Genomic DNA, 70,546 nt, shown 5'->3' with positions numbered 1-70,546 from the left:
CTCCCGTCAATCTGATCTTTTAAGGATGGGAGGGAATGTCCCCGCTGAGGACCCCTTGCATTCTGGCTCTGTCCTCAACCTGCCCAGGGCTCGCCATCCTTTTCCAGTGACGCAAGGAATGACCCTTGCTAGCTGGACACGTGTGCGCTTACAAACTCCGTTTTCGTCTGGCATTGGAGTCTCCACGGTGAATAACTATGACATTTTTAAAGTCTTGAAAATGCAAAGCTTAAGAGAAGACCAGCAGTGCATGTCGGTCTTCGCCCTCTGAGATCACGAACATTTTCCCTGGGAAGACAGCCTCTGTTTCCTGTCGTGAGTACGTCTCCTACAGACAGTGGCTCCCACGTCTCCGTCCACACGCCAGCCCTGCCCGTGGCCAGATGACAAGGCTGTAGGTGCATAAATCTCCCAAAAACAGGTGAAAGAAAGGCCACGTAGCCATTCCCTGGTCGTGCACTGAATTTAATGAGCTTTATCCTTCCTGGAGCCTTAATCTGAATAAGAACCATACCAACAGCTATAAAAGCCACGGCCCTCTCTTTGAAATCTCAATGAAAACCAACACAAGACAAGCGTGGTGGGCATCTCCGTGCGGGACCATCCTGCAGGAAGAAAATTTTCTAAAAATTTGGTCAGACTCCAATTAGAACTGCTCCCCTGTCTGCAATTCCGCTGCCGTGTATTTAAAAATAAATAAACCAGAGGGGATGCAGGGAGATAGGGCACGGGGACACCCACCATCTCAAAACCGATTTTCAAACGTTTTCAGGGCTGGCTGGCTGCCAGAACGTGTTTTGACATGATTCTTCCCCCTTAATTTATAACCTCTGTGTATCTGCGAGGAAATTCAACCCTTCTGTTTCTGATTCCTTTACACTTAACTCATCAGACGCTGCCCTGCGAGACCCATTTGATGTTAAGCGGCTTTGAGCACATTTTTATGAGGCCTTTTAAACCTGTTCCCCCTTAGGAACAGGAAGCCAGGTTTTTCCAGAAGTAAACAGACACAGCCCACAAAAAGTGTCCGTCGTCGGCCTGGAGACCAGACCTGGGGTCCCCCAGCAGCTCCAAGCCCGTCAGCACGTGGGACAAAATCGCCCCACGCAGCCTTTTTGGGGGCTAAACATCAGCGCGCACCAAAGACAGGGACCGCACGCTTCTAACAAGGACAAATGATCCCACAGAGAGTCACCAAGACGGGCAGCCCGTGGTGGGGGGTGGAGGGAGGATGTTCATGCCGTGCTCTGGGTGAGCTCGGTGCACCCCGTCTCCCTGGCGGGGACCAACTTCTCTCCTTGAATCTAGGTGGGCTCTGAGAGTCCTTCAACAGACAGTCCCCCGGGGGGGGGGGGTGCGCCCAATATCCAGGAACCCGGCCCTGGGACACGCGCCCTGGGCAGAGGCGGCCGTCTATCTGTGGACCCTGACCGCGTCAAGGCTGGCGTCCCACGAGGGGGGCCCTGGAGCTTGGGACACCGTGCGGCAGAGGGCCGCCAAGGTGCTGGATACGCCAGGGAAGTGAGAGTGGAAGGAGATGCCCCAGCCATCAGCAAGGCCATCAGAGCCTAACAAGCCAGCCCAGCCTTCCGGAATCCTGCCTCGGCAGGTCACCGGCAAGCCGAGGGGTTGCCGAGAATATCCTCTTTGAGCTGCGGGCCACAGAGCGGCCGAGGAATCCGCTCGCCCCTTTCGGCTCTCTGACCAAAGAGTGGCGAGCTGCTTCCGTGCGGATTTGGGCTCCCGCGTCAGGGGCTTGCGAGGAGCAGGAAACCCTGCGGTCCTGTCTAAAAAGCAATTTCTGGACTGAAAAGCCTGAGGTAGATCTAACAGAAAGATCGCCTCAGAGGTTCATGACGGGAGCACAGCTTTGGTTCGGATTCTCTGAAAATACCTTCCCTCCGAGCGGTGGCCCTGTCTTCAGGCTGCCGGCCCTAATTCCAGCAAAAAATGGTGGTGACGCTTTCAGGTCCTGTGTAGCCATGTTACCTGACCCCCCACCCCCACCCCAGGGAAGGAGGGCCTGTGCCCCCCGCGTGACAGAGATGTGCCCACCTCCACGGGGAGCTGGATGGAGTGAGCCAGGGGATACCAGGTGGGGCCTGCATCCCCCTAACCACACGGACCCCCGCACAGAATGAAAAGGGGCAAATGAATCCTGGTGGGGGGTGGGGGCAGAAAATTGCAGTTTCTGCTCTTTGTTGTCGTAATTACTATAAGAATAGGACATACATAGGCAACTATGAGAACGTGGGAGGTGTGAGAAATTTATCTATAACACATACCCTTCTGTTCACACCTTTAAGACTAGGCTGCCTGGGTTTCTACCTGAGAATACAGACAAAGATGGGTCAGGGGGCGTGTTGGAGAAGCTTAGCAGGCAGCTCCCCGAAGGGTCGCACAGCCCACTCTGGGGGACTTGCCGATTTCGGTGGTGTGACTGTCCCGCCGGGCCGCACGCGGAGCTGGGAAGGAGGCTCACGGTGGCACCCACAAGCAGCTCCCGCGCTTCTGCAGCATTCCCCCCAGAACGTCAGCGCTGAGGGACAGGCCAATGCCCCCAGAGCCACCCCCGTGCCGTCGGAACCCCAGGCCGGAAATAAAGCCAGGCTGACAGAGAACCACCTGCCGTCGGCCAGCCGTTACCTGGTCGTTCCCAGACAGCAGACCTGGGGAATTGGAAGACCCACTCACCCCCACAAGGAGAGGACCCATGAATTTGTGAGGCTAGGAGGCCCCAGGAAAAATGTGTCGACTTTTGGACGACAGAGACTGGGAAAGAACAACACATGTTGAATGACAGAACAGGCGTCAGAAAGAGCTCGGAACCAAGCACGTCCAAGAAGAGGGAGCCAAAGAGGAGCAAAGGGGCGAAGGTGAGCTTGGCGAAGGAAAGGGAACAGGGTAACTCTAATCCTTGTGTTCGGTGCGGGGACGCGCTCTCTCACGGGAACAGGGTGAGGTGGCGCCGTTGAGGTGCCCCATACTTGCGGAAGACAGCAGAGAGAGAGCCCAACTTCAGTCATTCGTACCAGGAGCCACTGGAAAGCTGGTGTAATTCTCACTTACATTAACAAAAGTCTGGGGTCCAGAACGGGGGATTCACATGCGAGGCCAGCACACATGGCTTGTTTGTCCCGCACACTGTTTTTACAAGTTTTGATTCATTGTCCACATTTAAAAGCGGGAGACTTGACCCCCCCCTTAAAAAAAATCAAGATTTCTGGTTGATCTTGAAAAATCAGAATTTCTGTTAACACCAAGCTCCCAAATCTGCAATGCTGCAATGGTTTAGACCTTAGCTATCGATACCCTTTCAGATAGGACACACAGATCCTACAGACCCTATAACACTCCTTGTTGCTTTTCTCACACTAACTGCTTCACCCCTTGTTTTCTGAGCCCCTAAGGCATTTGGATTTGCAGCCTCTGATCTACAAGGAAATAGGCAATTATCCTATTGTTTTTACTAGTTTGCAAACTCTTTCTCACCCATCCCATCCATCCATCCACCCACCCATCCATCCATCCACCCTTCCATCTGTCCATCCACCCTTCCATCTGTCCATCCATCCATCCATCCATCCATCCTTCCATCCATCCATCCATCCATCCATCCATCCATCCTTCCATCTGTCCGTCCATCCATCCATCCATCCATCCATCCATCCATCCATCCACCCTTCCATCTGTCCATCCATCCATCCATCCATCCATCCATCCTTCCATCCATCCATCCATCCATCCATCCATCCATCCATCCATCCATCCACCCTTCCATCTGTCCATCCATCCATCCATCCATCCACCCTTCCATCTGTCCATCCATCCATCCATCCATCCACCCTTCCATCTGTCCATCCATCCATCCATCCATCCACCCTTCCATCTGTCCATCCATCCATCCATCCATCCACCCTTCCATCTGTCCATCCATCCATCCATCCATCCACCCTTCCATCTGTCCATCCATCCATCCATCCATCCACCCTTCCATCTGTCCATCCATCCATCCATCCATCCACCCTTCCATCTGTCCATCCATCCATCCATCCATCCACCCTTCCATCTGTCCATCCATCCATCCATCCATCCACCCTTCCATCTGTCCATCCATCCATCCATCCATCCATCCTTCCATCTGTCCATCCATCCATCCATCCATCCATCCTTCCATCTGTCCATCCATCCATCCATCCATCCACCCTTCCATCTGTCCATCCATCCATCCATCAGTCCATCCATCCATCCTTCATCTATCATCCTATCAGTCTATCTACATAATGCATATTTATCACCAAAAACTGAAATTGAGAAAGCATGAAGAAGAAGGTGAAGATTATCCATGAATCCTGCCAAGCATAGATAACCACTGTGAGTCTTCCCATCCACAATGGTACACATGCCCATTTTACAAAAAAGGAAATGGTAATGCACAGAATGTGTTATATAACCTGCCTCGTTCAATTAACAGCGGATTAATATGCACAACGTCTAACAACTGATGTGACGTAGGTACAGACCCATCAGAACGCACGCCGATCACAAACAGCCCAGGGGTCGTATTGGCCCATTGTGGCTGCTGGCCGCCAGTTAGTCCTACGATTGGCCCCTCGCCCATGTTAATAACATGTTTCTACATAATTACTACGATGACTACACGATAGTCTAAGGATTTACCACAGTCGAATCGACCAGTCAGCCTGCTGGTGTTCATGTAGGTTGTTCCCAATTTCCAACACACTTAATACAAGTAGAATTGTTGGCTCACAGGGTGTGTATATTTCCAAAGGTGTTGGATACACATTGCATTTGCTCTGCCGAGAGTGACCTACTTTATAGACCACCCGTGTAGCATGGGGACCCCATTTCTCTCCACCCAAGCCAATCTAGGTATTATCAGCCTTAAAAAGAAAGGGCCAATCTCTTAGGCAGAAATAATGTTTTTTTCACACACGTACCCTTTGATTACCACTGATGAGTTTAACTATCTTTCCATGGGTTTACAGATGATTGGTATTTCTTCTCATCTGAATTGCCTATTTGTAGACCCGGGAGGGAACCTACAGTTCTTGCTTTTTATTTTGTTTATGGAGAATTTTTTTTATTATTATTTTGCCATACAGAATTTTAAATTGAGATGTAGTCAAATCATGATTTTTTAAAAATGGCTTTGGCTTTGGTGTTGTGCTAAGAAGACTCCTGATAAGTGATACACAGTATTCGCCAGCATTTTCTTTCCATGGAAGGAAAATTTTAGATAACCTTTTCCACCTGAGGGTAGTATTAATTTTACTTTTCATTTTTTTGACAGTCCCAAATGGACTTTGATAAAAGGTATGAGGTAGAGATTTGATATAAAAACGTCCCCAAATCTAAAACAAGCCTCAATGCTATTGATCGAATAACCCATTCTTTCTTATTTGTTTGAAATACAGTTCCCAATGCATTTAGGACTCTTTCTGCACCTTGCATTTTGTCCCATCAATTTGCATATTTTAATGCTATTTTTCCATACTATTTTCATCACTGCAGCTTAAAGGGCATTGACTATTTTTTTTAAAAGATTTTATTTCTTTATTCGACAGAGAGAGAGACAGCCAGCGAGAGAGGAAACACAAGCAGGGGGAGTGGGAGAGGAAGAAGCAGGCTCACAGCGGAGGAGCCTGATGTGGGGCTCGATCCCATAACGCTGGGATCACGCCCTGAGCCGAAGGCAGACGCTTAACCGCTGTGCCACCCAGGCGCCCCAAGGGCATTGACTATTGATAGAATTAAGCTCTTTCTTACCATGGTTTCAGTTTTTTCCCTGCCTTGGGTATTTGCTCAAATTTGATGGCTTAATATCATTTTGGAGAGTCCAAAAAAATACAGATTTTTACATAGAAATTACATTATATTTAGGAATTAATTTGGGGATAATGGACATATTGACCTGGTACCTAATTCTGCAAATATTTAGCCAATTATTTATGCTTTTCAGAAACACGTGGCATTTTCTTCAAAAGGCCCCACACCTCCTCGGTTTGTTTCTTGATAGTTAACCCAGGCCTTTTGTAGGTTCTGCAAAAGTGGTCTTTACTTCATTTATATTTTCAACTCGTTTATAAGGAAGCTGCTGATTCTGTAGATTTGTTTTCTCTTAGTCTTCTCATCAATTCTATTCAATTCTGATGGATTCTCTTTTAAGCTAATTATCTTTTCAATCACATCATCTGCAAATAATGACAGCTTCCAATGGTCTTAAACTCTCTCTTCTTCTCTTGGCTTGCAGCGGGGTCGACCACGTCCAGGGTAGTGTTAGATAACAGTGGAGAGCCTTGTGCTATTCCGGCTTTCCTAAAAGTGCCTCTCGTGTCCCAGTATCGTGTGTAATGTTTGCTGTAGATGTCCTGTGATCCCACCGAATTGAGTCCTTGTTAGACAGCTCCTGGACAGTTGTATCCACTTGTGTGCGCCCTTCCTGAACAAGACTCTAGACGAGGTCAACATACCGTGAGGACAGGCAGCAAGGTGAAACCAAGTGGTTTGGGCAACAGTTTTAAGAATCAAAATAGACGCACGGAGCACGTAATACTCAACTTTAAAGATACCGGGGCTTTCAAGTGGAAAATGGATGAAACGAAGTAGAGCAGACCATGTGGCCAAAGTCGAGCCAAGAAGAAACAGTCATGAGGAGACAGATTTTAACTCAGCATAAGACATGTTTAAAGACTGAGAGCTACTCCAAGATAGGACACACAAGTGGTTGTGCCCAAGAGAAGTCCGTATAATCCTGGCCAGGAATAAGGCACAGGAGCTTTAAACTTCACATGGTGGTGGGTTGCCACTCAAACTAGGTCAGGAGAACCAGCACCATCAACACCACCTGCGACTTTATTACAAATGCAGACTCTTGGGTCCCACTCAGACCTACAGATTTAGGATCTGTGTTTTCTCAAGAGCCCCAGGTGATTTCCATGCACATTAAGATTTCAGAAGCACTGGACTAGTTGACCATATCAAATATATTTTCCTACCAGTCATAGGACACCCAACTTGTGGACTCTCAGAGAATGCAAGTAGCTAATTACCTCAAATAACGAGAAGCCTGGAGGTACAGGAGCTTAATGAAGTCATCATGAAGTTGGCTTTTTCCATGCTCAGAGTGCTGGCTTGAATACCGAGTTTATTGCCTCACGGTTACAAAATGGTTGCAACAGCTCCACGTACAGCTTTCACACACTACTTATATGCCGGAGAAGGATAGACAGGCTTCCTCATCATCTGTCCTTTTGTTATGAATTAAAATCTTCCCTAGAACCTTCCCTGACTTCCATCTACACACACCCGGTCTTCTATCCCACCTCATTGACCAGACTGAGTGATAACGCACAGCCTTCACCCAATGGGATCATCTTACCTACAAGAATAAAACCTTTAGAAGGCAGAGCTGGGCTGGAAATTAAAATACACTTCCAACTTTTCCTGATGCCCCTTCCTCTCTTACGTTTTTCTCCCTAATGCCCTCTATTACCCAAGAGATGTGATTCAATCCCCTGAACATTGCTGCAGCGTTGGGCTTTATTAATTGAAAAAAAAGGGTACAATCTTGATGCCCCTAGAAGAATAGTACGTTCTACAATGGATCTTTTCCTTTCATTCTTGTTGTGTTCGTTTTTGTCTGTGTAGACCTGTGTCACCCTTCTAGCAAAGGAGAATCACGAACCCTTTGTAAATCTCTCATGTTCTCTGTGCGCTAGGCCATGCATGGAAGAGCAAGTTGGCATTCATCTTCCCAATACTTAAGAAAGTCCCTTTAAGAAAGAAAAAAAAAGTTTCAGCTGGCCTAAATGGTTTCTGAATTTAAGCCTTCTGCTATGGCCTGACATCCGAAGGACACCTAGATGGCATTGACACAAGGTTGGTAATATTGCTCCCGATGAGTGGTAGGAAGAAAAGCCATTTGCAAATGAAAAATCTTGCTCAAAGCCAGCAAAATCCAAGTGTTTTATGAGAGGGCGGGCCTGGGAGGTAAACAGGTGCTGCGCTGCCCTGGGGGTGAGCAAGGGAGGAGAGTGCCGGCAACCCCGGCGCTTGTCTCTTCTGATCAAAGTCGCCACCTGCACCTCGTAATCACCGGCACCCACCTTTCAAAGCGCACGCCGATCGATCATCTGTCAGGGGTGATAACTTTGTAGTTCTGCCTAAAATACTAAAACGTTGTTAGGATAGGTTTTTTAGTGGGTTTGTTTCTTTCCTTCCTTCTTTTTTCTTTTTTTCTTAGTGCAAACATTCCCCCAACACCATAAAGTGCCCCCCCCCCCCGTCTGAGGACATCTGCTGGGAGAGACCCCGCTCGCCAGAGAGCGCCTGAGAGAGTCTCATCCATCATCACAGCATTCCTTGAAGCCACCGACTGCAGAAGTCCCTTCGTGGGAGACGGAAGGGAGTGTTTCCACGCCAGAGCCTCTGGATATGAGCTTGGTATCCGCCCTCCGCCCTGCAAAAAATGTCTTCTAATAACAAAGCGAAACTCCGGGACTTTTGAGAAGTCCGCCTCGGCTGTGGTTATCTGCAGGGTCTGGGGGCATCACCTTCCCAGGGGCGGGACTGTTGGAGTCCCCAATTACCCAGGCTCACCTTGGCAGCGGAAACTTAATCTGTGCAGATTTCAAACGCCTCCTTCCCTCCTCCCTCCAGCTTGGCCTTCACACTCTTAATAAAACATGAAAAAACACTCCGCACTATGTTGCCGGAGTGTGTTCGCGAGCTTCCCTGAAGGCTGGCCGTGCTTCCTCCATCGGCACATTACCGCCGTCTCTGCGCATTTGCGGACAGAGGTGTGCGCGCCTGAGGTCCGCTTCCCTGCGAAGTGAGTGTGATGTTATTGCGTTCAAAGAGGAAGACAGCGTATTCTCCAACTGCACAGACACCGCGCCTGCCTTTTCAACTTGAAAGATCAGTGGGTATTCTGTGTAACCCGAACACGGCATTGGGAGAGTGTTTCTGGGAAAAAAAAAAAATCCCTCATTCTTTTTAAAGATCATTACTCATTAGCATGCTGGGTTTGACTTTCTGGGGGATGGGGGGCAAGAAGCATTATACCGGCAGCCTTCACGGAGTGTTTGCCCTCTGCCAGATCGCCCTCTGAGGGCTGTGCACATGGGAGTTTACTCGGTCTCTGGACACCTGGGCAGAACACACACTAATAAATTAGGTCACTTAGGACACTGAGCACCTAGTGAGGGAGGCACCAGCAACACCCCCATTTCATAGATGGAGCAGTGGAGGCAGGAAAGTCCAGCAGCTTGTCCAAGGGCCGAGTCAGGCTGGAACCGGGGCTCCTAGGGGCGAGACGGGGCTCAGTCCCAAACCATATTCTATCCCCACCCCTGTAAGGCTTAGGTGCCCGCGGGTGCCCCCATCTGCTCCTCCTTTCTGTCCTCCTCTCTTCCTCTCAAGGAAATAATACGGGAAATAGGAGAATATCTACGCCTTGGAGAATACTTCTTGACTTGTTTTCTGTTTTCGGTCTCAAAGCAGCATCCCCGCGAGCTCTGGTAGAGCATTAAAGACTATCGGCCTGTGGAGATCATTTTAATTTTCTTGGGTGGCCCTGGGGTTAAATGAAAGAGAGAAGTGAATGCCTGGGCTCGGGCTTGGCAGGGTAGAGGGGAGGGATGCTTGGGCTTCCAGCCTCTGAGCTCCCCTTACCTCTATCTGGATCACGTATTCAGACTCAAGATGAGACCATTACATAATCTCCCGCTATCCTCCAGTATGCGATGAGAAACCCCGTCCAGCAGTTAGGGGACTGCTCTTCCTCAAGCTCCCCCTGAGGCCTCCTCTTCCTCTACCTGTGCTCCCCCCTTCCCACTCCCTCCTCTCTCCCTCTCTTCCTCCCTGCTCTGCCCTCCTCCCCGCTCCTTCCTCCCTTCCTTCCTCTTCCCTCCTCTCTCTTCCTCCCTCTTCCCCCTCTGCCTTCCTCCCCACTACTTCCTATTTCCTACCTTCCTACCCCCTCCTCCCTCTATCATCTTCCCCCTCCTCCTTTCTCTGCTCCTAGTTAACCTCCCCTCTAATCTGACCATTTTGGGACATCCACCTGTGCCTCCAGCCCCCTTCCCAGCCTGCAGACTGACCTCCCCCGGGACGTATCAGAGGCCCCTCTGACCCTAACTGTCTACCCTGCATCCATCTTCCATTCTCCACCAACACTTGTGTTTCCTTCCTCCTGTCTTGGTAAATGCCACCTGACCCCCCAAGTCAGAACCGTGGCCATCCCTGACCGCTTGTCCCCTCTGGCCTGTCTTGGCACGAACCCAGCCCTGCTGCCCCTGCTTCCAGGTGCCCACTCCCCAGCTCACTCTGCAACCGCTGCAGAGGGCCATTCGCCACACCCCCCTCCTCTGCTCCCGTCTCCCGTGCCGGCAAGGCCACGCGCATTCTGTGCCAGTGCGCCCTGTGCCCTCTTGCTCACAGCACAGGCATGGAGGGCCCCCGTCAAGCCCCATTTACTTGATGCACAGGTTGGGGTGGGGGGTGGGCTAGTAGTCAGGAGTGTGGGTTTGGAACCACATTCCCAGCCCCTGCTTGCTACCCGCATGGCCTTGGGCCCGTGTCTTGCCTTCTCTGTGGTCTCTCGTCCTCATCTGTAAGACGGGGCTCAGAACAGTACGGCCAGAGCGTGACAGCCGACTGAACGAGTCCATTTAACTGCCAAACCTGGAAACCGGCATCAAGTGCTTAGCCATCATCCCCTCATCCAACATTTACTGACCGAGTCGGTGCTCTGGGATCTGGGATCTGGGATCAGGGTGCCTGGTTCCGGTCCTGGCTCTAACTTGTATTTGCTGTGTGCCCCTGGGAATTTACTGAACCTCTCTGGGTAAAGTGGGGCTGGTAAGAGCACCTGAGTGAGAATGAAAGGAGACAAGCCTGTAAAGCCCTCAGCACAAGGGCCGTGCTCCCAGAGCCCCGCTGGACTGATTGTCACTGCTACTGCTGGAGCTATAATTACACCCCGAGGCCTGCGGCTAGGTCCCGGGCACAGGCCAGGTCCGCGTGGAGGCTTTGATTCCGTTCCTAACTTCGGCTCTGGCCGCGAAATTATTCAGGTTGGATTCTGTGCTTTCCGTGCACTTTGAGCCCTTCTTGGGAGGCCTCCCCCACTCAAAGTAGGTACGCACGGAGATGCGCCCCCCATGAGCCCCCTTCCCGCTGTGCGGGTCTCCGGTACCAGGCGGTGACCTCAAAGCCAAGGGCTGGGTGCGCTTGCCCGTTGCCCGGGCCCTGGCTCGGACGAGGTGGTGAGTGGCTGGGTGCCAAAGGAAGGGACGCCCGGATGGCCCGCAGTGTGATTTTGGGCAGCCACCTTCTCCGCGCGTCTAACTCTGACCTCACCCCCCGGATCTGTCACCCGAAGCAGGTTTCCATTTCCCCGGCGCTGAGGCCGGGAGGCTGAGAAATCTCCACATTAAGGCAATCGACCATTCCTTTCCAAGTCCTGAGTCCAGCTACAGAGGACCCACGGCCCAGCAGCGGGGTTTGCAGATTTCTCACCTCGGAGCCTTAACGCTTCTCCTGAAATTCACGAATTCTCTGTATGTGACCCCGAATCAGGTTGTGGCTCCTAGAGAGACGGCCCCAAGCAGCAGTTTGCTCAGAAGTCCCTTCTGGGGCTAGGGGTGCATATCCCAGGCAGAGGCGGTGCCCCAGGGCCCCTGCCCGACCTTATGTAAAATCCTTAGACATTTGTGACCAGGGACCCTGTAGTGGGGCGGGGGGGGGGGGCACACTGGAACACATTCTAGACGACTAACAGCAGAGGTGCTTACGAAGGCCGGCCCGCTGCTCTCCCCGGGACTGAGGTCTGCCCCACACACGCGCACGTGCTAGGTGGCCGACGAATCCAGTTGGTTTACAGCTGAGGATTTGGGGGATCATTGTCAGTTCGACGCTCACAGCAGCTGATACTGTTATCTTTCTAGACTTTTCAAAGCTCTGTTCCAAACACGTCATTTTTATTCTTCCTGAGTCGCCCACAGGGAGCTTTCTGTACACACACACACCCTAGATGGTCTTCTGGGGCACTGGGCAGGCTCAATCAACAAATAGGTTTTTGTTTGTGGGCATTTTTTAAAACTTTCTTCTTCTTCTTTTTTTAATGTACTTTAGGCTGTTCTGGATTTTATCTTAAATTACTTTGCCTATCTAGTTGGGTTCCTGAACTTGATCCCAAACCACCCAGGTCCCTGCTCCGGCAGGCCAGGGCCACACACGTCCAGGTGAGGCGGCCCTCGCACACCGACCCGTACCTTTGCCCAGCTCTGGTATCGACGTGAGGGTGGTCTTACGGTCATCAGGCTGAACGCCTACACACCTCTTCGGGAAACAGGCTGCCCTGACTCCAAGCTTCTGTCCCTCTTAGAAAGTGCTTAATACATGCTTGAAATTCGTAAGGGCTCTTTGTTCAGCTGGGAGCTTGACATCAGCACGACCCCACGGACAGCTTGGTTTATTCTGCTGACTTCCCACGGCAGGAGGTCAGGACTGTGCCCTTGGATCCTTCGTGTTAGGACTCAAGCTCAGCTGTGCCTCTGACCGCTGAACCTGGGCCACTCTAGGTCTCTACAGCTCCAACAGCAGACACAGGAGAAGAACCAAGTTCACAGACATACAGAGCTCACTGACTTCTCCTTAACCACCCGCCTCCCTGGGCAGAGATTTTTTCCCGTCCGGGTCTATAATCTGTTTTGTAAACACGTCCTAGACTTGCTGCAAAGCCAGTCCACTTGGGACTAATGCACAGAACTCTGTCTAGGTACCACGTGACCCCAGCAGGCCCACTGGGGGGCTGATCACTACTCTGATTTAATTCTCTGACTTGGCTGGACCCATTCCCCGGAGACGTCACGCGAGGCCGGTCCGGGCTCACCAGGACTGAGCCACACTTAGTAGCCCAGACGCTCCCTGAGGAAGGGTGTCGACAACCAGGCCCTCACATCCAGCTACCAACGTCACAGCAACGATTTCCAGCCCTTCCACATCTCTTGCATGTCATTCCACCGAAACTCGAAATTAAATTATCCTGCCCACCTTGCCACCCGCCCTTCTGCCATTTCATACGGATAACCGGTAATCTCTAGATAGAGGTACACAACTCAGGATTTGCTTGAAAAGCTGGCAGAGGGAGAAAGTTTGCTGTGCTCTCTCCACACTCAGGGAAGGGGAACCTCACAACGCACAAGGGACCAGCACCAAACTAAAGAACATACTTTATTTTTAATAAAATAGTGGCACATGAAAAATATCATATATTACAAATATACACAAGCAGGACCACTCTTCCCTGGGGTGGTGGGGAGAATCAACTACACTTGTCCGGTCCTTCTAGAGCTATTCATGGAAACCATTTGTTTAACAATAGAAAGAGTCAATAAGCCCTTTGGAGACTTCTGAATGATCTTTCTCCCCTTTCCCCCCTCCTTTCCACAAATCAGTCCAAACGTGTATAACATTGGCTTGGTTTCCATTAAAAAGCCACAAAATGTAACACTAGAGGGTTTCTGAGGGCTGGGCCTCTCCGGGCTTTTGTTGAGATTTCTTTTGTTGTCTTTACATACAGCAAAATACTTGTTTCTCTTTTCATTTTCACGGAAAGAGGGAAGAAATGTATTGCACATTGTTTGCATTTGCAAATGTTAGGTTAGGAAGTTTCTGTCTTGGAGAAAGACCCATTTGTGAAGGCTAGAGGCTGGAGTCTATTTTAAGTGACTCCAAACCCACTGGAGTGTGTTAAATTGTCAGGGCTCCCCTTTCTTCCTGTCTGCACAGAAGCTGCTGTCCCACACACAGCCTTCCTGGGGGTGGGCCCCCGGGATGGTTCCTCGCTGGAGACCCACTTTGCCTCTCTCTCTCTCTCTCTCTCTCCCCCCCTCCTCTCTCCCTCAATGCTCCCAGCAGAAGTTCTTTCAGGTACAAAGAAGCTACCTCTCCTCTGACTTGTAAATGGTGGCAAAGCCACTCAAACACACAGCTATTTCTTTATGGAAGTTTCTACACAAAAGTCTTCTTCTGGGGCTGAATCAACTACTTGACCACAAATTAGTTACACGAGAGGCTACGTAACCGAGGAGCTCTCCTTCTGGAAACAAAACAAAACGAAAAGCCTGTAAGCACATTGTTACTTTCAGTGTATCACAGCATCCTGAATTTCAGGGTAAGAACTTTTTTTCTTTTACTTTTATTAAAAAAACAAAACAAAACAAAAAAACAACCAACCAACGAACCAACCAGGAAAAGCACCACGTTTTGGCTCTGACTGCCACTGTATCCTGTCTGGGAAAGTTTTCCACTCCGGCCTTCCCTCCCCGCTCCCCCCCTGCCCCAAGCCAGTTCACACACAGGTGGGAGGCTGGGCAGGGATTTCATATTTCCCGAGATGGGTTTTTTGGGGATGCTGGGCTTTTTTGTAAATCCCACTGTTGGTGATGACGCTGGCGGGCTTCCTCCTGCTCTTCTTGAACCTGCGGCTGCAAACGTTCTGCCAGGACTGCAGGGTCTTGGACGTCCAGATCCACATCCCGCTGGTGATGCCCACCACCAGTAGCATGAAGATCTTCACCATGAAGATCTCCACGGCCGGGATGGACGCGGCCATCACGCAGTCCAGACTTTTGGTCTGGTTGTTCATTTTGCACTTGTGCTGAGCGGCCAGGATTTTCCAGTACTCCACGTTGAGGCGTTCGTAAAAGTAACAGGCGATCACACAGGTGGCCGGCACGGTGTAGAGCACGGAGAAGACTCCGATCCTCACCATGAGCTTCTCCAGTTTGTCGGTGTTCTCCCCACCGGTCTTCATCACCCTGCGGATGTGGAAGAGGGCCACGAAGCCGGAGAGGATGAAGGAAGTGCCGATGACCAGGTAGCAGGCCAGCGGGATGAGCACGAAGCCGGTGAGGGCGTTCACGTCCATGCTGCCCACGTAGCACACGCCGGTGAGCTCGTCGCCCGCCACCCTGCGCATCACCAGGAGCAGGATGGTCTTCACGGCCGGGATGGCCCAGGCCGCCAGGTGGAAGTAGCTACTGTGGGCCTCGATGGCCTCGTGGCCCCACTTCTTGCCCGCAGCCAGGAACCAGGTGAGCGTGAGAATCACCCACCACAGCGAGCTGGCCATGCCGAAGTAGTAGAGGACCAGGAAGACGAGGGTGCAACCCGTGCTCTCCAGCCCCTCCTGGATGACATAGAGCTGCCCGCTGTCCCGGTCGCAGGCGATGCTCTCAGCGCCCGCAAAGAGGCGGATGATGTAGCCCACCGAGTAGACGCAGTAGCACATGGAGAGGAAGATGATGGGGCGCTCGGGGTACCTGAAGCGCGCTGGGTCGATGAGGAAGGTGAGCACGGTGAAGGCGCTGGAGAAGAAGCACAGCACAGCCCAGACAGACAGCCAGACCACGGCGAAGCGCTTGTCGCCGCGGCTCCAGTACACGTCCACGCCGGGCGTGCACAGCGGCGCGCACGCCGCGCTCTTCTCCACGTGGTGGAACTTGCCCGGGTTGTCGCAGCTGGCGCGCCCCGGGCCCGCGTCCCTGAGCGAGTGCTCCTGCGCGCTGTGCGGCCGCTGCGGCCGGAAGAGCGGCGGGAACAGGCCCGAGCCCCGGGAGGGCTCGTCCGAGCCGTTGTTGGGCGCCTCCATGCACAAGTAGTTGGGGTCGTTCTTGTTGGGGAGTTTGCTGCAGTCCAGGGAGTCGGGCCACTTGAAGTTGAACTGCTCCATGATCGGGGAGCACTTCAGCCGGGCCTGCTCGCACATGACCCGGCAGGCGGGGATGGGGGTGGAGACTTGCTCTGTGCACATGGGCGCGTACAGCGAGCACAGGAAGAAGCGGAGGTGGCCGTGGCAGCCGTACTCCACCAGCGGCGCGAACTCGTGCAGCTGGATGGCGGCCTCGCGCTGGTTCTCGTGGCCCATCAGGTTGGGCATACGGGTCATGTTGTAGCCAATGTCCTTGCACATCGGGATCTCGATGGGTTGGCACTTGCCGTCGCCCGGACGCTCCATGTCCATGGAGCTGATGGCGGCGCACGAACCTATCACCTGCAGGACCAGCCACAGGCGGGGGCCCGGACGCGGCATGCTGCCGTCGGAGATGCCCCGGCGGGGAGATCCGCTCCCCTTAGCGCCGCCGCTGCCCAGCTCGGGCTGCGGGCCCCGGCTCCCCGTCCCCGCTCCGGCTCCCGCCCATGCCCGCTCGGCCGGCCCGAGCGCTGCGCTCCGCGTCCCCGGCCTCCGCCGAGGTGGGGGCCGCGGGGGAGACGAGCAAAGTTGGCCAACAATACCGGGAAGCACGACGGGCCCCGGGCTCCCGGCGGGCGGCGACTCCCGGCCGCGACAAACTTTGGGATCTTCCGCGAGCGCCCAGGTGGCGCGTCCGGGAGGCCGGCGGCGCGGGCGCACGGTGGCCGGCCGGCTGGCGGCGGCTCCTCCCTCCCGCGCCGGCCTCGCCGGGCCGGGCCGCAGCTGCTCGGCGCCGCGCGTCCCGGGCAGAGAAGACGCGCAAAAGGCGAGGGGGGAGCGCAGCCGGGCGGCGACAGGCCCCGCCCCCGGGCGCGCGCCCCGCCCCCGTCGCCGCTTTGCATGAGAAAGCCGGCCCGGCGCCTGCTCCCGCCGCCCCGCGGGCCGGACCCCCCGCCGGTCCGTCCTCCGCCCCCGCGCGCCCGGCCCCCGCCCGCCGCCCGCCGCCCCCGCCGGCGCCCCTGCCCGGGGAAGCCCCGGGTGTCCCCCGCGCCCAGGGGCCGGGATTGCCGAAGTTCGGAGACGGGCCAGGGGAGCGGGCGGGTGGTCCGCGGCGGGGGGCCGGGGGCGCATCTTCCCTCGCCCTGACGGTGGGCCCCGGGCCGGGGGGCTTTCAAAGCGAGGCGGGATTGGCGTTTTACAGCCCTGGCCATAAAGTGGCCTCTCGGCTTGTAAACCTGCCCGCATCTTCCCGAGGCCCGGAGTCACCAGGCCTGCGCTCCCAGCTCCGGCTCCAGGGAGGGGTTCTCTTTGAAATTTCAAAGAGAAGAGCTCAGGGCAGGGGGAGGGGCTCGGGGAATCCAGATTTTAGGGCCGTTCCTCCGAGGTCTCAGCGGCGAAAGCGGGGAGGGGGAAGGGAGGGCAGCCTCCTGGGGCACTTGGGTTCCCCCCACCCCCGCCTCGGGAAGTGGGGGCTTGGCTTGTGTAATGACCCCCGCCCGCGACAAAGCCGCGGAGTGTAGGGGCCTCGCGCCAGGCAGGGCTGGTGATTTCTTCTAGGCGGCCGAGTTTATTTATTATAGGAAGTCATTCGCTCGTCGGGTATTTATATTATTTGGCGAGTGATCTGCCCGGCCTGCGCCCTCCTGGGCTGCAGACCCGTAAGACGATGCGGAGCTGGGGGTGGGAGGTCGCGGCGTCAGCTCGCGCGGAGGGTCCCCAACTCCCGCGGGAGGTGGCGCGCACGCCACTCGGTTTCGATGGAAAGTGAAGGAGCATCCTGGCCGGACGCCCCAATTCCACCCCCACCCCCCTGATAATGGAGCCAGTTTGTGACAAAGTCACTGGGAACACAACGCCCCCGCCGGCCGGTTTAATGCACAGGGCGTGCGGGGTGGGCTCCCACACCCACTCCTTACCTCCAAAAGAGCATGCAAAGCGCTTCACCTAGCATTGCATAGTAACCCTTAAATAAACAGCTCCCCTAGGAGGTGGCCGGGTCTCTCTCAGACGCCCTCGAGGTCAGGATCTTTTTAAGTTCCTCTAAGACTCCCAGAATCACGTATAGAGGGAGCAGTAGGAGGACTGCCGGGCAGGAGGAGAGGTCAGAGGAGCGGGCCTTCTTTTTACCCCTTCCTTTCTGAGGTCAGCACTGGAGAGGTGTGCGGTGTGGACAGACGTCCCTGGGGATTGATGCGGCCCCCTCGGTCTTGCTGCCCTGCACCCCGCTTTGGAAGAGCTGGATGGATCCCCGCAAGAGGACGCGCTGTGGGTTTTGCCAGCTACCTCTAGGAGCGCTCAGGAAGGAGAGGCTACTACCAGGCACTCCTCCCCTGGGAAGCTTTTTGTAAGCAGTGGCAGAAGTGGGGCATTTCCTCTGAGGAGGCTTTCAAGAAGATTGGCTTTTATTTAAGACAAGTGGTACTATTTTACATCTGTAAGGAACTTGGGAGATCTCCTGTATCCACTTAGCCATCCACCCACACACCCGTCCGTCCACCACCTATCCACCATCCATCCATCCATCCATCCATCCACCCACCCACCATCCACCATCCATCCATCCATCCATCCACCCACCCATCCATTCATACACCACCTATCCACCATCAACCCACCCACCACCCCTCCCCCCTGTAAACTCCCAGAAGACTGAGGCTGGGGCTTGCCGAGGATCCCAGCACTAATAGGCAGCTTTGTGCAGCGGGTCCTGAATCACTGTCCCTGACTCTCACTGTGGGGTGTTGGAGGAGGCTGGAATGAGGCAGATAGTGGAAAAGAAGGAAACGCTAATGCCGTCAGAACCACCACCTTCAACCGTGTTATTTCCCACGTTAAAAAAAAATCACGTTTTTAAAGACTGCCATTTTACTTATGATTTTGTTTAGTGACTTATTTTCAAACCCTTCAAGTTAAACAAGGTTCGGTGGGCATCACTTGGCTTCTCCAGAATTTTCCTTGCCAAGGTCTTCCATTGGCACTATTTTGTCTCTTTTCCTTTTTGTTTCTGTCCCTCAGAAACTGTGGCGGCAAGGGAGAGCGCCAAACGCCAGGAGTGGGCGTGAGCTATTTGAGAAAGTGCGTCCTAATTGATCTTTTATGTGCCATTTTAATTCGGCCATGTTCAGACCCATTATTTTAGCTATAACCACTTCAGATTGCTTTCTTCCCTCGTTTTTATAAAAATGTCTGCAGAAGTGCTCCACGCTGCCCAGCTGAGGCGGAAACCAACAAATAGACATTATTATAGAAAAACGAGGGCTCTGAGAAATGAGCAACCGCACGATAACTCTGTAACTAATAAATGAAAAGGGCCTTTTGATGGCTCCAGCTGAAAAGATATTTTATTTTATTTTTTTCCTGTGTGTGGGATTTGAGATGTGCGATTGTAAGGAGGAGCGGGGTCCCCTGCTGCTCGGCCCTGGCTGGCAACCGGCCCCCCTCTGGCAAATGTTATGGAGAATTGGGAGGAATTTTATGGCTGTCTTTCCCCTCAGCTCTTTTTTCCTTTGTCTTCTTTGAAGAATGACTTTAGACATTTTATTTACATATTTAACCATGGATGAAAGAAGCAAAAGAAAGCATTTGGAGCTGTCGTGGGAATAGTGATATGTTTAAATTAATGGAAATCTTATTAGGCCTCTAAAATTTTGAGCAAAGGTTTTTAATGAAACTTTATAATTAAACATGATCTCAAATAACATGCAGGGATAAGGAATACTATATGTATTTTTTTACCCCAACCACCCAAAAAATACATATATATCGGAGAGCTACTGTTAAACACGAGCTACCTTCAAGTTCTTGCAAACGTTCACCCAGAAAAGTAGAAGGTTTTTGAGAGGGACTATTTCTGAAGTCAGGCAATATTTTGAACAATACCTAAATATTTTTGGATGGAAGGGAATTTGAGGAGCGGGAGTGTCATCCCATTCTAGCAAAGGCCAAAGTATAGAATGCTTTGACACGGGTATTGCTAAAAATCAAAGTTGTATCTCTTCTTATTATGTTATAGTCAGTGGAAATTATAAAGCACTGTGCTCGGCTCTCTGAAATGAGATTAGAGAAAACCCACATAATCTCTTTAAGATAAAAGTGCTGACACTTTGAGCAAGAGAAAGAAATTAAAGCGTAGACTTTGCACGTTACAGGCTAATTGCAAGAGTGAAGTTGTAGAGTATCTGCAAAGCTCATGGAAAGAAATAGGGTCGTGTTTGGGGGAAGTTTCAGATGAAACGTGGCTCAGGCTGTCCCAGCGGCTCGCGGCGGGCTGCAGCTTGGATGATCTCTCCGGGCACATACAGGTTTGGTGATCCGGTGAAACAGGGGGGTTGTGTGCTCTTTTATCTTCCAACGTCATTAATATGTGTATTTCATCGGGAACTTCTCCAGTTCTGCTTTCAAGTCAGACGAAAATGCCGTCTATTTGCTGATAATTGCCTGACACGCAGAGGGGTCTCTGATACCAAGAGGCACTATTGCCCTGACCTCGTCCTGCGGTACATTTCTGCTGAAACTTATTATCAGATTTAAAAAAAAAAAAAAAAAAAGCAGCAGGCAGGGAAAATTCTATTTCTAACCAAGCAGGGGCTCGGTTAGCCTGCCCCCGCCCCGTGTTTTCCTCCAAGGAAAACACCTTCAGCCCTCCGAAGGGATCCTCGCTGAGGAAAACACACTTGTCTATCAACAGAGGACCAGCACAGCAAAGCCACAGGAGCAAAAGTTTTAAGGACACCCAAAAACACTCCTTTGTACACAGATTGCCTGTTTGGGGTGGGAAGGGAGCCCGGCCAAAAAAGCACGCACACCGTAAAACGGGTAACCGGCATGGGGTGGGTTTGCTCCGACTCAACGTAGGCAGCTATATTAGGGCCATGTCCCCTGAAATGTGGTTTGAAATATTACCAGAGTTTCGACGGGGTGCATTAGTGTGAATTGCAAATCAGAGCTTGCCTCTAATCCCCCTTTCAAGGGCCGGCTTTGGATCACTGGCGTCTACGGGGCTCCCCACTGTTTCTGGCTCAGGAGGGACCATTCAAGGGGGCAGCTTCTCTCCGCTATTCCCACACTCCAAAAAACAACACCGCAGACAGACACTCTCCAACTAAATTAGATTAAACTCCTTGTTCTCCACAGCACATTAGCCTTTTCACTGCCCAACGGTGATTACTCGGACCCTCCTAATTTAAAGGTACAGTATTTCTTTTTCAACACAACGGCAGCAACAGCAAACACACTGAAAACAGGGGACAAAGCCGGCCTTCATGTAAGTGCTCCCAAATTACAAGGACATTATCTGTTTAAAATATAGGAAAGCTTAGCACAGGCTTGCTCCAGAACACAGACAAATTGACCCATAACCTGCAGCAGACCCGGCCCCTGGGAGAAGGACTTAAACCTATTATTCTTATAGGGGACTGCTTTTTTTTTTTTTTTTGGAAGCAGAATTATACGAAAAAAGAAATCACAGAATTCCAGAGAAACGAAACAAAAGAGACTCTAGCGTGTGCGTGTGTTCCATTTTGTGCCGTGTTCAGATGGCACGCAGACTTAAGGGACAGTCTTTTGGAAATGAAGGCCCAGGGATGAGTTCAAACCTCATTTTTTGTCCCAATTGTTTTGCTTCTCTCCCACCCCCCGCCTTGGGTTTGGGATATATTGATTTAATTACTCACGTTCCCATCTGTTTCCTTTCTGCTTCACCCCCCAGCCCTGCAGCCTTTCATGGCCTGTCCCGGGGAGCGGGGCCACCACATGGAAACCAAGGAAGGGGTCAGCCCCCCGCGGGCTCGCTGCCCCTGCACAGGTGACAGAAGGAGATTAAACAGGGAGCCATCCCTCGAGAGACAGAGCGGTCCTGCCTCAAAAAGAAGCAAGAGGGGACCTCACTCCCACTCGTGACTTTGGTTGGCTGAGTCCGGAACCACGTGGGCTAACACAGGGGCTGCCGTCAGCGGGGGTGATGAAGCGTGTGGGCTCTCGGGCAGAATCCTGTCCACTGCCTTCCACCACGCGACCCAGGGAGCGGTCCTTCTGGTCTCAGGCCTCAGTCTTCTCAGCTGAAAAATGGGCGCCACTAGGGCTCCAGTGCCCCAGAGCCCAGGGAGGATCATGTCACTACATGCAGGAGCTCTTATGACAATGCCGCGGGGCAGTAAGTGTCAGGTTCTCCGTGCAGCGCTCCCCTGTCGGTGGAAGGTCAGAGCCACATGAAGAGACGGCCGGGGTGTGACACTTGCCAGCCAAGGTCTGGGGAGAGGACAGTGTTAGGACTGAAATGATACAAAGGGACAGTCATCCAAGTGAATAATGGAAATGCCAGCAAGGGCAGAAGCCAGCTGAGACTCTCCTGCGGGGCGACTCACTTACAGGCACCCCGCAAAGCCGGTCCAGGGGAGATGCCCGGTTTAGAGATGAGGAACAGGGGCCTTTGGAGCCTGAGGAACTTGGCCAAGGCCACGCGGCTGCTGAGCCCCAGGGTCAGGATGCGATGCAGGCCGCGGGCTCCCAGCTCGCGTGCCCCTGGTAGGGCCCCCTTTCCCTCGAACATGCGAGTGCTGGTGGCTCCCTTGTGGATGGCCTTAGATGTCTCATAGATCTTTCTGAGCACCTGCTCCTTATCCCTAAGAGGCGAGTTGTGTCCTCCAAAAGGTCATTGAAAGGATTTAAGTGAAATGATTCTTGAAAAAAGCTGATCGCAGCCTCCAGTGCAGGCCCCACACACGGTGCTGTCTCTGGATGTCTTGCTATTCACCGCGTTCGGTAGGAGTCATGACGGTAAGTGACAAAACCCAGCTGAAGGGGCTTAGACCGAAAAAGGCTCCTCTGTCTGGATAGAAGGGATGAAGCTTCGACGGAGGCTGGGGAATAAGGCACTGTGATGGGTGCCGATCAGCTGGGATGTGCCCCATGGAGCCCGGGGAGGGGGGCAGATATCCAGGGACGCTGGGTCTCAGCCAGCGAGGGAGGAAGGGAATGGGGTCCGTAGGGTCCACTTTGGCTCCTCAGGAGGCTCCCGTCCCCCAGAGGCTGCTCGAGGCAGTGAAGTCAGGGCGGCAGCCATCTGCGATGCATATTCCTCGGGGACGGTGCCCAGACACCATCTTTTCATCACCGCACGGCTATCTGGTGAGCTCCTCGCTGGGGTCCGGGGGCTGCTTGCAGAGGTGTGGTTGAAACCAGGGGGGTCTGCTTTTCCCATGCCGATGTCCCCACGAGGGCACACAGGCGGCCCCATCCCAGAGCTGCTGGGACAGGCGTCTGGGAGAACACAGGCTTCCGGCCACAGGGATCCCCCTGAGGAAGACGCTCACGTCACCGTGCTTTGGCAGCTTGACGCCTGTCCGCTGGGCCCCAAGAGTGCCTCCCTTAACAGCCTCACAGTGGCCCACTGACGGTTTCAGGTTTCATAGCGCAAAACGCATCATTGCAAAGTGCTTTTGATGTGGTTCAGGAAGCTACGCGGCCCTGATGCCTCGCGGAGCATAGGTGCCTGGCACGATGCGTGGGGACAAAGCCACGAGCCGCACTTTGTAGACCAGGGCCTCTCAGCTCCTAGATCCTGGGTTTGGAAGGATGTGGGGAGTATTTTCTGCTCCCTCCTCCTGCCTCTGGTGGGCCCAGGCATGTGCCATCCGACATGAAACACGGACGCAGAAGGGTTGCTGGAGAGAAAGATTGCGGGACCACGAGATGGGCAGAGTTCTACCTTCTCCCCCATCAGAGAGGGCCGACCTCCCACGGAAATCACCACGGCTGCACTTGGCGTCGCTTCCTTCCTGTCCTGCTCTCAGGAGGTAAGACAAGCTCAATTCACATCAGTTTGGTGCCTGTGCACTGAGCGGCTCCTGTGCCCCCAGCACGACCCCCGACCCCCACCCCGAAGGCTGGGGAAGAGGGCGTTTTGGCGGAGTGCGGCCAGTGGGGAGGCAGATGCCTGTGGCTGCTTCATGTATGCTCGCACTGCGCGAGCTCGGGCGAGGGCGGGGACACAGCGAATATTAACAGAGTCTCAGGAGAGCAAAATTGGAAACAATGACCACCCGCTCCCCAGTTTAAGAATTTAGAAAGAAAAAGAAAACAAAAAAAGATGAGTTTAAACCTGGCAAAGTTAATCGTAAACTCCACTTACTCTGTTGTCTCAGGCCGGGGCTGCTTGAGCCAGAAATGCCGAAAAACTCCTTCTTGACACGTACCTCTTTGCTCGAATTGTGCAGCACATTTGAAACAGGTAAGAACTTTGCAAACAAATCCTTTGCATCAAATGCCCCTGCCCTGTATTTTGGGGTAATGTTTAAACACCATGCTAGCTGTCAGCTCAGTTCCTCTATTTACATGAAAGCTGTCTCGTGAGACGAGGCTGGCAGTCGGCAGCCGCGGCCTGGGATCTGCCCCGTGCCTGCTTTTATAAATAAAGTTTTATCGGCACTCAGCCATACCGGTTCGTTTGCATTTTGCAGAGGGCTGCTTTCGCAGGACCGTGGTGGGTTTGAACGTTGGCGCCAGAGACCGTCTGGCCCGCGACATGTCCCATATTTGTGACGGGACCTTCACGGGAAACCTTTTCCGACTCTTGGAGCATCCCAGTGGGGGGTGGTTCCACTTGCCTGCGTCTTTGGAGCAGATTCCCAGTCTCGTGTCACTTGCTGTCATCACCCTGTGACACTCTGATGCCCTCTGGGTGCCACCCCACGGGTGCCTGACCTGCCTCTGTCCAGGCTGATTGGCCGAGTCTGGGCAGGAGCCAGAGACTCAGTCCCTATTCATTGGGTTGTTCAGCAGGTCCACACGGGCGCCTCCTCTGTGCTGGGCACGGTGTCAGGCGTGTGGACTCGGCCTCGGACAAGGGAGGAAAGACCCCTGCTGGTCATGGGACACATACTGTAGCGGGGGACACGCAGTAGACAGAGAAGACTTTAAGATAAGCTCAGCGGCTTCTGCGTGCAATGAGGATGGTAAACAAGGGAATTGGGATGGGGAGAGATGGGAGGGTCCCTTCCTACTTCGAGAAGGTACCCGTGATGGTCTCACCTGTGCACCGAGAGCCAGGCCGAGGTCTGGGTGCTGAGGCTCAAAGCACACCTTCTCTCAGTTCTTTGTCGATGTCCTTCCTTGATAAGCACGTGACCCATTCTGGCTGCCAGTCATGAGCTAGAATATTGCTCAGTCACGGTCCCTGTCACCATTCAGAAGGTCACAAGTGGCCTAATGTCATAGTTGGACCAGATTTCCGGGTTTGGATCCTGTCTGCCACTTAAGTGCTGTGCGACCTTGGACAAGTTGCTTAACCTCTCTGAGTCTGAGTTTCTTAACAGCAAAATGGGGATGATCATAGCCAGGCTCAGCGGGCAGTGGCAGGATGTGAAGGCTACAGGTGGTGCCAGATACAAAGAGGGCCCCACCCCATTCATGCCTTGGTCACCTTTTAGCCCTCACAGCGGACATACGGCAACACCGCCCGGTGTGCGCTCCAACAGCCCTGATGGGTCGTAGCGGAGAGAAGACACTCAGAGGCAGGACCCCGTGGCAAGTGTTCTAACTGAGGACTGGAAGGATAAAGACAGGGGTGATTTGTTCTGCTTTGTGGGGTAGAAGAGGGGGTGCGGGAGGGATTCCCAGAAGAGACACCATTTAAACAGTCTTAGGAAGGTGGGTAGGCGTTCTCCAGACGGAACAACGCGGAAAGGCAAGGAGGGGAGGGAGCAGCACCCATCAAGGAGCAGCGTCCGGAAGGGTCGCAGCAGTGTGGGGAGCAGAGCAGAGCCCCTAGGGAGGAGTGTGTGACATAAGGTCAGATGCCCGCTTCCCCCAAGAGCCCCTGGTGGCCGTGGGAAGTGGGGAGGGACAGGGGTGGGGTAGAGAGAGAAGTGGCGACTTTCAGTAGGTTTAGGTCAAAGAGGGTGAAGAAGTAAGGAAGATGGACACGGTCCAGGGGCCCTAAACGCTCTCCAGCGGGTATGCGAAGGGGGCTGGTGAGTGCTTTAGGGATGGGGCTAGACGCTGTGGTCCCACGGGGTCTGTACTGTCCCGAAAGGCGGCCCCGAGCCCCTGCGCTGGGCCCGTCCTCCTATCCTGGCCTGAAGCGAAGCCGGTTCGCGTGGATGCGTCTGCGCGAAACATCACCCATGGTCCCAAAGGCCCCCATCCCATTAATGACCTCTGTGTCAATCACACCTTATGCTATTTTGGATTGTGGGTTAAGTAAGTATGTTATCACGATTAACTATACCTGTTTCCCTGTACTTTTTACACGTGGCTAGTGGAACCTTTCAAACGCAGGCTTCTGCGGGACTGCGTGGGTCTAGATAAACAGGCCACGTCTGTTTGTTAAGGGCTGTGTCCACGGCACACATGCGCTGTTCGGCCTGTTCTGTGTTTTCAAGATATTTGAATTGATTAAGGAACTTTAAGCCATTGCAATATCGTTGCATAAAAATGGGGCTTTCAGCTTCTCAAGAAACCTTGGGATATGGCTGCAAACCGGCCTGGGACAACTGGCCCCCACCCCCTGCAGCCCCGTTCTCGGTGGACACCCCTCCCCCCACTCGCTGTGTCCTTCTTGTGGGGCCTGGCCTCTGGGCCGTGTCTGACCTAGGTCCCAGGCTTGGGGGAGACCTCCCACTTCCTCTGCGATGACCCTGCTTCTGGGTTAGACAGTGAGCCAAGAGCACTTGGGAGACACAGCCCATCACGCGGTTGGGACCGTGAAGGTCCCTGCCTCAGTTTCCCTGTGTGTGAATTGAGCCTAATTACATGTGCAGAGCAGGGGTTGGGAAGTGTAATTACTGTTTGTCTGTCTGTGAAGCCCCACGGCATGCTGGCCTACGACCCACGGGGAGGGTTCTCACGGGATTTTGCCTTGGGGTCTCGCTCCAAGTGAAGGGAAGGTGAGTCACTGGGCTTCTGCGTGCAGACGGTCAGCCGGAGCAGACGGAGGGGTCTGTGTGGCCACAGAGACTATCTCTACCCCTAACGCCTCCGGCGTGCTCAGCCACAGGGCATTTCACCCAACATGGCATAATTAATACCCCGACTCAAGTGCCCCTGTCCTTGAGACCTTCCTACCCAGCCAGGCCTCCTTACGCAGCCCTACCTCTGGACCAGACAGGGTAACTACCAAGTCCCAGGGTCATCTGGTGCCTTCCAGAAGGGAATGAAACCCTAACCAGATTGAGCCTCCAGGTGAAGGAGAGGAGGGCAGGTGGGATTTGCTGTCCTGCCCCCAGATGCTGCTCCATTTGAAGGATGACGTGGGACGCTCCCTTCTGAGCACCACTCGGGCAGAACACGGTCTCTCCCTGTGGGCACTGCCTGCTTTCCTCAAAGCCGACTGTTGGCAAGGGTGGGGCTGGGCTGCAGAGGGCCGAGCAGGGAGGGGCCTGGCAGGGAGGGGAGTAGGGGTGCCATGGATGAAAGGAGGGAGGCCCATGGGCAAGCCATGGTGGTCCTCCTGCCTCACTGCTGGCCCTAAGGACCCATGGGCAGTAGCCTGCTGGTCCCTGGGCCACAGGTTGGCACTGCCACAGCAGCTTATAAAATAGGTCACTCTTAAAACCACCTGTCAGGGCACAGGGATGCTGTCATCAAAGGCACTGCGTTTGATTTATAAATCCATCCTGGGACCCCCATGTGGAAGAGACCCTGCCGTGACTTCACTGAGACTCACAGCTGAGTGCCCAGTCCTGCCCTCCTTCAGGAACCATCCTGGGCTCACTGTCCCCTCCTCATCTTTCCTCCCAACTTCTGTTGTCCCTGTCATCAGGATCATGCCGTAGAGTGTGGCCTGAGATGTTGTGTTCTGTGTGACTTGGACTCTGAAGATGTTGTCTCTTTGCAGACAAGAACTCTCTCTCTCTTGGGTTTTTTGGTTTTTTTATGTGCTTGGGATTTTTGTTTGCTTAGGTTTTTTGTGGGTGTTTTTGTTTCTGTGTTTTGCATTTCTCTGTGGTTCCTGGACCAGTGTTAGGTGGTCACTGAACTGGTGGACAGATGGGCTGTGGGCCCCCATGGGCGCTGCTGGGTCCATGGTACTGACCAGACACAAATGTGTCTAGGGGCCCCATGCCATCCGACCCCTCACATGGAGAAACTTCTTAGGAGGGACAACAGAGCTCTGAGCAACAGGGTGTGCTTGATGGGGGATGCTCTGCCTTCCTGAGTCCCACTCAGCATTGGGGTCATGCCTGTGCCCAGTACCAGGACTCAGGTCAGTGGCAGCTTAGGGGATGGCAGAGACCCCTGTGTTACAGTCTGCCCCATGCATGCCTGGCTCTGTGTGCTTGGGTGAGGTGGGTGACCTCTCTGAGCCTCTAATGAACTTCTCATCTGGGAAACAGAGCGTGGTGGTTTGTTTTACGTGTTGATTTGGTGACGCTCTCCAACGATTTTGTCAAACCCTAACTCGGTGCTGCTATGAAGGTATTTTGTGGATGGTATTAGCATCTGCAGTCGGTTGACTTTAAGTGAAGGAAATTATCCTCGATAACATGGGTGGTCTTTAACTGATTAGTTGAAGGCCTTGAGAGCAAAAGCTGAGGTTTCCTGAAGAAACTCTGCCCGGAACTGTGACATAGACATCCCGCCCGAGTCTCCAGCCTGCGGGCCTGCCCTGGGATTTCAGACTTGCCGTCTCCCCCGTTGGTGTGAGCCAGTCCCCTAAATCTCTTTATCTATCGCTCCTCCATACATCCATCCGTCTGTCCGTCCATCTCCTACTGGTGCTCTTTCTCTGGTGTACCCTGGCGGGTACACAGAGCTGGCGGTTAGGATTCAGTGAGTGCCGGCCCTGGAACCAGACACAGCAGGACTTTGGTAAATGACGGTGAGAAACAGCACTGGGCCAAGTTCATTCTCCAAGTATGGGGCCGCAGGCACACCTGGGGCTTGATCTGGCACCCCCTCGAGGCGGGTGTGGACCCTGACTTCCATGATCACCACGGCCTGGGGGCCATACTTTCCGAAGTTTTGTCCTGACCTTCGCCCCGGCAGGACCCCCCCCCCCCAGCTCTCCGAGCCTTCAAGCCACGCCTTCCAGGTAGGAAAAGGCTACAATGTCTGGCAACTTAAGACAGAGCTATAGAGAATGAACACGACACGAACCTCGGAAAACCGTTAACAGAATCGTTTCCCGGGAGTGTACAGACGTCAGAAAACGGGGGCGCTTGGGTAAGGAATCCGTCGAGCGAGGTCCTGTCTGCCAGGGTGACACTTTATTTTTTTTTTTTAAGATTTTATTTATTTATTTGACAGAGATAGAAATAGCCAGCGAGAGAGGGAACACAAGCAGGGGGAGTGGGAGAGGAAGAAGCAGGCTCATAGTGGAGGAGCCTGACGTGGGGCTCGATCCTGTAACGCCGGGATCACGCCCTGAGCCGAAGGCAGACGCTTAACCGCTGTGCCACCCAGGCGCCCCCAGGGTGACACTTTAGATCGAATAGGAAGCCTGGTTCTTTTCCTCCGATGATCGCACTGGATCCTGAAATCATGGTTGGGAGCGGGGAGATTTCAAAAGACACCATATGAACGCGTGCTGGCATGCATTCTGCTCGTGGTCCAGCCATGTCACCGCGGGGGAGGACACGTGATGGCGCCGCTGTTGTGTTCTCCGCGTGCAATCTCTTCCTGCCCCACACCCAAACTAGGCCTGTACCAAGTTTCAGACACACGCTCTGCCGTACTCTCCTCTGCTCCATGAAGACCCCGAGGCCAGGTGCCCTCCTCCACCTGGCCCATCCCCTGCACGGCGGCCGGCCGTGCCTGGCCTGCCAGCGCTTCTCCCTGCCAGCGCTTCTCCCGGGTTCCAGCCAGCGACTCCTCCCCCGGGAGCTGCCTGCCTCCACCCCACACAGCTCACAGCCAGAGCACCTGGGGCGTGTGCATCAGCCGAGAAGGACCTCCTACCTCCGCTTTTCTGAACCACCCCAGGACTGGTGACAGGCCGGCCTACGCCGTTCGTTCCAGCGAGTGTGCCAGCAAGCTTTCTGAGCGGCTCCCTGCGGGCCCAAGGCCGGCCAAGCTCAGAGAGCAGACGGCTGCCTTGCTATGAAGCTGAAATAGGCATCTGGAAGGGCCAGGCCTGCCTGTTCCCCTCACTTGTCAACACTCAGTGATGAGCCAGGTCCTGGGAGGGGGTCTGCGGACGCCTCCCGTACACGCGGCTGCCTGCTATCATGGGTACACCACGGCACGCGGCCTGGGCCGGCGCAGGGAGCTGCCGTAGCTGTGTGCCCGCGAGAGAGTGCATGCAACTTAGGAAACCCCTCGGGCTTTAACAAATACAACCAGTATTTACTGCACCTGGGATGCTGTTTGCTCTCGCCCTTCAGAGGGACCTGCCATTTCCACTCAAGTGCAGAAACTTCTCTCATTGTATTTACCAAACGTGCTGGTTTCTCAGGGTTGCCGAACAAGGTGCCACCAACTGGGTGTCTTGCAACAATAAACTCTTATTCTTGCACAATTCCGGAGGCCGGGAGTCAGCAATCGAGGTATCTGCCCGGCGTGCACCCCCGTCGGGCTCCAGGCGAATCCCTCCCTGCCTCTTCCTGCCCTGTTGGATGCTGGCCATCCTGGCTCCCTTGGCCTCACGCTGTGTCACCGCATGCTCCGCCCCGTCCTCGTCCTCGCGTGGCCGCCTGCCCTGTGTGACTGCCGTCCGACGGGCTTAGCGGCCCTGCCTACCCTGCTCGGACCTCATTGTAATTAATCATATTCGGGGTATTTCCAAATTAGGGCTTCAACATCGTCTGTTTGGGGGACACAGGTCAACCCATAGTGCTAAGCCGTGCTTCACTCCACGAAACACAGGCAGATAAAGCCGTGGAGGCAGAGGGCGGGAAGACAGCCACTCCTTGGGAGGGTCCCAGCACGCATGCCTCGGGGCTCCAGCTGGAAGGAAACCCCGACCCTGCCCCTCCAGCTTGGGTTTCTGCCCCACAAGGAGGGGTGTGTGCAAGGGCCCCTCCCCTGCCGACCAGTCTCCATGACACACACTTGATGAGGAAGCATGAGTTTGGTGACGAGGGTCAGTGACGGCTGGTCTGGGCCAGGGCTTGAGGAGCACTGGGGTCTGCGGCAAACCCAGGCCCCCGCTCTCCCTGCAGGAGCAGCCTCGGGCAGCTCCGGCCAGCCGTCTGTCTTCCTGTGCGCGCAGGGCTGCGGGGCGGTTTCTAGCCCCGGGCAGACGAGCAGAGCTGGGGGAATGCCTGGGCCTGGCCTCGGCTTGTTCCTCCCCGTCATTCAAGACCGACTTGAATTCTTATCTCGTTCATCAGGTTTATTTTCTGCCCTTTGCCAGATCGTAAAGGGCGACTGTGTCACTTCCCCGCGTGCTGTCCCGGCCCCGGAGGACGGTGACACCAGACCCCAGAGAAAGAGCATGTGACTCTCCCAGGACATCTGTGGCACATGGCAGAACAATGGGGTTGGGGGCTTCATGGAACAGAAACACACTCTCTCACCAGTCTGGAGGCTGGAAGTCCTCATTGGAAGCGTTGTAGGGTTCGTTCCTTGCGGAGGTGCTGAGAGAGTATCTGTTCCTCGCCTCTCCCGGGTCCTGGGGGGCCGACGAGCCCTGGGGCTCCTCGTCGCACGGCCCCTTCCTTGTGTGTGTCTCTCTTCCCTCCTCTTCATGTAAGGACACCACTCATTGGATTGAGGGCCCATCTTAATCTAGTGTGACTCACACAGTCCTACCTGGATGACGTCTGTTGGTGCTATTTGACCCACTACAAAGAGTATCTGGGTTTGTGCGCAAGGGGCCCCACAGGTCAGGGATGCTGTGGTCCAAGACCCGAGGCTGCTGCTTCCCCGGAACGCCTGGCTTCGGACTGCACCCCACCCCGTGGGATGCCGCAGGACCCAAGCCAGGCATGGTGCAGCCCCAACGTTAGCACGGGCAGGGAGCCGCCGCCCCCCTGGGCTGCAGGGGGTGGTGCCACCTGACCTGGGACATCAGCTGGAGTTATACCTGGGACTGGGGCTTCCGGGACGGGAGCAGGACCCATGAAGTGGGGGCTGGAGCCACAAGGAAAGGTTGCCTCTGCCAGAGCAGAGAGCGAGGAGAAAGATGCTGACCTCCCCCTGCTCCACCCTCCAGATGTCTGCCTTCCAGGGGCCCCTCTGTTAGAACCTTCCTAAAGCCAGATGGCAAGGGAGCCCCAGGAGTGAAGTTCCCTTTGAGGCCTGGCAGGGTGGAGAGGGAGAGGAAACACGCCGCTCCCTGTCTGTGTGGGAGAGTCCTGCAGAGGCTTTAAAATGCTCCCCACCCCGCCCACGAATGAGAGGGACAGGGTTGCAGTGTGGGCACACACAGCAGGCATGAGTGCACAGCAGGGCTTCTGGGGGATGTGGCATACATTTCAGGTGTAGGAAGGAAGAGCTTTGAACCTTTATGACTTTCGGTCACCAGGTAGCACCTCCCTTTCTTTTACTAACATTATCTAGATTTTTCTTGGGGGAAACCAACACTCTTTGCACACATCACCTCGTTTAATTCTGAAAAGATCCCCCGTGATGTCGGCATTCTTATGGTGCCCATTTTACAGTTGAGGCCACTGAGGCCAGGGTCATCCCGCTGAGATTTAAATGCAGGTGGCCTAGCTGAAGAGCCCTGCTTTGTGCCTCTCCGGGACTGTCCTCACCAGTGTGAGCGTGACAGCTGGCAGGCACAGCCGACCCCAGCGGAGCTCCGAGGGGCAGGCGGGAGGGCTCCACAGCCGTCAGTCACAGCACCCGCGACACCAGAGGTCAGGCAGCATGGCTCCAGCCATCAGCACCTGCGTGAGTTAGCCCCAAACCTCCTCAGGGGAGCACCGCAAACGCTAGGGGTCCATCCACCCTGGAACTGGCAGCAAGGTGGAGGAGGTGGGGGAGGAGGAGGAGGGGGAGGACTGGCAGAAGAAACCAGACTTCCAAACCAGCCAACTGGCTGCAAACCCTGTTTCCCGCACCGGGGAGCTGTGTGGCCTTAGGCAAACGGCAGCCTCTCTGAGCCTCCACGGACTAATCTGTCAAGAGAGAAAAATCACGATAGTGTCTTATAAGTTGCTGTGAGTATTAAATATGAGAACTGAGCCAGAGAGCCTGGCACCTGGTGTCTTCCTCCAGTCACAGATTTGTATGACTTCTCCGCGTCTGGGAAAGGGGCCGGCTCGCAGGCTGTCAGCCAGGTGGACGCGTGGGGTCCCCTGCGTGTGCACCCCCTGCCGCAGAGCAGGTATTTCAAACACCTGCAATCTCTTTCCTCCTTGGCTCCTCGCACCGATGTCTCGGGACTCTTCTGCAGCCCCCGTGCTCTGGCCGACGGATGCCTTTCCGGTGGTCTCTATGGCAGACAGGCCTCCGGCGTGGGGGTCTTCCCAGGGTGGTCTCCAGCTGTTTCCTTTGCTTGTCCGGAACATGAGTCCCGGCGCGTGCCTGTGGGCCCCAAGGAAAGGGGTTTCGTCCCGTCTCGAGGAGGGCCGCACACGGGCTGTCACTCCTCACCCTTCACGGGCATCGGCTCTGTGTCTGTTCTGTCATTAGCCCCATTTACAAGGGAGAAACTGGGTCCTGAGAAGTGTGTTGGGTCTGCACTTACCCAGCTCGTGAGTGACAGAATCCAGATTTGAACCCCGGGAGCCTGGCTTCACATTCTTTTTTTTACGTGGAGCCCAACACGGGGCTCAAGCTCACGACCCCGAGATCACGACCCGAGCCGAGATGAGTTGGACGCTTCACCCACTGAGCCCCCCAGCGTCCCAACTGGCTTCACGTTCTTCTAACTGAAATTTTCGTTGATATAATTAGAGGGTCATAAAAAATAATACAGAGAGAGCCCGTTGATCTTCCCTCACTTTGTCATCTTGCAAAACTGCAGGACAACATCCTCGCCGCGATGCGGACCCTGACCAGGCTTCGCCGTTCCTCAGTCCTGCGTTCCACCCCAGCTGGTCCACGGCTTTCTCAAGGAAGATGCTTTTGATCCTATTCTGAATTCGAGGTCAATCTGTCCACTTTTTAGTGGTGCTTAAGGCTACTTGGGAAGACCTTGAATGGCATTAAGCATCGCTGCAAAGATGCCTCGGTTTACCACCCTCTCCGGATCGGAGCCACGCACCGCCTGAGGAAGATTGCACGGCACTCAATCGAAGTATGACTGATTGAGCGGCGAGGCCTGTGCTCCCTTGAATTCAGTAGGCTGCGGGCTGTGGAGGCGACGCCACGTCACTCCAAGAATAAGTCACTGATGACGGTGCAGCAAGATGCTCGTCCCACGACCCTGCGGCCAGACTGCGAGGAAGTCCACGCTCTCCGCTGCGGGAGGGGCACACGGACCAGTCCTGCACAGCTGTGCGGCCCACAGCCTCGCCGAGGTCCCCGCTGCCAGCCAGCCAGCACCCAACCCGACAGGTGAGTGACGGGACCTCCAGGTGTTTCCAGCGTCCAGCCGCCGAGTCGCCCCCACTCTCCGATGCGGCAGAGCCGAGCTGAACCATCGCTCATGCCCTTATCCCCGCCCTTAACCCACAGAACCCACGAGTATTGTGAGATAGTGTCTCGTGCCAGTTAGCCCGGGGTGGTTTCTCATCTGGAGAAACCGGTGCACCATCGAGCACGTCTCTCTTGAGCGCCTACTGTGTGCTGGGCACTGTGTTAGGTACGGAGGCCGTGGTGAGAACACCAGACGCGGGTCACGTCCATCCTAGCAAACACAGACGATGAAAGCTAATCACAGTTGCTTCTCTTCATGCCAGGATTTGCTTTTGTTTCTATTTTATTTTATTTTTAAAAGAGGAGAAAATTTGGACTTGGTCCTCTTTGGGCTTTGATGCTGTTGCCAAATAAATTAGCCCAAAGTATTTTCATCGGGCTGTGCCAGCCGAGTGTAGCCTGAGCAGAATTTGCGGTGACTCACGCTCTCCTGCGGCACGAAGGGCTGACATCCCGGGGTGAACGCATTCTGGCCTTCGGTCTGGTAGTAGTGACCCTGACGGCGGGCGGTACCACGGAGACCTATAGACTGATGACGGGCCTGGGCCCGGGGCTCTGAGTCCCAACGGTGTCTCCACCTGTGGAACCATCGCTGAGCACCCTAACGAGGTCCCTGGGTAGCTGGGAGAGGATACTCCCCACTCACGGGAAGGAGGGGAACAGCCGAGAAGGCCAGCCCAGTGGGGGTGGGCGGGAGCTGAGGGGGGGCCGGCAAGCCGAGCTCGGCCGGAGCACCTTCCGGCTCATCAGAATCCTGCCCACAGTGTTCCCAGGGCTCTTCTGGAGACCAGTTGGGGATGGCAGTGGGTGGATGGAAAAAGTCGATCATTTCCCTGGTTTAAGGCCAAGACTCCAGTTTGCACACTCTGTGAAAACAAACCCAGGAGTGAATGTTCCCAGTCCCGGCATGACCGAAAACAATCAGGAGTCGCTCCAAGAGGACAGCTGCAGGACAGCAGGGCTGTTTGCAGAGAGACCAGGACTGGAGAAGACCCCAGGGGCCAGTGCCCGTGCCCAGAGCCAGAGGGAGACTTTCACATGGGAATAAAGGGATGGCGACCACATCCACTTCTCATGACCTGGGGGCTCCCTGGGAACGTCATTTCTGTATCTGCTGGCCCGGCACCCACAGACACCACCCTGTCCTGGGCGGTCACAGGCCGGCCCTCCAGTCAACCAGTGAGTTCCCACTACTCCCGGAGGGCACCATTGTTTTGGGCTTCAGCGTCTGTCCAAATTCAAGTGGCGGTACCCTAAGCTTTGTGAGGCACCCCCTTCTCCCCTTCCTCACACGCTGCATCGCTGGCCATGAGTCACAGCTGGTCCTCTGGAGCACTGAGTCTCTCTGGCCATGCGACTGGTTTGGGGAGAGGCCCGTGAGCCAGTCCTAGCCGATAAGCCTCGGGCGGAGAGCCTCTGCTCGCACAGGTGCAGGAGAGAAAGTGAGAAGGTTCTGTGTCCCCCGGGCCCAAACAGGGGCTGTGAGCTGGGGCCCTGCAGGGGGACGCTGCGGAGGCCACATGTGGGAATGGGGGCACTTGAAAGGGAGCAGGACTGGGAGGAGGTTTCCATGACAGCACACGAATCGAACCGTCTCCATCCCCGTGAGTCCGTACACTCCGTCTGTGTGTTGGTGTCTTCAGCCACGTGGAGCTGGGTCTTAGGGACACAAATGAGAAAGTCCTGGTTGAAACCACCCCATCTCAAAGATAATAGTGCGTATACCCCAAGAGAACGTGCCCCTCCCTGACTCTTGTCGTCTTGTCATTGGGAAAAGCTCTCCGTGATCAGCCTGGGCCCACCAGCACCTTCTCCATCTCGGGGTCCTTATCCTCAGCCACACCTGCGAAGACCCTCTTGCCGAGGCAGGTAACACAGAGTCACAGACTGCAGGTTGCAGAAGATGGCGTCCTTCTGTCTACCACGGTCCCATAAGTAGCGAGCATTTATTATGCGCCAATTGTATACCCCACTCTTTCCGGGGAGGCTAAAGGAGTTATGAATGAGTAAAAAATAAAGTCGAGAAGGCTCGGTAGGACGGCAGGTTCGGAGGGTCCCACCATCAAAGGTTTGATGTTTTTGGAATTCTGAGGGTAACTGCTTCCCTCGTACTGACGGGCGCCCCAGGTCTCGTTTTTTTAAAGACATGTTGGGAACAGCACAGAGAGACTGATGGGCCCTCTCCAAGTTGAGTTTTGGAGGCTTCTCTTGGGAGATGCTTTCTTGTAGCTGATTTCATGCAGCGCCCCAGCCCTGTCCTCTCTGACCTGCTGGCGGAGCCCCTGGGCCTCCCCCTCCCGCCCTGCAAAGGCATGTGGTTTCCTGGTGTGGATGTGAGATGCATGACCCATGTGTGGGCGAGAGGGAGAAGCCCCAGGAGGGAGCCGCCTGAGGCGCCAGCACGCCCGGGAGGACAGTGGGGCAGTACCCACCCCCTCTGTGCTGTGGTTGTGCGGAGGGCACGCTGGCCCTGCGGATCCTCCTCTCCTCGGGCTGCACCCAGCTGGTCGCAAGCCACACGTAACTCACCTACCCAGTGACCCCTGCCTTGGGACAAGCCCTCGGGTCAGTCCCAGTGCCCTTGGGATGAAGCCCATGCCATTTACCACAGTCCCCAACACCTGCTGGTCCAGCCCCCTCCCAAGTTCCTCCACGGCTCACCCTTCCTACCACCCTTCCTCCATCCCCCGGTCCACCCCACAGCCTTTGCACATGCTGTTGCCTTCACCCCCAATGCTCTTCTCCCAGAGAATCCGTTCCTGCTCATCATTCAGCCTGACTGTCCCGCAGCATCTCAGAGAGGCCTTCGTGACCATCCTTTCTAGCATTTCCATCCTCCACCGAGGTCCTTCTTTACACCGATGATCCCTACTGCAGCGATCCTGTTCACGTCCGCTTGCTGTTTGCCCCACCCCCTCCCACTGGGCGTAACCGCCATGAGGACAGGACCGTGTGTGTCTGTTTACTTGTGACTGAGGACAGGGCATGACGTCATAGATGCAGTCGGTGTCATTTCCTGAAGCCGGGACGCATCATGAAGGAGGCCACAGTCACTGCTGGAATGGGAGCTGGCCCCCCACACGGCACCCAGTCCTGCCTCCTGACACCCGTGCCCTCAGCCCCGGCCACACGCAGCCCAGAGGGGATGCCACGTGTCTCCCGAGGCCAGCCCGCCAGAGGCCTTGCAGCTCTGCCTTGCGGTCTTGGAACATAGGCTTTGCAAGCTTTCAGCCACCAAGGTGGAAGTCCTTCTACCCAAGGCCACGTATGGTCTCATGGCTCCTACGGGGCCCGCCTCCAAGCCAGCCCTGCCCGGGGGCGCGTGAGGGCACGTGGGCCTCAGGAATGGCCCTTCCCGCCGCTGAGTGCGCGAGAAAATAAAATGGTTTTGTAAGCTGCTAAGTTTTGGGATCATTTGTTACACAGGCATAGATCATTAAAGCACCAGGTGTTTTATATATATGCGTATCTATAATGTTTTTTAAGTTTTTGGCAGTAACACCAACCAAGTTGATGTCTGCCATGGAAAGGAAACAGGAGTTCTAGGAACGCGGGCTCTCACGTCTCACTGAGTTGAAGACACCACTGATTACAGTGTTTCACGACATCTAAGGCTGAACTATGACATCCCGCCCCAGTCCCAAAGATTTTAAAATATAACAAACACGTGTCTCGGCATTAGTAAAATTCAGTGCGTTGGCACAGTAGCGTCCGAGGAATCCCGTACAGTAATTACCCCCAGCCCAGCCGGAGCCCTGCAGGAGCCACGGGGGAGCCCCAGCAGCAAATGTCCTGTAAATGGAGTCACACCGTGCGTGGCCTTCTGTGGCTGGCTTCCTCGAGGCTCATCCTCGCGCAGCAGGTGTCCGACCTTCACTCCCCTTGATGCTGGGTGATGTCCTTCCACTGTACATGGGGAACACTAGAGTGTCTCTGTTCAGGCACGGATGGCGTTTGGGCTGTTGGCACGGGGATCCCCTCCTGAAGGAGGGACTCAGAAACAGCTCCGGGCTCCGCGAGCACTCCTGGGCCTTCCCTCTTACCGCCCGCTCCAACGCCCGAGCCTCCCCAAGGGGCACGGGGCTCCCACGGGAGCTGTGGAGGGAACCGGTCCTCACCCTCCCTGAGCTGACGGCGGCCACAGGCGAGGTTCCAGGGAGGGCATCTGCAGCGCACGGAGCCTGGCAGGCCGCCCCCACCCTCGGGAGAGCTCTGGCTTCCAGAGCAGCTGCAGAATGCGGCCCCGCCCTCGAGGGAGCCGCTCACCCCAGGCTCCAGGGTTCACTCCAGGTCTGCCTCCAGTGGCGGACAGCCTGGGTGCCCAGGCTCACCAGCGGTGGCGAGGGCAGAGCCTGAGCGCGTCCCTTCCCGGCTCACCCTCAAGACCATCCCAGAGCTGCGGGCACTTGGTGTGGACAGGAAGGCGAGGGGTGGGGGGCCCTGTTTGGGGGCACCCGCGAGCACGTGAGGGCGGTTTTCAACGGTGTCCACCGGAAGGGCTGTAAATAGGTTTGGGCTCCCGCCCACCCCATGGTCCTTGGGGGGGGCACCGGAGACCCAACGGTGCTGGGTGTGGAAGGCCCGTGGGCCCCTCCTGGCTTTCCAGACTGAGGTGTCCAATGTCCAGGGGCCAGCTCTGAGTCTGTTTGCAGCCCCCCGCCCGCGAAGGGTGTGTCCCACCGAGTCAGGCGGCCAGGAATAGAGCAGCAAAGGGAGCCTGTCCCGCAGGATGGTGGAGTGTCCCTCCCAGGCCTCTGCCCTGAGGCCTGCTCTGCAGCCAGCTGGGCACGGCCGGCCATCCTGCTTGGGCCAGGGCCGGAGCACAGCGGCTCCTGGGAAGTTTGCTGTGTGTGTGTGTGTGAGCGTGTGTACGCGTGAATGTGTGTGTCCTTGTGTGAGTGTGTATGTGTATGTGAGTGTGTGTGAGGGGCGCGGCCTCAGACCCACGGCCTGTCGCGGCAGGTGGGCTATAACAAGCCCGCGCTTCCATCCGCGCCTGGTCGAGCTGGGGCCCAGGTTTCCGCGCACGAGTTGGCCCTCCGTCAGAGGCCACGGAAACCAGCACCACAGCAAAGCAACCTTAGTGGACAGGCCGTGTCGAAGCCAGGAGCAGCCCCTCCCCAGCACTGACCGTGGGCCAGCAAGGAGGACGCGGCCAGGCTGGTTTTCCTGGTGGGAACCGTGCGGCAGGGGGGGCTGGCAGGGAGGAAGTGGCCCCCAACACAGCCCGCTACCCTTCGGGGAAGGCTCCCCACGGGCTCCGTGGACATGCCCGCTTCCCCTGCTCCGGGCCCTGCACGGGTACTGAGCTGGGGAAGGGCCGGGAACCGCAGAAAGGAGCCGTGGGGCGATGCCCGGGGCCCAGACAGGGACAGTGACGCAGACACCCACCCCCAGCCTCCACGTGAGACTCCACCCACGTGCCCAGCCCAGCCTGAGACCCCAAGCCCGCTGGACGGCCAGTCCTGTCTGATGACTTCTGTGTGAAAATGAGAAAAACGGTTTGTGGACGGGCTAGAAATCTTTCCTTCGCATCGGGCTCCTCAGCTGGGCTGGGGGAGCCTTCTGCTTGTGCTTCTGTGGGGCTGCTTCCCCCAGCCAAACGAGAAGTAGGACGTAGGCTTCTGCCGAAACTTGCGTGAGCCGCCGGGGACGACACATCCGGAAATCCGCGATGAAGAAATTCTGAAAAAAAAAGTTACAAATCAAAGGAAAGTTTGGGGAAACAGGGCCAGGGGATTTTCCTCGGGTTTCTCCCCCGAGCCGCGGACTCCTCGCCACCGCCTCCTCGCCACCGCCAGCCCTATAATCTTGATTAGTTCTGCTGGAGGGCAGCAGGTCACCACAGTGCCCACCAGAGAGGGGGAGCAGTGCGGGAGCGGGAGCGGGGGTGCTGGGGAGAGGCAGCTGAGAAGAGCTTGGGGTCCTGCGCAAGGCCACCTCGATCCTGGAGTTTGTTTTCCTGGGGTCCAGACCTTTGTGTGGGGCGGCCCGGGGGCGGACAAAGACTTCCTGCGTGGGTAGCCAGCCCAAGGCAGTGTCTGCAGACTGGGGACTTAGCAACGGGGGACCGGGCCTGCAGTCCACCCCGTCCCCAGCGGGGTCCTGGGCCAGTGGAGGGGCTCTGTCTGCAGCAGAGTGTGGGGCTGTGGGAACACGTACTACACTCCCAGCGGCTTCCAACAATGCAGCCCGATTCCCCTCCAGCTCCTCCGGCCCCAAGTCCGGCATGAGTCTGGCAGGGCTAAGACAGAGGTACGGCCGGGCCGCATTCCCTCGGAAGGCTGTTAGGAGGCCGATACCGTCCCCAGTCTCCTGTCCTGGAGGCCACCTGCCTCCCCTGGCCCCCGACCGCTCCTTCCTGTGCCCCTTGTCACATCTACTCCCGGGTAGCTTCTTGCTCTCCTGAAGGCCCCAGGGTCACACGATCCACAGCCTCCAGTCCCTTCCCTAACCATGCCAGCAGCGTCCCCTTTCCCTAACCCGCAGGGATTAGGACGTGACCTCAGACTGAAAAACAAAGCCAATCCCCGTCCCCCCCCCCCCGTTCAAAAGGGGAGTTTCCCCACATCTCTTAACCTGCTTCTTTCCCACCCATGGTGATGCGACCGGGATCCGGCTGGCCCCTGGCCCCCAGGCCCAGGGGCAGCAGATGGGAGTGGGTCGGGCCTGGCCCTCCCTGCAGGCTCCCCCGGCCCCCACTGGAGCCACGAGCCCGTTCTTGCAGAGTCTAACTGTCTTGGGGGAATCTCATCTGTTAGGGAATAATGCCGAGCAAATGCTTTTCATCAAGGATCCCACAAGAAGTAACGTCAGGCTCGGGCCTTTGAAATGTAAGCAGTGTACCGACTGGAGGTGAGGGGCCCCAGCTTTAATTGAAGCTGCCTGGAAAACAGCAGTTTTCTTGAGGATAAAAAAATACAAGCGCACAAACCCCAGTGGTCGAGGGGGCGGGCAGGGCCACCTCCCCTCCCTGGGTCTCAGGGCCCAGATGGGAGCCTGAGAATTTCCAGTCTTGCTCAAGTTGAACCGAAAACATGAGAGACTCTTTGCAGGCCTTCTGTCCAGAGGTGGACCTCACCCTCGCCGTTCTAGAACATTCTCTGTTGTCATGGAGACGAGAGTGGCCTGGTGGGTGGGGTCGCGGAGCCCCCCACGCCCTCGTCCTCCTCTTCAGTCTCTTCCTGTTTCCTCTGATGGCCTCAGGGCCAGACAAGGCCTCGGGGGTCAGCGAGGCCGGGGGCTCCCCACAGGGCTGCACTGCCCACACATGCGCTCGCCACCTGGCCCCACCGCCATACCTCCTGGGAGTCGATGCTCCCAGCTGTGCCAGACGCTTGTCCCCCGGGCAGCACGGTCACGTCGGGGCGCTGCATGTGGCTAGGGTAGGTGGCATGAACACGGAGTCTCCACGTTGTTAGGAGCAAATCGCTATCATTAGGCCCAACATCACATCTTCTTGAGAAAATGCCATTATTCTTCTGAAAAAAGTCCTAATGTTCTGGATTGGACAAAATGACTTCAATTGTCACACTCTTTGAGTTCAGAGAAATAAAAGACACCATGATTTGGAGGCCCTGCTTGGCCCGTGCTTCATTTCTTAATAGACTACGGTGAACTCCAGACAAAGAAAAGCACCTGACCCCTGCAGGGGGGCGGGGGAGGGGACAGACCTCAGCCTGCACCTCCCCCCTCCTCCCACGCACTGAGATCTTGGAGAAGCACGGCTGGGGCCGGGACCCCGGGGCTGCTGCCCCCACGGGCTGGGGTGCGGGGCTAGAGGGTCTGTCCCGAGAAGATGAGGACAGCCCTGCAGGGAGCGGGGAGCTGAGGGGAACCGCTGAAAGGGCAGCCTGTCCGCCCGCCTGCTCTTTGAAGGCACAAGCTTCTCATCACTGGCTCACCCCCGCTGCTCACAAGAAAGGCACTAGCGGGATGGTGTGAACAGTATGGAGCTGGCCACCCCTCCTGTGTGGGGGGCCTCAGCCCAAAGCAGAAGGGGCGGGCGCCCTCTGGGAGGGGCAGGTCTTGGGCCGCGGGGGCTGCGCTGGGTGCTGGTCCCTGTGAGTAACGCAGCACCGGCTTCCCTGCGGCTGACGGGCCGTGGTCGGCCACATGGGGACCCGAGGCAGACCCTGAGAGCTCGGTACCACCCCCTCCCTTTTTGTCTCTGGTTCCCCATTTAGTAACGGCCAGGAGGTGTGCTGGTCATTGGCTCACTCCCTGAGTGTCCGTGGAGCCCTCCTGCGTGCACGCCAGGGACTGGCGAGGCCACGGAGCCATTCCTCGGGGCCCTCCAGCGGCAGCTCCTGAGCTGACCCTCCACCCACCCCCTCTGAGCCCTCAGCGGGGAATCTCCCTCCTCTCTAGCTTCTGGGATGGGAGAGAAGGTGGGAAAATGCTCGCCTCATGCCAGGCACGTGACGGCATCCGCGGTCGCCCGCAGCAGCTGCAGGTTTCGTAGCAGGACAGTGTTTAAAGGTCGTTCACGGACAGGAAGACTTTGACAGGCTCTGCCATGGGGAGCTCCAAGGCCTCTTCTCCCTGCACAGAGGGTGTCGGGGGAAACTGAGGCCTGCAGGTCGGTCGTCATGTGCTCGCTACGGGCGGACGTCCTGGGGACACACGGTGGGGCGACGTCTCCTCCCACTCACATGCAGGTGTGAAGCTGTAGCATGATGTCTGCAGGTGAAGGGAAGGGCTGAGAGAGTGGCCTGGACGAAGGACAGGAGGGAACGAGCCAGAACGTTCTGGAAGCAGGGGCTAGAGAACTTCATGCGATGATGGAGAACTAGCTGCTTCCTGCTCTCCCAGATGAAGCGTGGAAGCCTGAGTCTTTCCAAACCAGTTCTGTGTTTTTGAGTTTCAAATACATCGGCTGAAGCAGGACATCACCTTTGCTCGGGCTCAAGTCTGGGGGAAGGGCCAGCCTTCTTTCTTTCCCTGGATGTATTTCCTTCTGGTCTTTTGCATGATTGCTAGATGCTTTTGCATGGACTGGCATGCCACGTGCGTGACAGCTGCTGTGAGCAGGAAACCCTCCCAGACAGAGGCTTCAGATCCATACTGTGATCTCAATTTATGCAAAAAGGGACAGAAACGCCCTCAGAATTGTGGGGGGAGCACTGACTACCTACAATATTACTTACCTAGTATTAATACGTAAATCAGACTTACTTCCTATCCTGGTCTCACTATAAGCAAGAGTATCTGTGAAGTAACCATTGGTGATAAGTGTAAGTATTTTCTGTATTAATATTATAAATAAATAGGGTAGTCTTCATGCAATAACGTCTGTCTGCGTTCGCTTCCCGCCCACACAGGTGCCCACCCGGCACCGAGATAGCAGGGGTGCAACAGAGATAGCACGGGTGGGAGCCGGACGGACCTGGCCTGACCCCGAAGCAGGGACCGAGCCTCTCTGGGCCTCAGCTTCCTATCTCTGACGCGGCATGACAGGAGGACAAAGTGGGAAGGGGTCGTCCCCGGCACCTGAGGGTTCTCCAGGAAGGTTGTTGTGTTTGCACGTGGATAGCAAGCCAGCCCAGGAAGAGGAGAAAGGGAGGAGACGGTTGGCAGTCACCATGGCCAATATTGTCGGTGCTTACTTTATGTCACACTCGTCCTACGTGCTTACTGTATACACACCAGCTCGCTACGTTGATGACCCTCTGTGGCATTCCTTGTGATTATTCCCATGCACACCTGAGCAAATTCAGGCTCAAGGAAGAACATGGCTTTGCCCGCGGTCACACAGCACATGGGTGGCAGAGCTGGGACTCGGGCACGGCCCAATGCCAGGGCTGGTGCTCCTACCCCCCCAGCTCACTGTGTCTCTGTGCAGGACAGTGTGGACCGGTACCCAGAGAACAGAGCATCCAGGCTGGAACGGGAGCGGGAAGACGAGCTCCAGAGGTGCGTGCTGGGGGCCCGGCACCAATGACGGGGCTGAGCGGGGACGGGAGGAAAGGCACGTGGGGAGCACAGCGAGCACATACGGGACCCAGACCCCGCATCCACCGCTGCCGGCACTGCCCGCTTCTGACCACTGCATGCAAATGTTCGACGTGGTTGGCCTCAATATTGCCCCCACCTCGCAGATGAGCAAATGGAGGCCCGGCGAGGTGGAGAAACTTGCAGTCGCACAGCACGGGAGAGGGGGTGGGGGGCGGTCAGGGTTTTAGTCTCTGCACAGGGTCTTTGGAGACTTTAATTCACAGACATATCAAATGTATTCTCTCTGTGTGAACACGCAGAACATATACCCACATGTGAATGTAAAATACATAAATAGTATAAACATGCAAAAATGTAGAGTGCATGTGAGTGTACCCTACTATGTTTACGTAGAGAGAGGGTCCCTATGCCATCACCACAGTGATATGTAAAATTCAGTGATTTTTACTGTGTTCACGGAATTGTCCAGCGACCACCCCACTCTCCCATTAGAACAGGCCGCTACTGCAGGAGACCATTTACGTGCCACGCTAAGAATAGGAAAATCTGTAGACACAGAAAATAATCAGTGGTCAGCAGGGGCCGGGGATGGGAGGGCTGAGAGCGGGGACTGAGCGCTAATGGTTATGGGGTTTCTTTGTGGGGTGATGGAACGCTGTAACCTGAGGATCGGACAACCCTGAGTGTGGGATCCCTTCTTACGGCTGAATAGCGTTCCCTTGGGTGGCTAGGCCTCGTTCTGTGCGTCTGGTTGTCTGGCGAGGGACCCGTGGGTCACCTGCATGTTTCGGCCGTCATGGGTAAACGTCCAGGAACGAGCTACCTCGTGGATGAGCTCTCACTCCTCTTGGGTAGACACCTGGTCGTGGGATTGCCGGGACATGCGGTGCCTCCTGGCCTTTCCCATCCTCGCCACGGAATCCAGCTGCCCTGCAGAAAGCCCGTTCCTAAAGCACTTACTCTAGAAATACTTGGGCATCAGACCTACCCCAGAGCGTCACAGCGTCAACTGAGACCACACGAGGCTCTGAGCTCCACCCGGGGCCTGGATACAGCAAGTGGGCAAGGAATATTCTATTACTATCCTTTCCAAGGTTAGGTCCACCCCTGAAAGTTCATTTTTATTAAGAGCCCTGAGCGTGATTTTGTTCACCCAACAGAGACGTGTTCTGTGTTCGAGTTCACCTCAACTTGCTCGGTCAGCCTCGTCCCCAAAGAGCGCCAGCTCCCACAGCGCCCGTCTCGGGAACCGCCATGCGGAGCGCCATCGGTGGTGCCCGACGTGTAGTGATGGCCGAACAAAGTTCCGCCCGGTCACCCATGTTCAAACGCTCCCGCTCACACCCTCCTCCACCGTCTCTTGGGTCCGCGCTGCTAGGATTCCCTGGCATATCTGATCTCCGATAGTTTGCAACTGCTCGGAAAAATAAAATGTCCAGGGCACAAAGCAGAGACAAAAGCACACGTGACTCGCTGCCCATTAATCTCTGTCGGCCTGTAGATGCAGACTTCAGACATCAGGAATCACGAGACGGTTTTCTCTTAAGCACATGCTTCTTATTAAGGGTCTGGTAACTCATAAAAGTGTTCCCTGGAGGAGAAAAGGGATCAGAGTGGAGGATCGTTGGTAGGTTGCCTGTATAATATGGAACGTCTAAAATACAAGTAAATTTTAGGGGCAGCTGGGTGGCTCAGTCCGTTGAGCATCGGACTCTTGATTTCAGCTCAGGTCGTGATCTCGGAGTCATGGGATCGAGCCCTGCGTCGGGCTCAGCGCGGAGTCCGCTTGTCCTACTCCCTCGTACCTCCCCCCGCTCATACTCTCTCTCTCTCAAATAAATAAAAGTCTTTAAAAATAAAGTAAAACACAAGTAAATTTTAAAAACTCAGATTTGCTCCTTAGTTCCGTGCCCTGGTAGAGAGACACGCGTAGCCACCGTCTCCTTTACGTTCACTGTCCACGTGCACGGGGAGACTGGGCTCGAGGAACTCAACTGAGAAGTAGATCCAGTCTGGGATCCTTCCGGCCCTGAGGATAAACATCCCAGCTGACTCTAAATGTCTGCCCCAAAGTTGGTTTCATCTTCTCCTTTTTAATTACTGGTGGCTGAGGGGACGGTGGGGACGGGCACAAAACACCTTGGTTACAGAGCACGGTCAGAAATGTCTGCAGCCTGACCTGTTGTGGGCAGGGGGCGTGGATCTCTGCAGTGACGCGAAAATGTATTTAAAAAAAATTTTTTTTTAAGTAGGTCCATGCTCAACGTGGGGCTTGAACTCACAACCCTAAGAGTGAGCACCGCTCACTCAACCGACTGAGCCATCCAGGTGTCCCCTGATAATGCATTTTAAGAGAAGATGTGCTGGCAGCTGGATAGACAGAGAGAAATCTGGTAAAATCCAAGGAGGAACATGGTAATGGTAAAAAGCAGCTAGTGGGTCTGCGGGCATTTGCTGGGTAATTCTTTCAACGTCTGTGGACACTTTAAAATTTTTATAGCAAAATGCGGAGTAAGAAGGGTCTGCTGCAGTAACGGCTGGTCCTGTCTTCTGGGCTGGCTGCAGACTCGTCCCACTCACGTGGCTAGAAAGATCAGCGGGCTTTGTGAACGCCAAGTAACAGGGCTTCGCATTGTAAGCTTGGAGCTAAGATCAGAGGAGGTCTGTGAAGGGCAGCGTTTAGGGGTGCGAGATGCTGATGTCTGCAACATGCCCTAAAACAGCTCCCGAAACCAGCGGGCGGGGTGGCGGGAGGGCTCCGGGTCTAGTGACAAAGCGTGTGGGTGCTGCAGTTTTGCTGATACCTCGTTACATGGAGGAGGGAGAAGAGAGAGGGCTGCCAGCCCCACAGCGACTGAGGGGTTTGGAGTGTGGATGGGGCTCCACGTCGCCCCTGCCCTCGCTGGCCGGGGGACCCTCGGACGGTGGCTGCCTGCACCTGAACATGCTCGCTTCCATCAGAACCAGGAGGAACTGGCGAGAGCCGGCACACGCAGGGAACGGAAACCGAACTTTGGGGCCCCGAGAGGAAAGCTGTGTCTGGCCCTGTCCGGGCCGCGGTGGGGACGTGTGCCCTGTATGATTGCGTTCCAGGCATGCACACCGGCCCCCCATCACCCCTAGCGCACAGTTCAGCAATGCCACGCGCATCCCTCCTGTCTTCAGTCCTTTGTTCAAGTCCTGACTTCCAGGGAAGGGAGCCAGGGGCTCAGCCTGGGCAAAACATCCCTCTGGGTCCACTGCTGTCCAGACGGCAGTCCGCAGGACCCCGACATGGTTACTGGTGGCTCAGGGCTGCAGCCGGTTCAAGAAAAGGGGAGAGTTGGATAGACATCCCTGCTGGTCGTAGTCACTGCGTTTATACTGTCTGTTAAAATCTGTAAAATAGGATAATTATAGGCTTTCACGAGAGCCCTTGGCATCGAGACTGGCATATGGTAAATGTTCAGAAGTGGCAGTATTACTCATCCGTGAGGACGGAGAGAACATGTGCCCCAAATAGCACGACAGAGCCCTTGGGTACAGTTCCCCCCCACACACACACAGTATTCCGGTTACCCACAGAGTGGATCCACTGCTGAGTAACAAGTGACCCCCCAAGCCCGGTGGCTTAGAGCAGCGGCCGTCGTTGGCTCTGCTCACGAATGGGCAGTCTGGGGGGCAGGTGCGGGGGGCTGACTCCCCGGGCTCCGAGCAGCGTGGGTGGGGGCAGCTCAGTGGGGGTAGGAGGCCGGCTGGTATAGGCTGTGGATCGGGAGCTCCTTGCCCCGGGGCCTCTCTGGGGAGCTTCTGGGCTTCCTCAGAGCATGGCGGTCTCATGGGGGATCGACCACGACAAGGTAGCTGGTTTCTTTCACAGCGAGCGTTCCAAGGAGCTACAGTAAATCTGCAAGGCTCCTAATCCCAGGGTCTCAGAACGTTGCCTCCGCCCTGTTCTATGGACCCAGCAAATGGTCAAGGCAAAGGAAGCTTCACTCCCCCTCTTGATGGGAGGAGCAGCAAAGGGTCGGCAGCCTGGCAGCCCGTTCCTCTCTCCCACCTGTGGTCTAAGAAATGATTCGAGCTCAGGCCAGCCGCAGGCAGCACTGCTCTATTTTGGGTACTTATTCAAATCAGCGCATTTCAAAACCTCCCAACCTTCCGAGCATAGAACATAAAAATCAGTGCTTGGCCTCAGAAGTTTAGGTAATTGGGGAGACAAAGCAGAGCCACTTGAAAAGATCTTCTGTTGCAGACGCCATAAGTGCAGATTAATCCAGATCAAAAGTGCAGAGCCCGAGGGCAGAGATTCTCAGCCTCCGTGCGCCCGGATAACCAGAGCGGGCTTGTTAAAAACATGGGTTCCAGGACCCCCGCCAGCGAAGACTTTCCTTCAGTAGATCCGGAGAGGGGTCCAGGTAGCTAAATTGAACAAATGATTTATCTTTTGGAAAGGGAATATATACAGAAGGGGCAAAATTCATCAGGACCAAAGAATATGTAGGAGGATTTCCTCTTTCCCACCTCTGACCCCAGCCGCTGAGCCCCCTCCTCAGAAGGACCTGGATGTTGCTTGCACTTCTCAGGTATTTTTGCAGACGTGGTTCAATACACACACCCACACGTTTAAATACAAGTGGCTGTGTGCATGTGTGAGCGTGAGTCCCACCATATACGCACGTGCTGGTGTGCCTAGATGTCCGTGCAGGGAGATGCTTTCAGCCTCCTGTGTGGAAGGAGACATGGGCCTTTCCGCGTCCTCCTGTCTCTATCTACAGGGACCTGCGTATGCACACGGCCCCCTCCCTCCTCCAATGACAGCTCCTGGTTCCACTGCCATGCGCCGCCTTCTTCTTCCACGTGCCCACACATTTTGGAGAACGTTCCTTACTCTTTTCGTGCCCGAGGCGTACAGCATTGCATGGACGGGCCCTCATTTATGCTAGTCTAACACGGGCCAGTCTTCGGCCATGATAATGCCACACGGACATCATTCGTACACGGGCAAGTCCGTCCGACACAGTCTTACTTCAGGGCCGAACGGTATGTGTGCTCTAAGAGTTCCGGGCGCCCGGGTGGCTCCGTCGGTGAAGCGTCTGCCTTCGGCTCCGGTCATGATCCCAGGGTGCTGGGATCGAGCCCTGCACCTGGCTCCCTGCTCAGCGGGGCGTCTGCTTCTTCCTCCACCTCTGCCCCTCCCCCCTACTTGTGCTCTCTCTCACTCTCTCTCTCTCAAATGAATAAAAATTTAAAAAAGATAATAAAATAAAATTGTGATGTTTCTCCCTAATTGCACAGCCTAGGATTGACACCAGAGCACATTTGCCTCAGTAACGCGTGAGGGAAGGTGGGACTGGGACTGGCAGTCGGGAGACTGACGCCCGCGAGCCCGAGCGCCGAGACAGCACGGTGCGGCTCTCGGCCGTCTGAACGCCCCGGCGGAGGGCAGGCTTCTGCAGGGAGCTGGAAGGATCGGCTCTACGGCGTCACGTGCCATCCACCAAGAGGAACGCTGCTGCTGGTTGCTGGCTTTCCCAGCGCGGGAGTGACGTGGGTGCCCCGGCATTTGCTGCCAGTCAGGACATCCCCCCTCGAAGGTGAGCGTCCAGGGCTCGATGTCCTGGGAGGGTCGACGTTCAGCGCCTGGCCTGGTCCAGCCCCCGAGCTGCCCTCGGAGCCCCCGGAGCAGGAGCTGTGGTTTTTAACAGCGTCAGCTGCCGGGTGTGGACAGAAAGCAGCTTTTCCAATGTCACCGTGGACACGTCCAGGGGAAGTGGCTGCAACTCTTTTATCCTGCAAAAAATATGTTTCTTATTTACAGATGAAATGCTATGTGCCTGGAATTGGCTTCAAAGGGACCCTAGGGGTTGATGGCCTGAGTAGGCGTGCGGGGAGCACAAGGGCGGCCCTAACGGTTGGCCGCGGGACGGACGACGGCCACACCGATGCGAAGGCTTTTCAAATGTCCCCTAATTAAAGGTTGCAATACTGGTTCTGCTTAAGACACAGGGATGAGTAAATACACCCCAATCCCTTCGTCTACTCCAAAAACACACTGTAGTAGCAGCTGACAATTTTAAGGGACCGCGTTAAACAGAACCGAAAGCTACTTTTACAGGCACTGGGCCCCCCACCGCCCCACTTGGCGGACCCCTCCCCTGTTTCATCTCCTAAAGACTAAATCCATCACACACGCTCCTGACAGCATCCAGATCCCCTGAATTGGCTATAAAATATTTCAAGGTCTCTGAGTAATTTAATGCCCTATGAAAGTAAAATAAATTGTGTACAAATAATTCAATAAGCTCAGGGAAGTGGGGTAAAAAACATTAAGCGTGTCACAGATGGCACCTCCAGGCAGCGTTATCAAAGCAAGTTTCATAATTTAACAAAACCATCTTGGCATCACACACAAAAGCCCTCCTGTTTGATCCCTTAATAACACTGCTTAGCACTTTCTGGGGAGCTGGCTTCGAGCGCTGGAGCTGTTTCCAAGCATTAGCTAATCAATCATCAAAAGATATTTTCCACGCAGGCAGGCAGGACTCCGCACGCTCACTTGACCCCCACGGAAGTGGCCTTGGAAACTAAGAGGCTTTTTCAAGGTCACGTGGGGGGCAAAGGTCAACACGGGGGTTGCGGCTAATGAGTTTCTGGTTTCTTCTGTGCTCCTGAGAAGGCCCCTGTCCCCGGTCCCCTCCCGGGTCACTGCGGGGGCCCCGCCCGGCTGGCCAGATCGCTGGCGGCAGCTCCCCTCCCGGCCTGGCCTTGGGGCTCGGCGGAGCGGCCTTCACGGGGACACAGCCCGCCTCTCGTCAAAATAGCCTGGTGGAGTCATCACCTCCCCTGCCCCGGATCTGGAAGCGGGCTGCACGTACGCTCTTTTCTGGAGAATAGAAAGCCTTGCTTGGGGCAAAATATCACGCAACCTGCCCTGGATTTTTGCTCAGCCGCTCACATTGGTTTCGGGAACTGTGTTTTTAAATTTCAGAAGAAATACATGCAGGGGTTGAAGAGGCAAACATCACACAAGGGCTTAAAGGTGAAAGAAAAATGCCAGATACAGTATCAGCCCTTCTCCCTCCACAGGGGCTTCCCGGCCCCCTCCCCACTCGAGGGGGGGTGTGCTTGGCTCACTAGTAAGGGGGGAGGAGGACAGGGACAGACAGCACCTTGAACGGGGGGCGCCTGCAGGGACGGCCTCATCCGGGTGATCCAGGTGACCAGGGGAGCAGGTGGGTGTGGGGGACCCCTTACAGGATGCAAAGGGAAGGGCGTGTCGCATCTGTCATATTCCCCCCTTCCTGCCCCCAAGCCGGTGGAGTCATGAGAGAAGCCATCAGACAAAGCCAGGCTGAGGGACACTGTGTGACATGATGTCCCTGACCAGCAAGGTCACTCCTGCTGACCGTCAGCAAAGGTCACGGAAGATGGGGGATGGCAGAGAAGCCCACAGGTGGTAGGAGCCTAAGGAGATGTGGGGGCCGCGTGCTTGCAGGGCCCAGATGGGACGCGGGGCAGAAGGAACATCCGCGGAAGGCTGGTGGCATCTGGACAGAGCCCGGGGCCAACTTAATGCAGCTGCCCCAGGGCTGCAGCACGTGGGGGGGGGGCTGGAGTGGGGGAGGGACGCACGGGAACGCTCGCTCCGGAACATCTTTTGAAACGATGAACGCCTCTGGTTCCTGAAGCAGTTTTAGATTCATAGCTTCTCTGGACTACGTTGTCATGTTTTCTATAAACCAAAGTATTTCCAAATAAAAAGTTTAGTTAGAACAAGATTAAAGGCAAAAGTCCTCTGCCATCCTCCCTCCTGTCTCAATGGACAACAATAAGCATAGTCACCACCTTCTAGAATATTCTTCCAGAATTCTGTGGCGCCTAAACAGGTCTTTTTTTTTTTTTTTCTTTTAAACCCAGGTTGGAGCCTACAGTACGTGCTTTTGGTTTCTTGCCTTTTTCATTTAATCCGTATCTGGGAGGTACTCTTGTGGAACAGCAGGGCCGCACCTACTGTTTTTAACTGTCTGCTGGTCATCTTTCCCCAGGTTCCCATAATTTATTTGTGGCCCGATCCTGGCAGGTGCACCAGCCGGCTTTGTTGTTCGATTATTCTAACAACACCACCAGCCTGTCACAGAAAAAGTCAACAAACACAAGAAAGAAAAGGCTTTGCTTTACTCATAATTTAAAAGTCGAAATGCAGATGATGCTGGCATATCACTTTGGGTTCCCTGGACACGCTTGTCTGCGGCCCGCGTCGGGGAAGGTGTGAGATCGGGGGTGTGAATTCGGCAAGTCCGAGTGCGGGGCCGGGGGGCGGGCAGTGACTCGGGGACCCTCGAAGAACTTCTGGGAAGCTGCTAAAATTCTCTTCGTGAATGTGCTGTTGGTCAACAGGTGTGTTCACTTTGAGGCAATTCTGTGAAGACCACATCCATGATCTCTACACTTTTCTACACGTTCCCATTCGATGAAAAGTTGAGGGAAAAAGATGCCTTGATTTGAGAAGTCTCCCCATCTGTCCTTTGCAAGAAACACGCAGGATGAACCCGGGGTGGGGAGGTCCCGGCGGTTGTCCTCTCCCTGTCCGCATGACACTATAGGACCCATCACAGACATAGATACGATCTTCAGAAAAACCCGCTCCAAGTTTAAGAATTCCTCATCAATATACTATACTTCCTAGATTTAAGAAGTCAGACAAAATCACGCCTTTATCTTAATTTCTACAAGGGAGCTAACCAAATAAACAACATACTAATTACGATTCTCATTTTCCCCCCATTTGCAAGGACTTAAGAAAAAAGCCTTAGAATTTAAGTAATTGGTGGTTACTCTGGGAAAAAGAAGATAAGTGGTGTAAGTTAATATAGTTATCGACTGAATCTCAATAGCTTGCCAACTTAATCAAGGTCAGTAAACTGACTGTTTGGGAAAATCCAAGGTGAAGTCAAGAAGGCCGCGTCCTCCGAAACCAAACCAAGGACCTGGAGAAAGGCACTGTGGGTCCCCAGAGCGTGCTGTCCGCGAGCACCTGGAGTCCAGGTGGGCACTCTGCTGCTTTAAGAACAAGGAGCCAGTGATGGGCCTTCCCTGAGGCACAAGTCGAGGGTCGAGCTTGGGCACAGACAGAGAGCATTCAGATGGCTGCTCGCCGCCCCCCCGCCCAGAGGGGTAACCGCAGATCTGGCCCGCAAACCGATACCCTCAAGGGTTTTGGTGAAATCCCCAGAACGCCATCGGTGAACCTCGGCCTCAAAGCCATAGGAGAACCAGTGTTCTGGTGGGGAAACAGGCAGTGACCCCTCCTCCATGCGGGTGCGCCCCCCACCCCCAATTAAGATCAACCTTTATTTTGGCTGCTCTTTGATAAAGCAAAGCCGCCTCTGATTTCCCCATATTTTTCTGGCTTCTGTGTGTCACACGAGCCTTTTACATTATTAATAAAAGTTTTGAATTGAGTTACTTTGCTCTCGAATATGAAAGGTTCTCTTTGGGGGACTTTGAAACATGCTCGCTGCAAACTTCCATTAAGGCACTTAGAAATAAAACGTGTTGGTCGTCTTCCTTTGAACATCTGGAGTTTCTAAAAATCAAGACCGCCCATGGAACCCGGAATCATATTTGCACTAAAAGAAAGCACCAGGTCTGACTCAAAGAGCTCTCCATTTGGATGTGGCGTAATTAAAAGCGTGCTCTCGAGGGCTGTTGCTATGGGCACGCTGTTTGGTGGCGTGTCTAAGAACCATAAAGGCTGGCGAGGCTGTATCATGGGGGGCAAGGTGGTCTGGGAAGGGGTTTTTAGGGAGGTGTGCATATGAGAGGGGCGGGTTGGAGGTGGGGACGAAGGGAAGGGATGGGAGCCTCCAAAAGTTCCTTCGACCTGAATTATTTGGCTGCAGGCGAGGTGGGAAAGATCTCCATACCAGGTGGGCAAAATCCTAGGGAGGTAGGTGACGGTGCCCAGAGCTCCTATACAGAATCATTCTGGCATTAAATATTTCCTTTAGAAGTTGAGTTTTCTTTCCTTGTCTATTACAACAGTGGTGCCCAGACACAAACACGTTTAGGGCAAACCACCCGTTTGTTTTCAGGCTACAGAGACAGGCTCCCCGGGAGTAAGGTACAATTAATAACCCCAAACAACGCGATCTGGGCTTTTGAATTCCTACAAAACCTTTCCTGGATGTTCCGGCCCACACTGCTGTCTCCCTTCACCGAAGACCTCGCAGAAACTTGTGCAGCAGGGAACGTAGCTGATTTGAATCCTGGTGTCACCAACTAGCTGGACGGCCTTCCACAGGCCACGTGGCCTTTCCGTGGCTCAGGGTCCACGCACGGTGTAGGATCACCTGCCCTCCAGAGGGTCATGAGGGGGCCTGCGTGGGGCAGGGCACGCAGGAGGTGCTCAGGAACTAGGACTTCTCATTCTGTCCCTCACGGCTCCCACTGACGGGGTAATCATGAGCCGAGTGTCCCACTTACCCCGCCGCCCACAGGGAATGGGGGCTGCGAGGATATCCATGTCATGGACTGGGAGACAAAGCCAGCCCGCGTGGGGATCTGGAGGTGGGGCTGGAGCTGCAGCCTTTCGAGACCGGGCCCTGCGGTCTCCGCTCCCTGACCAGCACCCCGCTAGCACGGCCTGGGGCCAGTCACTGCCGGTCCTGCTTATCATTTCACGGGATGCTTGTCACACCCTCGTGAGGTGGGATTCCCCGTTTCCCACACGGGGGGACACGCACAGCAAAGTCTTTCTTCACTAGGCGGAGGCCATCGAGCCGGGAAGAGCAGGGTTTCCCCCCAGAGCATGCACAAGATGTCTCCACCTGCGGCCTGAAAGTCCCCACCTCCTTGGGTCCGGCCGGCGTGGCAACACCTCTGCAGGAAGCACGTGGGTGTTTTACGGGGTGCAGGTGGAGGACAGGGCGATCAGAGCCAGGATAGGATCCAAGCTGGGTGCTGCCAACGTTCTGGGCCAATTAGAGCCAATTACAGACTTGTATGCCATCTGACAGTTTCTTGCAGGAGTCTTGCATTACTCTGTAAATCACCAAGGACCCAAGCCTTTGAGTCTGGTCGCCTAGGCTTGTCTGGGACCTTTTGTATACATGCGGCTGTCCCCGACTTCCCTGCCCCGTTCAGCTACTGCCATCAACCCCTGTCTAGTGTGCGCTCATGTGTATGACTTCACCCCTGCCCCGACCCCCTTCACGTCGCAACAGCCCCGAGGCAGGACAGGGCCCCAGGAGACAGCACACAGAGCCTCCTGACACCGTGACATCCCAGAGCAGAGGGCAGGTGCAGCGTGGCTCTCTGGTTTCTCTTCGCCTCCTGCCTTGGCTGTGGTCCCACAGTCCTGCTGCCATTATCCCCAAGCAGAACCCCGTCGCGCCCCCGTGTGAGGCTGGGTCGTCACTAAAACGAGCTAGTCTTCTTTGGGGGCGTTGTTGTCGATTTTATAGGACCGCTAACTCACCTTTTAGGTCCGCGGTTGCAAACTCAAATGCTCCCAGGTCCAGCCGGGCAGCACGGAGGGTGCGGCGAGGGCTGGAGGCCCGCGGTGAGGACGGACGCGCACCGCAGGGCGTGTGCTCTGACCAAGGGGCAGCTCCTGCAGGTGTCACCACACCTCCTCCTCACGGGAAGGTTGGCCTCACTCAGCACAACGCGCCAGGTCCTCCTGAGAACCTCGGATGTGAACGTTTAATCCAATCTCAGACCTCGGAAGCAGCAGAAGTCCCTGTCCCTTAAGTCAGTTCTAACGGTTAAAGGAATGACAGCAGCGTTCAGTCGTCTGCCTGGGGACCACAGCCTCGCCCCGGCCCTTTCTCTGACATTTGCTCCATTTTTGAGCACCTGCTGAGCTCCAGGCATGGCATTAGGCGCTGGCAGAGGGCTGTTGAGCAAGACCCGTCAGAGGGCCCGTCTGCTGTTGGTCGTCCTAACTCCAGCTCCAGCAGCATCCGTCCTCTTGTGACTGGCTCATCTCACTCAGCGTGACACCTTCAGTGTAGCCGGGGTCAGAATGTCCTTCTGTGACAGCCCTGAATCACATCCCACTGGATGGATGGACCACACCTCCTGTATCCGTCCTCCGTCGTGGACACGTGGGTTGGCTCTGCCTCGCGGTCTTGTGGCTCGTGCTGCCGGAACATGGGCGTGCAGGCATATCTCTGAGACTCTGCGTTGGTTCTGTGGGTACCTGCCTGGCGGTGGGCGTGCCGGGTTCTACGGTAATTCTGTTGACGTGTTCTTTCCCACAGTGGCCGCACCGCGTCACTGCCGTCCCCCTTGGGACGGAGCCGTGACAGGTGCAGGCGGGGAGCAGCAGCAGACCGTCATGGCTACATGAGGGGCACAGGCCCTGCGGAGGCTGCCTGGCTCCAGACACCTGCTTGTTCCTCGTGCCGGAGCTGTGACGACGTGTGCAACTCGGTTAACCTGTCTGTGTGGCCTCAGCCACGAACGAGCTGGGGTGGGGGCTAACAGTCCCTGGTTATAGGGTTGTTGGGAGAGCTAGAAGCTCAGGCCCTGAAAACAGTGCCTTGTGCACGGTGAGATCCATATACGACTTTGTTCAATAAAATGCAACCTGCTCTTGCCAAATCTTCCATATTTTTAAATAGAAGCTGCAAATCTGGATTTTTTTAAATGTGAAATCCCCTGCTTTTAAAATGTTGGCAAGCAGTTCATATTCAAAACAAAATCATATGTAAGCCTAAGAGACATATCTCTGAGCCAGAAATGCCCCTAGGCTGCCTGTGTGGCCTTCCAGTGACCAGTGAGGTGCCCCAGAGACAGGAGGGCTGCATGGAGGAAGACGCATTTCAACCGGAATGTGATGAGGACAGTGTCGTCCTGGCAGAGTGAACAGTAAACATGGGTCTAACTCTTTAAGAACTTGCCAAAAGTGTCTTGAAGTAGTTGTCAGGGGCTGCAGTGAGCCCCCCACGACGTCTGACGTCCAAACCCCCAGGACCTCGGGATGTGACTGTCGGGGGATAGCATTTAACAAAGATAATAAGGTGGACTGAGGTCATTAGAGTCCAGTGTGACTCGTGTCGTTTTAACACAGGGAATCTAGACAGAGACACACGCAGAGGGACGACCACGAGAGGACCCAGGAGGAAGGCCTGGAACACATCCCTCCTGCCCGGCCTCGGAGGGACCCAGGGCCGAGCTCGTGCTCCCAGCCTCCACCGTGGGAGACACTGGGGTCCACCGCTAAAGCCCCCCCCTCGGTTGGTGGCGCTGGGTCACAGCTGCCGGGCAACCTGATCTGGTAGCGATGGTGTCGCACCGTCTTACCGAGGACGCACGAGGCTCCACCGCTCGCCTCACCGCCCCGCGGTTATCTGTCCTGCCATCACAGCCATCCTACTGTGCGCAGGGCCGTCTGGGGACAGCATGTGTTGTTCGTTTGTAATTGGCTTTTGTTGGGGTGAGAGAATTAAATAAACATAATAGAATTAAACCCTCAAATGTGTACAACTCGGGGGCACTCAGCTTCTCTGCGCTGTGGGGACATCTAGTGCCCACTTGGGCCGACCCGAGGAGACCCATCCTTGCGCAGCTGCTGCCCCCGCGCCCCGCGCCCCGCGCCCGCGCCCGCGCCCGCCCGCCCGCGCCCCGCGCCCGCGCCCGCGCCTGGGCGCCCCGCGCCCGCGCTCTCCCCAGCCCCCGGCCACTGCTCACCAGCTCCCTGTCTCTGGATTTGCCTCTGCGGACGTCTCCCACGCACGGAATCACGGTGCGTGGCTCTCGGCATCTGGCTCCTCCCCCCGGCACCACGTTCTCCAGGTTCATCAGCGGAACGTGTCTGAATAATGTTGCGTATGTGGATGGACACGTCGGGCTCGCCTGCCCGCGTCCGCCGGTGCTCGTGTGCGTGTGCTCCCCGGGGCGGCACGAGGAGCGCTGCCCGAGCGTGGTTTCCACCAGCCTTTCTCTGGCGACCAGTGGTCCTTGGGCTCCGGCCAGCTGCTCACTGCGCACCTCGCGGGCACCTTGGCCTGCCGCCCCCTCCCCACCGCCTGACTTAGCCTCAAGATTCTCCCTTCCATGCGGGTTACGGGAGGGTCAATGGGTCGTTCACACAGAGCGCCACTCATGGATGCCAGCCTGGGGTGCGTTTTCCCAGCCAACTCGGAATTCTCCCACTGGAACCGCTGGGGAATCTGCAGGGTTTCTCCTGTCTGGACCTGGCTTGACGCATTGCCTGTGGTCTTGGTCACCGGGCTGCCGCCGGCAGGGCAGGAGCCAGGCCCCACCCGGGGGCCCTGAGCCCTCGACAGCTCAGCTCAGGGGCACTGCTTTGTTCCTGGCCCCAAGAGAACCACCCCGGATCAAAGGTGCCTCAGATGGATGCGGGTAAGCTAATGGGGCGCCCAAGTCGTTGAGAGAGAGGTGCTAACGGGAGCCTCAGGAGGCCGCATCTCTCTCCTTTCCTGAGAATCAGCCTGCTGGGCGGACAGACTCAGAGCAGGAGCACTGACTCCTGGTCTGGACACCGGGGCTTGGTTTGCGACTGAAAAAACAAGCGGCTTCCTGTGATGTCTGAGCGTCCCGAACTCTAAAAGAGAGTGAGGGAAAGCACTCTTCCTTTTTCTTGAACACAACCACATGCACGCACGGACCCACATGCAGACACACACATAGAGACACACGTGCACACACGTACGCACATACGTGTGAACACACACAAACACACATGCACATATGCACAGAGACCCACATTCACGCACATGGGCAAACACACACGTACATGTGTGCGTGCACATGAACACGTGTGCAAACACATGCAGACATACATGCACACGCAAACCTGCGCACACACGCACACACGCACACACCCCTTCCTAGAGCCTCTCCAACTAATCTTGGAGATGAACCCAGCAATCTCTAGAATAATAAAACCCAGTGGTTTTTATTACTGTCCCAGGCCCTGAAGTCATAAACCGGTGACTATTTCCCCTAAACTCTCAGCAAACAGGCAGGGAACAAGGACGGCTTCTGGGGGACCAGAGGTGATCTGAACGCTGTTACACGGGTGTGTTCACTTTTGAAAAGTCTTCAAGACGTACAGGTAGGATCTGAACCTGCTGGCAGAGTAAAAAGTTAACAGAAGTCTCAAAAAACACTCCCCTCCCCCCGCCGGTCCCTGGTGGGATTCTGAGCTCTCCCTCCCTCCGTGAATGCACTGACCTCGACGTAACAGGTGTGCTGGTTGGTGGAGTCTGAAAGGGCAAGGCCCTGCCTCTTCTGTCGGTTCACCTGTGGGCCGTCCTGCTCCTGAGCTGAGCCACGGCACCCAGGGCAGAGCTGGGACTGGCCCGAACATCGAAGCAACTTCTGTGGCGTCCTGCCGGCCTCCCTGGCAGGCGAGCAGCCAGAGCAGATGTGGGGAAGTTCACTTTGTCAGGAACAGACCAGCAGGCTCGCACAGACCCTTTGATCTCACCTCGGAAGAAAGTTATCATCCGTCCTGAGAATCGCTGCAGTTCGGACATGAAAGACAAAGGGAGGAAGATAGGAGGGCACAGGAAACCCACGAAAACAGAGCGCACGGCCTTTGAACGCCGGCGGTTCCCGGAATGGGCTGCGTCGTGCGGCCAGCAAGCTTCCTCGAGGATTTTCCTTTTTTATCTTTCCTCAGATGGAGATGTGCAAACCCTCGGCTTTTGATTGGGGTGGCCGCACACGCCCGGCCCCTTCATGGGAGGAAGTGGAGTCACTCTGGTCCTGGAGCCGCAGGGGAGGCGGGAGCCATGAGAACAATGGGCAGCTTGGGCAGGCTGGGTGGGGACGGGAACCTTCCTTGCTTTCCCCCCGTCGCCTGGGGAGAGCCGAGGACCCGGAAGAACGTCCGACTTTGGCAGCCACGAGACCCTCACCAAATTGCGCTCAGGCCTGACGAGCCCCGGGGCTCCCGGCCTGCCCTCCTGCCCGAGAAGCCCGGGCTCTTTGGGGCATTTAGTGCAGCGGAGAAGCAGCGTTGCCCTTCGGCCTCTGGGTGGTGGCCCTGGATCTTCGGGCCCGGGAGCTCCGGGTGTGGACAGGACTGGGACTTGGAAGTGGGCAGTCAGAGGAAGGAGGTCTGGGGGAGGCCATGTGCCAGTCCGACGACAGCAGGGGCAGCGAGCTTCAGGAGGCACAGACCCCAGCCTCAGTGGGCCTGCAGGAGTCCGCTGGCCCTGGGGGGGGGGCATGGAGCGGGGATCCCCAGTAGCTCGGCTCTGCGACAGGCCTTCGGACCCTGTGAGCTGCTCGACATCCTTCCTACAAACAGCTGCCGCTTTATCGGCCAGCGCCCACCTGGCAGCCGGGATGCCCCACTGACCATGAACTCGCGGTCCCCACCCCGCCCCCCAGGAGCCTGCAAACCACCCCCTCCGCGTGCTCACCTTCTCCGGCGCCCAGTGCTGCTCACGGCCGTCTTTCCCACCGCAGTGCTTCCAACCACACGTTTGAATGTGTCCGTCCTCTCTTCTGTCCTTCACGCACACAGCAAGGGGTCTGGAGTGCCCTAATCGACTCAGCCGAGCGGCGTCTCCAGGGCGCGGGGAGGCGGAAGGTCGGCATGCGAGGTGTGATCGCCCTGGAACCGGACTCCCACCGCAGGGGGTCGGGTCTCCGCGTCCGCGACTGCAGGGCGCTCCTGGGCCCTTCTGTCTGCGCCGTGCGTTTCTTTACCACGAGACAGTACCTGCCCCCAGTTCCTCACGTGTCCGCATCACCTGCAGCTGTCGCCTGCAGAGTTCCCATCTGGTCTGCAAGACCCCAGCCCCACGGCTCTCCGGGGGACGCAGGTTCACAACAGCCGAGCCCAAGCCGAGCCCGCGGGAAGTAGGTCCGCGGGGCGCGCCTCCACGGGACACAGCGAAGGGAGTGTTTCCGAGTCAGAACTACGGGCACTTGGAGTGTTTCTCTACGGAGCCGTCCTGGGGGGCAATCGCTGTCCCCACACCAGCATTCCCCTGTTGGCATCAGGCGAGGAACCCGTCAGCAGCCCGGACGGTGGGAAACGGGCTCTCACCTGAGCTAAGGGGCTCCTCACCCTCCCACACCGTGATTCGCGTTCATATTTCCGCTTCCTTCTGCCTTTCCCTGTCCTTTGCCCTTTTGCTGTGAGGCTGCTTACCTTCTTCGCGTGGGCTCACGGGAGCCCCCTGGGTGCTCAGGATGCAAAGCCTCGGCGGCCAGCCCCCTGCAGGCCCTTCCTTCCCATCTGAACTTCCCTTCGCGTGTGATCACTGGAGCTGACAGAATTTTACGTGTGGTTGTACCAGGTTTTCCGTTTTCTGTGTTCTGTTACTGAATGAACACGCTCCCTTACGCCAGCTCGGCTCACGCGTCACACGGCGGCTCAAGCTCCACTCGCTGAACGGACAAGTGGTCCCCACCAACCGCCGGTGTGCACACGGGCTTGGTGCGTGAGTGTGCACGCACACGTGTGCAAGGGCACGCATGTCACTTCACACATAAACACACATAGGTCCACACGCATATGCACATACATAACAATATGTTTTACAGAGGAGGACCTGGTCATGTATTACACAGAACATCACAGATACAAAATCTACATGACCAGCTCTCCTCTGTAAGATGAAGAGCGAACGGACAAGGTATCTCTTCTGGGAGGGTGGGAACAGTAGCATGCATGGCGACACACCAATACTATGAGAGTGCTGGGTACCATTTCTTTCTTTCCCACCAGACTTCAGGTCAGCAGGAAAACGTCTTTGAAGGCCAAGAATCTCATGAAGTCCTTATAGGAAAACACCCTTGCTCTTCACAACAGCTAGTATTTAGTAAGCCCCACTCCACACCAGAAAGGCTACAGCACCTTTCAATTACTGTCTTCATTCCACGGTCTGCACACCTGAGGCTCCTGGGCGGCCAGGGCTGTTCCCGGGAGAAGGAGCGGCGTGCAGGGCGGTGCTGAGCTCGCACCCGGGAGGCCGTGTTTCCAACGTGTGGGCTTCGTCCTGCAACCAGCTTGCCTCCCACTCGATAACTAAATGGGGCCCGTTTCTTTTTAAGCTGAGTTTTTAAAAGATGATTTTGGATATGATTTTGACTTTATAATCTCTTGGCTGTTCTTTTTTTCTTTTTCTTTTTTCTTTTTTTGGCTGTTCTTATTTTAAATAAAAAAGAAGGAAACTCAACCACCTTTTGATTCTGAATGACATTATTGGCAAAATTTCATACCACACTTTCTCCAAACCCCTTCATTAAAATTCAGGAGCTCCCTTTGACCCCACATCACACAAAACACCCGTTGGGTGCTGGGCTACTTGTTTTCAGGCATTTTAAAAACACAGACTCCTTCTTCTGACAACAGGGGCCAGTGGGGGGCCTACTCCCCTAGATTCTTCTGGTCATTCCTTACAGATGGACAGGGTCAGAAATGAGAAGACTGAAAAAATACTTATTTAAACTCCAGAAAAGTAGGGTAGGATTTTGGGTCATCTTCGTGATATAGTTTCCACCCCCACCCCCATCCCTGTGGAATTTGGGGGGATTGTGTCTTTGGCAGCAAAGATTAAGTGGGCTGCTTACCCCCCACAGAGGGTTTAATTGGCAACAGAGTCAGAACCCACTGATGTGTGCAAAATTCATTATTGTATTTGGGGTTGGAATGCTTGCACGGCCCAGCCGTTTCCCTTTCTGATTTTCCCACAAGTGTTCAAAAAGACCTTGTGTCTCCGTGCCAGAGTGTCAGCTCCCCGGTGGGGCCAGGTTCCTGAGTTATGTTTTCCAGTAACCTCCAGGGTGAGAGGAAGGGTGTGTAAATCCTTTAGCTTCTGCTACCCCCGGGTCGGGCAAAGGAACGTGCCGGAGGGGAAGAGGAGAATGAACGCTTAGCAGTGGTAACAGTTCTGCTAATCAGGATTTATTAGAATGCACAGGCCAGCTGTGGGGGAGATGGGGGGGACCCAGGGAAATCTTTCCTGGGGCTCCTTTTAGGGTCTGCAAGGAATGTCCAGGTTACACGGGACCTGGTACGGACGGCCCTCGAGAAGCTGGGAGTTCCATTCTCCACATTCGTCCTAACATGTTGAATCATGAAAAGACAGGCGGTTTCATGTCGAAAGGTTTACTTCCGCTCCGTCCCTGTGAATATCATGGACGTTTGCTGCTTTCTGGACACAGGACGGCCCCTTACCCCTGTTTGGGTAATAGCATTTTTGGTTAAGGCAGACCAAGCTCTGAACAAATAGACCACAGAGTCCGTACCTCATACACTTGGTAACATCCATGCCTTTTTCATGTCATAGTACAAGGGCGGGGGGCACTCTGCTCCACGGGGTCATTTGGAGACCCAGGTTAAGCAAGACCCCCGCCCCGACCCTCTTCAGCGTGCAGCACCCACCTGTCAGGTGGAGAGAGGTCTGCTGGATGGGTCCCATCACTTTGCGCATTCCAGGGGCTGGGCCTCAGGAACGTGGCCATGCCTACCTGCAGAGGAGGCTGGGACCATCTGTCAGAAAGAAGGAGGGGAGGATGGATTTTGGAGCACCATCTCTCAAGGAACCCCCCACAAAACACACACAGCGTAAGTGGACTCAGTGGGTCTATAAATCAGGTTGCCCTGCCCCTTCCCACCAAAGGCGTGGGCAGCTGATCCAAACTTGGCCAACTGGACTATTTTTCCCATGACTTTAAAACCTGAGTGACATTTGCTAGGACAGATTTTTTTTTTTTTTAATGAAATTAAGCAGGTTAATCCCCGTGACAGTTGATGAGAACTTCAAGCTCTTCCTGCTTCTTTCCCAAGACCGGTCCTCCCGCCTTCCCACTGGTTCTGGGAGCTCCTCGTGGAGTTCTGTCAAATGATCCTTTCCATTAATTAGGCAAGGCTGTTGCTACAGGCAACAAGCAAAGAATGCCTACTGATAGAGGGGCTGAGCTCTGAGGATTCGGGTTAACCCGACTTGATAATATGCCATGTAAGCAGAAAGTACCCTGGGGAAGTCCCGCCATATCTGTGTGTCATTCTCAAGCAGCCTCTAGTCATCTTGTGTCTACGTCCTGAGCATGAATTGTAGAAATGGGGACTTGGTGTAGTTGGGTAGACAGGACGCGGCATGAGAGGAGGTATCTGGAAGTCATTGCATTCTGCTCCCAGGAATACAGAATCCTTGGGATTCAACGCAGATCTTGCAATTATCAACGTGTCACACAAACCTTTAAGTTGCTTATGTTTTATTTGGCGGTAAGATGACCAGTCCACCTCCGATTTTGTGAAGACCAAATGTGGCAAAAGATATTAAGGCATTTCAAAAAAGCACAAACGTGGGCATCTGGGGGGGCTCAGTCGGTGAAGCGTCTGCCTTCGGCTCAGGTCATGATCTCAGGGTCCTGGGATCGAGCCCCGAGTCCGGCTCCCTGCTCAGCGGGGAGTCTGCTTCTTCCTCTGCCTCTGCCCCTCCTCCCTGTTTGTGCTCTCTCTCTCTCTCTTTCTTTCAAATAAATGAAAAAAAACACTTTTTCCAAAAAAAGTGCGAATGTTGCACAAATGTCAGATGTTTTTTCTCTACATTAAAACCAGTCAGGAGCAAACACAAGGGTCGATCAGAATCTGAAAGGGTAAAACAAAACTAAACCCAAACCAAGAAAACTCCCACCCTGAGGTAGAAAGCTGCCTCGCGGCACATATCTCCTCAATGGGGATGGATTTGGGTGGGGGCTACCTGCCCGCGGCACGCGGAGCAAAAGTGTCTCCAGCTATTCGCTTGACTTGCAAGGTGTTTGCATTTTTTAAGTAGCCCCAATTTTAAAAGAACAGGAAATTTCAGGTAAACGTTTCGATTTCTTGCTCTTATGGTAAAACCCAAGATTCTGCTCCTTTTCACCTTCATGGCTTTGTGGTGGGCGCCTCCCGGCAGGGCGGGGTCACAGCGCCCTCTCTAGGCAGGGCATCCCCTCGCGCCCAGCCCAGCCTGCGCGTTCATTAACGTTACCAGGTCAGCCCCTCGAGGCATTTACCTTTGCAGCCCCTGGTGGGGTTTTTGCGGGATTTACCCTACAAGTGATGGCTGAGTCCCTAAGGGGCAGGGACCCACTGTCGTCCACGAGACGCCCGCTGAACCTTTCGTGGCCACGTCCCTTCACGCCTTGGTCTCCTTGCCCATGCTCCAGACAATCAGAAACCTCACATTCAGTGTTCCAGCCCCATTTCAGGTTTCTGCTATCATTCTCCATCGCACCAGCTTCTTCCCCCAGACCCCACTCCTGGAGACACCAATGCGGTACCCACACCATCTGGGTGGTTGGGAAGAAAGCCACACAGCTGGGGCGTAATTGTTACCTGGAACCAAATTATTTTTAATGACTTTTGGAAGCTTCCCAGCCCCCTCCCCTCTCCCACCCACCCATGGAGTTTCACAGCCTCTGGGGCAGGTCGGTGCCCTACATCGAAAGCACTAAAGCTGCCCGGCCGGTGATGACGAAGACCGGGGTGATAAGCCCAACCAGGATAAACATCAAGAGGGGGATGCCGGTTTTTCATGCTGATCCAAGGAGGCGCTATTAGAGGCAGGGGATGAAAGGGAAGGAAACTTCAGGCTGATTGTCAGGATAATTTTCCCAAGAGCGAAATCAATTAGCCTCTGAAGATGGGCTTCTCGGCAGCAATACCCTTCAAAGCCAACAGTGAAGGATGCCCGAAAGCGGGAACAGGCAAGCCCCCAGCCCAGGATGGAGAGGGGAGGCTCCTGGAGCCTCCCCACCCCATCCCCCTAATTTCTTTAAATGAATTTTCCAGGCAAAACATGTTTCTTTCTCGAGATCTGTTGCAGCACGCTCGACCTGAGCTCATTCCTGACTCACCATCCTGACAGCATCTGCTGGGCCATTGTTTGTCCTTTTTGGGCTTCTGTTCAGAGCTAGGAGCTCGAACCAATGGTCAACTGCCCTCCCGGCCTCGCGCCTCTCTCCCTAAGCCCCTGACCTTTGGGTCTGACCACTGAGAGCTTCCTGACACAAGGCAGTGAGAGTCTGTGGAGCTATGTGCCAGGCACCGTTCTGCCCACTGGGCAGCAGAGCTGGGAGCGCAAGACCCCCACCTGCGTGGAGAGACGGGGATAATCTAGCGGAGTCGTTGCAGGGGACACGTCAACAATGGTGGGTCTCAAAGTCTTCCTCGCCAGCAGGAACATAATTAGTTTAGGAGCAATGTGCCCAAAGCACTCAATTTCCCTGACTCTCTTGCAGCTGACAAACCCTGACCTACGAGGTGAGCACAGGTGTTACTGGGGCGGGGGGGCTGCCAGGACAGCTTGTCTAAGGCTGGGGGGCCCCTCTGCTGTGCCTGTTGACCCTCACCTTCTGGATCATGGCTGCACTGCATGGTCACCTTGCTACCATGAGGACAAACGTCACGTATACATACAGTGGAGCGAGGAGAGGGAGGGAGCCTGGTTCCCTGGGCAGCTCAGGCATTCCTGCCTCCAGAACCCTCCTAACGCTAGCAACATAAACTCCTTAGTAAGTTAGCACATAAAACTAGTTCTAATACTTAAGTCTCTTTTATTCGTTCAGATAACCCACCTCTGATCATAAGCACAAGGAACTCAGAAATGCTACTTTTAAACGGCCATCTTGTTCCTCGCGTCGTGATTGCTGGGGTGGTTGTTACCTGCTGCTGACTTGCAAACCCGTCCTCCTCCGAAAGCTGCCGCAGAGCTGGGCTTGGCTGCGCCCGTCCCCGAGCGTCCACAGGTGGCTTCTCCACGATGAGGTGGTCTGGGGAGTGAGCGGAGGCTGACAGCAATGTTCCAGGGAACAAAGCAGGAGCCACGCAGCCTTTCGGGGCCCGGCCTCCGGCACCACACTGCAGTGGTTCTGCTGTCCTGTGTGCAGGGACGCGGTCCCAAGCCAGCCCAGGCTCAAGGGGACGGGCCTGTGACCCCACCTCTCAGGGGGGAAGCCGAGCTTCTGAGCCCCTCCATCCTCTCGAGCCTGCGTCTGGCCACCTCCTCCAGGAGGCCTCTCCTCTCCGCCCGCCCTCCCGCTCCCCTCTCTGCCCGGTCACTTTGGCCGCACACTCATTTGGCAATCATCCCCCCTGCCCGATGTTGCTGGCTTGTGTGCCTGGATTCCCTGACCAGCTTTGGAGCCCGGACGAAATCTCATTGCTTTATGGCCGCCTCGCCCGAGAGCCCTCCTCGTCATGCTCTTGACTCTGGATATTTCTGCTTCTCTGTCTCTTCTTTATCTCCTTTCTCTTGACCCCTCCTGAGGCCATATTTGTAAGTGACTATGGACACGGGTTTTAAGAGGCGAGTGACCGATCTCACCACTGTGTGACCTGAGGCTAGTGATTCAAGCCTCGGTGGGTCCGTCTGAAACACGGACAGCACGGTGAGGGCTGAGCGCAGGCGAGCCCCGAGACACGGCCCCAGGCATGCACTCGTGTGCGAAATGGTCCCTGCCATCCCCGCCGTCACCAACTCGGTGGCCTGCACGTCCTCCTGCTGCCTCGCACGGACCCGGCTCCCCATGGAACACCCCTAGAGGCAGGGGGTCCGCTGAGAGTGAGCCGGGCCGGCATCCACGTAATCAACGGGAGGGACAAGTGGATAGCAAGGGTTTGGAAAGCAAACAAGGCTAGAGGAAGTCTGGAGACTTTCAGACACAGTCTGCGGCAAAACCAAACAAAGACAGTCGAGTGGACGGTGATGTCATCGCTCTGGTCAACAGCAGAGGAAGTTGTCACCGTGCTCCGGGACCTCCCCCCTGGAGCCCCCGACCTGCCTTTCTCAGGCCCTAGTGGGCCCTGGGGTCGCCTCACATTTCCCGGGGCAGCGTCCCACTTTTGTACGTGCGCCTCTCATAACGTCAGGTGCACACACCCCGTGCGGGGCAGAGACCCCAGAGGCCGCTTGTGGTCGTTTCTGGGCTCAACGTTGGCTTTTACAACCGGAAACAACCGAGCGAGCACTCGTCTAGCAGGCCTGCTCCACGGGGGTGAAGCATGACGAGGGAAGCGAAGGTCATTCTCAGGAAGGTCGGGCGGAGCCTCCGGACGGGTCCTCGTCCCTTTGCTGGCCTGACCGTAGGCGCTATTCCAAACCGGCCGCACTCGCCCTGTACCAGGCGGGGGGAGGGGCGTTGCTTCCCATACGCTGATATTTAAGGGAAGTTTGTTAATACATAGAATGACGGTGTATCCTTTACACTTCTTGAAAACCGTGTGTGTTGTTCTCTAAGACCCACGCACAGATAGCAATCACCTACCCGCTCGGTGCCTCTGTGTCCTCCTCTGGGAAATGGGTACAACCCCAGGGCCGGCTCATAGGGTCCCCAGAGACATGACTGAGACGCCGCTCGCTTCAGCTCGTGTTCCCTGAGTTGACACACTGAAACAGCCTGCCTTCCAGAAGTCACCCTCCTCATCGGTGGCTCTGGGAAATCCCAGAATCTGTCCCTCTAACTAGGGCCCCAGTCCTCCGCCCTCCCTCCCCGTCTGTCCTCCCCATGCTTTCCTACCGCATTTACGGTCACACCCAGGGCCGCCTGGGCTCCTGCTGCCACTTCCCCCACCCCACCCCCCGTACCGCAGGCTCTGTGCACACGAGGCCTTTGTGCCAACGTCGCCTCCCGTCACCTCCACGGTGGGGCCTCCCAGCCATCCTGCCCAGGGCAGCCTCTGAGCCCCAGCCAGCCTCCCTCTCTCTCTCTCTCTCTCTCTCTCGCCATGACGAGATACAGCACATCCTCGTGGCCCCGGCTTCTCTTGCTTCATGCACCATCACCTCCTATGATATCCTTCCTTCTTATTCTCATCCCAGGGGCACAGTCGGCTTCAGTGTGACTGATGTTGACTTACAGACAGCAGCTCCAGGAGACTCCAGAAGTCTGCTCGTCGACAGACTCTCTGTGGGACAGCGGGCTGCGCACGTGCCCCCTGAGCACCTTCGAGGAGCACACGAAGACCCGCCTTTGACCGTGTCCTCGTCAGCTCACGCACCGCAGAGGGACACCCGCCTCCTCCCTCTGTACTAGGATTCTCCCACGTGAGAAATATTCATCCGTTTCTCCCCGGTCGGAGCCGCATCTGATCATCTGAGTTAACCCTGTGCTAAGGTGCCAAGCGCGAGAATCAGAAGCTCCCAAAGCTCCCGGGGGAGGAGAGAGCGTGGCGCGTGGTCACAGAGGTGCCAGGACTGTGCCGTGCCCCGTGTGGACCCCTGCGGCTCCCCACCCGGCATGCCTCACCAGGCCCCTTCCTTGCACCTCCAGGTGGAGCCCCTCTCGCTAGAAAGATCGCCAGGGGTTCTAAAATACATCTCGAATCTGACGTGGAAAGCCAGCTCCCTGGGGGTGGAAACGAACCGCGCTCCCTTCCGGGGTGGGCGAGGCTTCGAGGCTCACTTCCAAGAGGGCAAAGCCGGCGAGCAGGGGGAGTCGGACGAGGTGGCCCGAGCCCCGCACCTGTGCTCTGTCCCGGCTCACTGACTCCGGGGACATCAGATGCCGTGTCACGAGGACACGCGGGCTGCTCTGTGGAGGAGCCCACGAGAGGGGAGCTGAGTTGGTGGAGCGCCCTGTCCCCCCGCAGGGCTGCCACCCAGCCTCGGCCACCCTGCTGAGAGCCGCCGAGCCAGCCCCCCGCCGTCTCAGCCGCAGAAACCAGCAATAAACGCTCGTTGTGCTAAGTGTTGGGGGAGTTCGTTACACGGCAGTGGGGGCTCCACGCAGGATGCCTGCGTTCCTAGGACACCCCCGCCGCACCTCGTGAGTGCACGATGCCTCTGGCCATTCCTTTGTGCGCCCACTTACCACCTGTCTCTGCCCTTTGACGGTCCCCTTGGGCCCAAGTTAGGGGGTAACTCAGGCGGAACAGCGACACGTGTGGGGGGTTGTGAGGAACAGCTATTACACGACGCACCAAACACGCCGGCACAGAGCAAGCACTCGGCAGCTGGGGTTCCAGGGCAGGCGTCCATGGTGCTGGTCACCTCGCTGACCCTGCTGATGACAGAGACCCCTGGGCCACCACCCGAACGGACCGCATCCGTGAAGGCACCACGCTCCGCTGTGCAGCCGTGGCCACGCCGTCTCTCCAGGGATCCCCTGTGTCTCCTGGGCCCTGCCCGTCCCTCAGCTTCGACCCACAGCCAGCCCCTCCAGGGCCAGACACAGGTCCCCGTGGCCACTCTGAGAAGGACGTCACGCTGCCTCCCATTGCCTCCGAAGTCCTCCCAGGCGTGCCGAGATCTGAGCGCAGCGTGGGCGCTCGCTGGCCGTGCCCTGGTACACGTTGGGGACAGATGTGCGTGGGAAGCCGGGAAGAGCTCCGGGAGGAAGGTCCGTACCTGAGCAGAATATCTAACAGATACCTTCTTTCAGTTAATTTTTAAAAATTCAAGCCATCCCTTTCNCTACTTGCGGCATTCGCCA

The 70,546-nt window shown here is 55.6% G+C and overlaps 1 protein-coding gene and 1 long non-coding RNA gene across 2 annotated transcripts in view; both read right to left on the bottom strand.

Annotated features, from left to right (window-relative positions):
- Nucleotides 1–13,294: 13,294 nt before the first annotated feature.
- FZD10 (frizzled class receptor 10) lies at nt 13,295–16,123 on the bottom strand. The gene has a single exon (XM_040620112.1). The coding sequence runs from the start codon at nt 16,121–16,123 to the stop codon at nt 14,381–14,383; it is 1,743 nt and encodes a 580-aa protein (XP_040476046.1). The 3' UTR covers nt 13,295–14,380.
- A 46,889-nt stretch (nt 16,124–63,012) lies between these two features.
- Nucleotides 63,013–70,546, bottom strand: part of LOC103661116 — a 10,814-nt gene continuing 3,280 nt past the window's right edge. The window contains exons 2-3 of the long non-coding RNA XR_567969.2: nt 63,513–63,620; nt 63,013–63,307 (exon numbers count right to left, since the gene is read on the bottom strand). This is a non-coding gene — a long non-coding RNA (uncharacterized LOC103661116). The remainder of the gene's footprint in view (nt 63,308–63,512; nt 63,621–70,546) is intronic.

The sequence above is a fragment of the Ursus maritimus genome, unplaced genomic scaffold (assembly GCF_017311325.1).
Source record: "Ursus maritimus isolate PB19 unplaced genomic scaffold, ASM1731132v1 scaffold_33, whole genome shotgun sequence".
Classification (NCBI taxonomy): Eukaryota; Metazoa; Chordata; class Mammalia; order Carnivora; family Ursidae; genus Ursus; species Ursus maritimus.
The sequence above is the reverse complement of the archived record's forward strand: the minus strand, read 5'-3'. Positions and strand labels throughout refer to the sequence as shown.

Excerpts from the sequence above, each read along its gene's own strand:
- FZD10 (XM_040620112.1), bottom strand. The coding sequence starts at position 16,123 with ATGCCGCGTCCGGGCCCCCGCCTGTGGCTGGTCCTGCAGGTGATAGGT.